The 72,089-nt window shown below is 37.9% G+C and overlaps 1 protein-coding gene across 8 annotated transcripts; it reads left to right on the plus strand.

Moving 5' to 3' along the window:
- Positions 1-1,194: 1,194 nt before the first annotated feature.
- Positions 1,195-57,366, plus strand: NSUN3 (NOP2/Sun RNA methyltransferase 3). Of its 8 annotated transcripts, none has more exons than XR_009691508.1 (8): positions 1,196-1,349; positions 2,151-2,260; positions 10,197-10,540; positions 19,669-19,823; positions 20,598-20,719; positions 22,575-22,634; positions 23,266-23,340; positions 56,835-56,965. XR_009691508.1 is itself a non-coding variant. In XM_061134082.1 (8 exons), the coding sequence occupies exons 4-8, from the start codon at positions 10,339-10,341 to the stop codon at positions 57,103-57,105; spliced, it is 987 nt and encodes a 328-aa protein (XP_060990065.1). In that variant the 5' UTR covers positions 1,373-1,551; positions 2,151-2,260; positions 6,299-6,428; positions 10,197-10,338; the 3' UTR covers positions 57,106-57,366. The 8 variants fall into 8 exon arrangements, 7 of the variants coding, with proteins under 7 accessions (XP_060990062.1, XP_060990061.1, XP_060990063.1 ...); XM_061134082.1 differs by lacking the exons at positions 1,196-1,349; positions 22,575-22,634; positions 23,266-23,340 and adding exons at positions 1,373-1,551; positions 6,299-6,428; positions 52,268-52,504 and having other exon boundaries at positions 56,835-57,366; XM_061134081.1 differs by lacking the exons at positions 1,196-1,349; positions 22,575-22,634; positions 23,266-23,340 and adding exons at positions 1,373-1,551; positions 6,315-6,428; positions 52,268-52,504 and having other exon boundaries at positions 56,835-57,366.
- Positions 57,367-72,089: the final 14,723 nt, after the last annotated feature.

Raw genomic sequence — 72,089 nt, forward strand, 5'->3', positions numbered from 1 at the left:
AATGATGATGCTCATTAAATATTAGGCACTACCTTAGCATTTTCTCTGATAAATTGCCAATTGAAATTACAAGGGAACAACTAAAGAGTAACACTAAAAGAGCAAATAAATTGCTATTCCTATCAGAATGGGTGTGATCCTTTCCAGAGAACCAGTAACACTTCCCCTAGTAAAAGTGGGTGAGGAGGCTTATTTTTTAGGGTGTTAGAATGTAAGGTCATTTTGTTAGTCAGCATTTGGTATCAGACCTTGGTTATAATCACTAAGATCAAGATAGTGAATAAAATACACAGTAGCTGCTAACATTTGGGTGTTAACTGTTTCTTAATCGCTATGCTAAACGTTTTGCCTGTGTATTTAAATCAACTTAATCCTTTATCTCTCCCCGAGACATTATTCCACTGAGCCATCTCTAGGAAACGCGTGACAAATTTTTTTCATCATATCCGTCCTTTTATCTTGAGTCCTGAATATCTGGGCTAATGGGAATCTTCAGATTTGGTATATTAGCAGTAACTATCTTCGCCTCTGAGAACATCTTAAAGCAACGATCATACAACAAGCTGACTTATTAGAAAAGACACCCGATTCTGGAAAAGATTAAAAGTAGCAGGAGAAGGGGACAGCAGAGGGAGAGATGGTTGGGTGGCATCACAGACTCAATGGACATGAGTTTGAGTAAACTGGAGTTGTGATGGACAGGGAATCCTGGAGAGCTGCAGTCCATGGGGTCGCAGAGTCAGACACGACTGAGCGATTGCACAACAGTGACAAACACTTCCATTCCTTTTCTGAACTTCAAATACAGGGCAGAAAGAAATTTTTCAGAGTGAGGCGTGGTTTCTGAAGATCCTCCGCCCAGGGCCCCGGCCACGCCCCCGGAGCAGGTAGGCACCGCCTCCTCCACCCACCTATTGAAGCAACTTTGCCCTGGCCCCTCGCGGGACACGTCGTGTCCGACTCTTTGTGACCCCATGGACTATAGCCTGCCAGGCTTCTCTGTCCACGGAATTCACCAGGCAAGGTTACTGGAGTGGGTTGCCATCCCCTTTTCCAGGGGAGCCTCCCGACCCAGGGATTGAACCCAGGCATTCCGCACCGCAGGCGGGGTCTTTACCTTCTGAGCCACCAGGGAAAGCCTCGCGGGACCTGGATCTTTTAATAGGCGAGATTTCATAACTCGGGTAAAGCAGAATCTCGCGAGAAGTTGAACCGGAAACGTGAGGGATGGGAGAGAACTCCGGCGAAAATCGGAAGACGGGTTGTTCATTTGGTTCCCTGCAAGCTTTAGATACCCGGTGGAATTGATTTCTTGTTTGATCTCTCCTGACGGGATGGTGTTGACCTTGGTGAGGGCTGGGACCCAGCCGCGTGCCTGAGCCAGAAGCATTACCGACCGATGACGTTGCGAGGGAGGTGGCTGGGATGAGGGCAACTTGGTGATCTCCGGCTTTCTTTAGCTTCAGCCCAAAGCCCTCGAATAATGCTCAGTGTTTTGACGCTTGCTCTTGAGCGTTCTCTGTTTTCTCCCAAGACTCACCTCCGCCGCAAGTAAGCGGTCTGCACTGTAGCCTGCAGGCTTTAATATCCTTTCAACTTTGAGCGGAATGCAGGATCTTGGAAGGCTGAAACTGCCTTTGTCCCCGTGTTATGCTGGGAGATTAGAAGAATGTCTGTTAGATAATTGGCCTTCGATAAACTCTTTGGATGAGTAAATGAGATAAAGCTGCAGCGAAGTTTCCATAGGAAACTAACTTTTCTTCTGAATGCACTTTATTTTGGAATAATTTTACAAAATATTGCTAATACAGACTCCCCACGTGCTTTTTCCTGAGTTCCCCTGATGTTAACATCTAGAGTGGCTTATTTAGATTAATTTTGTTCTTTTGACACACATTGATATGTTAGCACCACAATTCCACTTCACCTTTTGCCTTACATTTGAGCAATCATTTGGAGAAACGTTTTTTATAAGTAGATAGAGTATGATAATATAGTTTTATTACGTGTGAGGTATAGCTCCTATCTTAACTGGTAATTATGAGGGCGGAGAAAAAGGTGTTATCTTAAGAAAAAAGACTGTGCTAGTAATGTTGAAATTCAATACATTTGTAATAGAGTGTGTCAGCAAACTTTTCTTATCATCATAGCTGAAAGCAAAACCAGAGAGGAAGCTTGCGAAACAGATTTGCAAAGTTGTATTGGATCATTTTGAAAAGCAGTATTCCAAAGAACTTGGAGATGCATGGAATACAGTAAGGTTAGTATAATTCATCTTTTGATGCTTTATGAAAGAACAAGAAATAAACCCTTCTGGGATAGGGGTACTGTGAAGATAAAAGAGTTTAAACCTGGCTACCATTTCTTGCTGTAGCTTCAGAAGAGAAGAAAGAGGAGGAAATAGCTTGAATCATAGGAAGATGGAAAAGGGAGAAAGAAAAGTTTGTAGTCATAATTTTGTTATAAGCAAACATTGTTATACCTTGCCCTGATTAACTGCTTTAATCTTTGAAACAGGACTGCCCACCAGTCTGACAAAATTAATTACACTGTAATGGAGAAGTTTTTGAACTTCTGAGGATATTTGACTAGTTTCTGAAAATTCAGGAGATAACGCAACAAATCTTTAAAGCCATCACTGCTTTATCTTGGCTAAAGTCACTTTGTTTGCTAATCATGTTTCTTCTGTATGTCTTTAGCTTTATGGTTTGAACAACATGCCTATGCACGCACATACACACACAAATTATTTAAACGTTTTATAGAAAACAGAAATGAGAAATCAGTGCATAGACACGAGAGAAGTTTGATTTGTATGTTCAGTGAGCTTTGCATTTGGTCAGTATGTTACTCTATGGGTTCTTTACATTGAGTGTCTGATGCACTATACCATACCCTGTGAAACAGTAAGACAATCCCCATGTCCAGTTTTCTGACGGTCTGGTATTCATAGGAGAGGAGGAGCATGATTAAAACTATATAAACTGCTAATTCTATAAGTATCCCAATAGAAGTAGGCAGGAGTACCTAGTCCCACGTAACAGGGCCTGATGGTGACAGCAAAGACCTGAGGAGAAGCCAGGTCTTGGTAATTTGACAAAGTCTTAGATGGTTCTGAAGTGATTTTAGACAAACTGTTTTAGAAACTTGTAAATACTGTAGCTTGAAAATGTAGTTTATAGTTGGAGATTTTTTTCAAAACTAGAGTTTTTAAATGAGCATCTTCTGTCACAGAGAAGAAAAGAGGGATGAATAGTGAAGTGTGTAATTAGTTCATGAGGTTTTCAGTATGCAGAGTTAACTCAGATAGAATAGCCCCATGACCAGACATCTACAGCATGCTTATTATGTGCCAGGCAATACTGCCTTTATTTGATGCTTGGAAGAAACCTCCCAGGTTTCCTACTTTTTACATGAGGGAACTGCACATAGTTTAAGTATTAAAATTTGCCCAAGTTCACTCAGCTACTAAGTGTCAGAACTAGGGTTTGTTCTAGAAACTAGGGTTTCAGTTTGCCTCTCTGGTTCACAAACTCCTACTGGTCACCCCTATTCTATATGCCTCTCATACCTTGGATGTAATTAGGCATAAATGGATGATTAAAAAAAAATTTCAAGAGGTGTATTGTCTTCAGACAACAGTAATCTGGCTACTCAGACCCTGTAATGAGTTATTTTTATGTTTAATGTGCTCAGACAGATTTATAAATTATTTGACCCTAACCAAAATGAGCAGTGAACCTCAAATCCATTTGATTAGCCATGCCTTCTGCTTCATCTACCTTTTTGTTGAGTTTTCATGGTAATTTACGTTTTGCATAAACATGTGCTAAATTTGCCATAAGCAAAATAAAGGCTTTCTCTGCTTAGAAAGTAGCCTGAGCATGGAGCATGGCATGGGGAAAGAAGAACAGAAGGGTTTTTGTTTTTTAACTATTTATTTCCAAGACATAATATTGTGCTTGCAGAGTCTGTGTACTTTCAGGGAAAGGAGAGTGGGTTCTTGTGCTATCTAGAAAGCTAATAATTTGCTTAGTATTTTTAGTTATAGTAGTGGGGAAGGTTTAGTGTTTAATTTTATTGCTCTGCAAAAATCTTTCTTGCTGTCATCCTCTGAGCAGCCCTTTGAAGTTGAATTTACCCTGATTCAGTTTTTGCCTTGTTACCTACACGCTCTTCAGGTGAGCACATTCGTGTCGTGTCTTTAAAGGGCCCTCAGTATGCTGTCATCTCCTGTGGTGCAGCCCTTCCATGGAAGGGAAGCAGGAAACAATGTCAAAAAAGAGTAGGAGACAGTCAGCTCATTATTAAAATCTCTGCAGACTAAAAATAAAATGGCTCAAGAACATATCTTGATGCACATCTGTGAATTGATTATTTCTGGATTTCTAAACCAGACTTTTTAAATGATTGTATGAGCGCTCTCTAGTGGGCAATAATAGCAATAAAACAGAAGAGATTTCTTTATTTTAACCATGAACTCTGTTTGTGGGTTCTATAATCTGTGCAGTTACACAGAACTAAGCAATGGTACTTAGCAATGTGTAGATAAGATAATTTTTTATCCTCATCATTAGATAGATGGAGAATAGAATAGTAAAGAAAGGAAAATCACAGAAAGGTTGAAAATTATGTAACAGGCATTGTCCAAATAATACGCAATCTTCAAGGGATATGTGAGCACAGGCAAGTTATTGTAATCGACTTCCAGATGCTCAGCTTTCATATATGCTCTTTCAGAAGATTACTCTGCTTCCCTTGATTAAGGGGGTGCTTATTCCTCTTTCCCAACTCATCCTTCTACAATTGTCTTTGTCCCACTTTACAAAAAAGGTCTCACTTTCACTATCCTGACTCTTCCACAATGCATTCTCTCCAGGGTGTCAAAAATCCCTCTGTAAGAAACTATGGGACTACTAGTGTAAATGACTACTACCAGATTCTTTGACAGGTCAGATGGTCTTCCAAGTTTTGCTTTTAGCAAAACTAAAGGACTTGCAATTGAGCTGTTAGCTAACAAATCATTTAAAATCTTTCTGAAGATATTTAATTTAGTGAGTGGAGATCATAACAGAAAATATTTTAACAAGAGGGAGACATTGCTTTAGCAAAATGTATTTAGTTCTCATCTACTTATTTAAGTGAAGGTTTTTCTTACCCCTTCTAAAAACATAAAATAGGAATTGATGTTGAACCCTGGTCATTATTTGTTGTTATTTAGTCGCTCAGTTGTGTCCCGACTTGAGACCCCTGAACTGCATCCCACCAGGCTTCTCTGTCTGTGGGATTTTCCAGTCCAGAATACTGGAGTGGATTGCCATTTCCTTCTCCAGGGGATCTTCCTGACCCAGGGATTGAACCCACATCTCCTATATTGCAGGCAGATTCTTTACCACTGAGCCACCGCAGAAATTGGTGTTGAACCCTGATGATTATGGCACTAGGTAATATTCATTCCTGGGTGCATCTAGTTTCATTAAGGGAGCCATTTCCTATGAATTTTTTCTTTTTATGTTTCTTTTTTCTTTTTTTTTCTTTTTATGTTTAGAAGGAAAGTGAAAGTTGCTCAGTTGTGGCCGACTCTTTGCGACGCCATGGGCTATATAGTCTTATTCTCCAGGCCAGAATACTGGAGTGGGTAGCCTTTCTCTTCTCCAGGGAATCTTCCCAACCCAGGGACTGAATTCAGGTTTCCTTCATTGCAGGCAGATTCTTTACCAGTTGAGCCACAGGGAAGCCCCTTTTTATGTACAGATAATTATCAAATGTATAAGTTATTTTGGTCAATTTGTACTAATAATTTTATTGATAACTACTCTGAAGCTACTATTTTAACACTTAAAACTTTAAGGCTACAATGAAAACAAATTTAGTATATACACATGTGTCTGTGAGTGTGTGTGTGTGTGAGAGAGAGAGAAATACAATAGGGTAATAAAGATTAAAAGCACAAAATTATATCAGGACTTAAAGTTATAAAAGCTATATGGGGAAATAGAATATGAAGAAAAGGGAAAGGAAGAGTGTAAAATTTCCACCTGTTCGGGAAGAGTCAGTCCATGAATTTTTAAATGGACAATGATGGGTTTTAAAATCACTCGGGTATTTAGGTTCTGCAGGATAGATTTTAAAAAGTAGTGTAATTTATATTTTAAAATGTCAATTTTTACAGTGTGCTGGAAGCTACATCCTTAAACATAACGGTGAAGATTTTGATATCAATTTGAAATGTTGCGGAGGGTACAGATTTTTTTTTACCAAAATGACACCAGTGGATATAATAGCAAAGCATTTGCAGGTCACTAATCTTCTAGGTCCCAGTTCTGCTGATTGTTGATGTAGTTGAACTCCTGGTTGGAGAGCAGTAAGTGAAGCAGCTTCAGAATCTTGAGAGGAGGACTGAAATGCGGCATCTGGCCAGTGTCTTCGTAAGTCTTCTAGCATATGCTCCCTCCACTGTCTGCTGGGCTGCTTGCCCATCCATCAGAGCTTTCAAAATGAGTAGGCTCCGGGGCATCACCCCACCAGCGCAGGCCCTGGCGGGTGTGTGGGGGGCGGGGGCGGGGGAAGTTACCTCCGGTGGTGCAGGGAGGGCTGAGGGTCACATTGATAGAAGGCTTTGCTCCCTCAGGGCTGGCCAGGTGCCACCCTGAGCAACCCTAGCGGTCCCATCCTTGGACTGATGCTGTAGCCGCTCCTCAAGGGCCCCTCAAGTCAAGCTGTTCCCACTGTTAAGAGACAATAGGCTCTTCCGAGAGGTGGGGCCTCTGGCAAGTAGGTGAGGTTTGGAGAAGAGCTGCTCTTCCTCTTCCTGCCTGTACTGCGCTGCAGGACTGTGGCCTCACACTCCTATTAGGCTTTAAAGCCTGGGGATTTGAGTCAGAGACTTCTGCTTCAGTAGTGATGTGCCCTTGGAAGTTGCCAAATCTCTGAAAACCTCTGTTAGCCTGCCCTCTAAAATAAGCGTAATAGCTGCCCCTCACAAAAGGCACATAGTAAGCATCTAGTCAGTAATCTTTGTTATTAATAGTGTCAGGGTGAGGTGGAGCCAGTGGACTGGATGGTAGGTAGAAAGGCTTCTCTGGAGAGAGAAGGCCTAATAGCAAGCAGGAGAGTTAGCCAGGCTGCAGGTTGGTGAGAGAGGAAAGGTCATTTTAGTGCAGAGGGGCCAGTTTAATGCTAAGATTGTTAAAGACTATAAAGAAAACTTGCTCCAGGAAATTCAGGTAGTTCAGTTGGCTGGGTATAGATTAGGAGGGATCAGAAAATTGGTTTGTTCTGAAGAAGGGATTATTTTATTTAGTTGTTAGAGAATAAGATTGGATTAATTTCTAAAGATTCCTGCCACATCCTGCTGTCAGTACATGTTTTTAGATCTAATGAGGCTGTCCCCTCTTAAAAGTCTTTCAATGGCTTCTCATCTATAGGAATTTAAAATTTATAAGATAAAATTTTCAAACTTGATAATCTTAGACTTGTCCCGTGTAAATCTTCTGCCACACTGGACTACTTTTAATTCCCCAAATGCACTGTTCTCCATCATACCTTGGTGCCTGTACGCATGCGATGGCGTTTGCCTTGGAACTTGTATTCTCTTTTCATCCTGTGGCTAACTCCTCATCCTTTTAAGATTTAGCATATTGGATAGTGTACAAGAATCTACAGTGTTCCTGAACTAACAGTCCTTGCATACAATATGGTTAAATAAAACATGCAAGATTAATAACCTTTGCTAAGGGATCTGAAAGAAAATGTGAATAAATGGAGAAACATACTGTGATGAAAGTTAGAAAGAGTGAATACAAAAAAGATGTTAATTCTCCCCAAATTTAGTACATTTGATATAATCCTAGTCAAAGTTTTTGTCTGTCTAAATCAGTTCAGTTCAGTTCAGTAGCTCAGTTGTGTCCAACTCTTTGCGACCCCATGGACTGCAGCATGCCAGGCCTCCCAGTCCATCACCACGTCCCGGAGTTTACCCAAACTCATGTCCATCGAGTCGGTGATGCCATCCAACAATCTCATCCTCTGTCTTCCCCTTCTCCTCCTGCCTTGAATCTTTCCCAGCATCAGGGTCTTTTCCAATGAGTCAGTTCTTTGCATCAGGTGGCCAAAGTATTAGAATTTCAGCTTCAGCATCAGTCCTTCCAATGAATATTCAAGACTGATTTCCTTTAGGATGGACTAGTTTGATCTCCTTGCTGCCGGAGATCTAACCAGTCCACCCTAAAAGAAATCTGTCTAAATATATCTATACAAATATTTTATAAAATATTTTTAACTGACCAACTGGTTTTCATGTTCATGTGAGATAATAAACATTCTAAAGAGCTTTGGAAATTATGAAGAAAAAAATTAGATTTTTCTGCCAGATGTTAAACAATTGGAAGTGTTTAAAGCCAGATGAAAGTGTATAAAGCCAATTAAAAGTGCCCTGCCAGATGTTAACCAATTGGAAGTGTGTAAAGCCAATTGTTAACTAAGGGATGGACCCATGATGTAAACCAAGCCTCTCCAGTCTATTAATAAAATTGTACTTCTGAGCATTATTTCCCTGTTACTTTGTCAACAAAGGTCTGTCTAGTCAAGGCTGTGGTTTTTCCAGTGGTCATGTATGGATGTGAGAGTTGGACTATAAAAGCTGAGCACCGAAGAATTGATGACTCATTTGAAAAGACCCTGATGCTGGGAAAGATTGAGGGCAGGAGGAGAAGGGGCCGACAGAGGATGAGATGGTTGGATGCATCACCGACTTGATGGACATGGGTTTGGGTGGGCTCCGGGAGTTGGTGATGGACAGGGAGGCCTGACATGCTGCGTGCGGTCCATGGGGTTGCAAAGAGTTGGACACGACTGAGCGACTGAACTGATTTGAACTGAACATAACTCAAAACTCTGGATTGATATTCAGCCAGTTTGGAGGGTATAATTAGGATGGACTGACATAAGGTTACAACAATAAATTTCCTTTTAGGGTCCATTTTAATTCAGTGGTTCCCAAAGTATGGTCTGTGGATCAGCAGCATTAATGTCACCTGAGGACTTACTAGAACGACAACAGGAAACCCCAGGTGGGGCCCAGCAGTCTCTTACAGTCACTAGATGCACGTTAAAGTTCATGAAGCATGCTATTAAAGAAAGAGGTTGTCATCCCCCGGTATAGCTGAAATGCTGGGCTTCTGTGATGCACTATCATAGTAAGAGGTAGTGATAAGAGAAAGCAATTTCACATATTAGCCTCAATTGAAATTCACATGGCACTCTTCCAGTCGCAGGTGTTACATTTCAATCCAGCCATTCCTCACATAGGCAACACCAGGGTGAGTAGCAGCTGGAATTTATTTAATTGACCATGGTTAATGAGGCTCCCAAATAACTCAGCTAGAAAGGTCAGCTCGTAAATAAATTAAATATTTCCTGCTGTATCATTTGTCAGTTGATGTGAGCTTGTGATTGTCAAGAGATCTAACTGTTGGACCGAATGAAAAATTAGGAAGGTACATCTGCTGGGGAGGTGGGGGCAGGGAAAACCTGCACCATCAGTCCATAAGTGATTTTTAAATCATGCCTGGTTTTGTATCCTCTGAGCCACTGATCGCCTCATTAACTCCTTTACTGTATCGTTCACTGTAGTTAGTTTTCCATACTTTTATCTTCACGAGAGGTAAACTTGAATACTCACTCTTTTAAACAGCCTTTAATGATAGTACTTTTCCCTTCAAAATTAAGACTCAGGTTTTAAATTTTTTCTTAAGAAAAACATTTCCTTGTGCAAAGAGTGATAGACTAAAGTCTTATTTTGATGGATTTTGCTAGACAGGTCATGTGTTTTTTCCGCAAGATAATGCGCAGGGAAGGTCAAGACTGAGAAGCAAATGAGGCATTCCTCTTCAGTGCAGATTTTAAGGGGCCCCTAAAACTCAGGAACCAAGATAAATACTGTTTCAGTGACCAAAACTGATACCAGAGAAAAAGCCCACGATGAACAAAATATCAGAGTTTTAAAAACAGGATCATAACAGTGCTGTGTTGAGCCATATGGGAGCCTGAGGCAAAAGAAAAAGTCATTCTGGCTCCTGGTTCTGAAAATCATAGGTAAATAAAGCGTAAGACTAGGACCTCGTTCCCTGACTTCGTATCAAATTGTATTACCGTGTATAATGTTAATACCCCTTTGTTTATCTTTTTCTCCCTAGGGACATACTAACATCTCCATCTTGTTGGCAATATGCTGTTCTTCTTAACAGATTCAATTACCCTTTTGAACTGGAAAAGGATTTACATCTGAAGGGCTATCACTCACTCTTTCAAGGATCTTTACCCTACTATCCTAAATCAATGAAATGTTACCTTAGCAGAACTCCTCACAGAATGCCTTCAGAAAGACACCAAATTGGAAACCTAAAAAAATACTATCTCCTGAATGCCGCCTCCCTTCTCCCAGTACTGGCTCTGGAATTGAGGGATGGGGAGAAGGTTCTGGATCTGTGTGCCGCCCCTGGAGGCAAATCTCTAGCTCTGCTGCAGTGTGCTTATCCAGGTAATGTACTTTTCTCTCCATAATTGACAACTTTTAAATGTTCACATGTTACAGAATACTTTTAGACTATGCAGGGAGAAATGTAAGATTGAATTTTCAGACTTTGAAAGCCTAAAAATCAAGACAGTGTGGAGAAGAGTAGAAGTTTTACTGAGGAGATAGTGTAAATAACCTTTTTTTTTCCCCAGCTACTTAATCCTTACAGGTAATTGGGAAACTACAACAAAACTACAACATTTTTGTGAACACAAATCTTTCAGATAATATGAAACCTGATGAGCTAATGACAAAGGTTTCTAAAGTTTTATTGTTGCTTTTACACTTCAGAGTCTTGTATTGTTGTCCTGGTTATACTTTTATGCAACAAAAACATACACATTTAAACTCATTTTTTGTATTATTGGACCATAAGGTTCTAAGAGAGTTCTATCCAATAGGAATATAACATGAAGTATATATATAATTTAATATTTTTGAGCATTCTCATTAATATAAGAAACAAGTGAAGTTAATTTTAATAATACATTGTAACCTAATACATTCAAAATATTATTTGAACATGTAATCAAAATAGAAATTATCAATGAGATATTTGCATTCTCTTTCTTACAGTCTTTGAAATTGGTGTGCATTTTACACATAGGGTACATTTTAATTTGGATTAGTCACATTTCAAGTGCTCACAGCCTCATATAGCAACTGGGTATAGTATTAGATGGTGAAATTCTAAAGATTTTAAAAGTTCTTTTGAAAGGACTTATTGCTATTATTAGTACTACAAAAAGGATGAAATACATGTAAAATACATTTTTATATATATTTGTTAAAAGTAATGCATTCATTGCAAATTCTTTTCTTAATGAGACAATGGGACTTTTAAACTATTACTTCAGGTTTCCCTGGATGAAAATTACTTATGGCTAGATGAGACAAGGTTCAGCCTCAATTCTGTCTGGTTTTTGTTTGATAGTTTTGTTTTTATAAGTGCAAATGCTATTCACAGAGATGAAAAGATGAAATGGTGAGAGTTGTGTTATAGTAATCTCACTAGTTCTTTAAACTCCTGAATTATAACCCTAATCACATAGCTCTGGTTCACTAAGCATTATTTTATTCATCTACTATATAAACACTCTGTAAACCAATGTAAGAACTATGTAAACCTATGTAAACACTGGGTCTGTTTTTTGATTTTGAAGAAGACAAAGAATTGGAAACCAATTTTAAAAGACTGTTGCATAATCAGGAGACTCATTCACTTTCTCAGCCAAGGCACTAGTGTGCTGAACCGCCTTTGTTTGGAATGCTCCGGGGGCTTCTGTGCTCTGGGGGCTTCTGTGCTCCGGCACAGCTTGCTGTAATAAGACTCTGGATGGGTGGGAAGTGTGCTCCTCATTTATAAAATTGGTGAAGAGCTAGGAGAAGCCTTGACCAGAGATGTTCTCCTGTTTTAAGAAGCCGATGATCTGAAAATTGATGCCTTTGAAACTATCTAAGCCTGCTTATCCCTTAAAAGTTGTTGTGTATCCCCAGGGCATGCATATCCTAGTTTGAGAACTGCTAATATATATCTTCCTTTGAGAGCATTCCTGTTGAAATAATTTATAAACATTTTTATGAGAACTCTGAATCCAGTTGTACTGGGCATTGATACAAGTATACCAGTTAACTGTATATTTTAGGTGAAAACATACTGTGTGTTTTCAAATTGTGGTTAAAACTGTTATTGAAGCTTGCTGTATTTTTTTTGTTGTTGTTAAGAAGTCACAACAAAAGAGATTATTTTGTAAGTTTATTTTATTATTTTTATAATTCGAGCTGAAAATGAAATTTTATGGAATCATGTGTTATAAGGAGTATTTGGTATCGCCTTTACCCTCTATTCTTTGATTGCATGCTTATTTTGTTTGTTACGTCAGTCTTGAATATAGAATTTTTAGAATTGTGAAAAATGGAAGAGAAATGCCAAATTTGGGTACCATTTTGAAAAGAGGGCATTTTAATCCTAGATTATCCTCATTAGTAGGCTATAAATATTTAACATGTTTATGGTAAAGAAATTCAGATTAGGAATCCAGAGGCAAATGGATATATTCTATGACTTTGAAGTATAGAAGAATCTTCCTGTTCTTACATCAAGGGCAATGAGTTACAGGCAGTAGTCCAAGTAAAGTAGCTTTTCATCTAAGAAGGGCTAATGATAATGGTTTACTAAGAAGTACAGATGTCTTCATGCTGATGCTCAAATCCCAAATTAGGTTAGCTACAGTGCTTGAATCTGGAATGCAGATGCCATGCTAAAAAAAACTTTTATAAGCAAAACTTAAAATGATGGCTGCACTAAATGTGCATTTATCCTCTGAACTTCTTCAAATCAGTACTGGCCTTTATTCTGGGTCAGGAGGTTCACAGCTTTGAATAATTAAAAAGCTCATATTTTAGGATAATTAAAAAAAATTAGCCTACTTCTCTTCTGGTCTAGCTGCTCCTACCTGTTAGCACGATGAGGGAGTGTCCATTGTTTTTTATTGCTCTGTTTTTGTCAGTGGAGCCTCTGTAATGTCCTGGTGTTGATAGAAAAAGGAAAAAAAAACCCACTTTTGATTCTAAATAGGAAAACATTAACAAGTTAAGAATGGCCCAGCTTGATAGAGTGGCTTGATCAACTTTCTTGCTGAGGGTTGACATGAAATTCACTTTGCTGTCAATAATGCCCTTTTTACATCTAGTTAGCTTTTGATGGTAGAGAACATTAGAAAGACTCTTCACTGAATTGCTTTTTCCTTTCTCCCTCTGAGCCTTTTGCACACCCTGCAGGTACCATTTTCCCCTTCTTCCCCTTTGCTAATTCTTTTCCATTCTTCAGGTTTTCACTCAGAAATCAACTTTCCTAGAAAGCCTTCCAAGAGCTCCCTGCATTAGATGCATCTTATTTTTGGAAATAATAACAACAGTGATAATTTTGAACATGTAGTAGAAAAAAGAAAAAGTAAAGCCGAGACTCCAAATGCTATTCCTGAAAAAGCTCAATGACTTTTTCAAGAATTTGTTAAATTTATCCCCTTTTCTACTTAGATGAGGGAAAAAAAAAAAAAGATTTGGTTTATTTTTGGCAATTTAAGCTTGAAAATTAATTCTGTCTCAATGTAGTGAGTCTGAGACTGTGTGTGTGTGTATATATACACACACATATATATATATGTATATATATATGAAACTTGGATTGTAATGCCTTATATTATATATTTTTTAAAGTTTAACCAATTTAATCCTATTTCAAATAAAACCTGTCTAGACCAAACTGTAATATAGTATAAAGCTGTATTTCAACTGAGAGTTACTTTAAAATGCTGAATTGAGGATCTTGACTAAAGCTGCAATTTAATGAAAAGCTGCCCTGATTTTCAGTTTTAGCAATTTAAATATCTTTATTGTAATGCCATATTTTATATCAAGTAAGCCACATTTGGTGAGCATATACTATCTGTGAGGCATTACATGGTAGGTGTAGAGCTCTGAAGGATATAGAGGTAACTAAGACTTCTGTTTCCTGTGATATGACAAGCTATTTGTTTTAGCTAACTCTCCTGTTGAAAATAACTTAAAAGTGTGGGATATAATATTAAAGAAAAGCAAAATCTTTTAAAGTGTGTTAATGTTCTCCAAATACTCAGTGGCCAAAAGTTAACAGTTTGAGAACCTGGGAGGTAAATTGAGCATCGAAGCTGGGTTTTCACTTGAGAGCATTTTTTTTTTTTTTTTTGCTTCACCTGGAAAACTTATTGCTTCATGAACATGTGTGGATACAAGAAGCCAGAACCTGCTCAGTTAAAGCATCCATCAGAAGATTAATTTGTATAAACCTTAGACTCCAAAATACTTTTCCCTCCAATAAGGTAAACTAGGAAGAAATTGTCTTCTCCAAAGAACTGAAAGGAAGATTGTTTTCAGTTTTAGTGGTAGGGGAGAAGTGGACATACCCTCTGAAACTTTGTAACCAGAGCTAAGCCAGTATAGACCATTATGGTGAAGTTGCAGAATTATGGAGATAAAAAACCATCTTAATAGCAGCCAGAGAAGACAGTCTACCTTCAAAGGACAACAGTTGGACTGAGGAATGACCTCTGAGTGTAATAATGGAAGCTGGCATTCAGAGGAATGATGTTTTCAATGTGCTAAGAAAAGATGACTGTCAATCCAGAAATACATTCATCAAAATATCTTTGAAGAGAAAAAGTGAATTAGACTTTTCTTTTAGACAGAGAGCAAGAGTGTAGTTTGTCACCAGCAATTCTGAAGGAAAAGGGAAAGCCATCTTAGGTGGAAAATGGAAGATACAAAAAGAATTGAAGAAAGAAGAAAGTGAGAAATAAATGGGAAAAATCTAACAGTCATTGGATATAGAAGACAATGATAATAACATTTTATACAGTTAAAAAATATAAGTGCAAATAAATCCCAATACATAATGCAATAGCATCTTATTTAGGAGGAAATGTTATGAGATTCTTGTATCTTTTAGGAAAAATGGTGGAGATTGACTTATTTTAAGTTTTTCTTTTACATATGCATGTTAAATGCTTTAGGGTTACCTCTAAAAGAACAGAATATAAGATATTTAAACCAGAAAAAAGAAAAATGGAATGAAATTTAACTGAACAATAGCCAGCTTGATTACAAACCCTCGTACATTTGTGTTCCCTCCTTGCATGATTTACTTCCTTTTATTTCCCACTCTTGCTTCCCTGGGATCATACCCTTCTGTGATGTAAACTTTTGTCTTCGGCTGTTTTCTAGTGATTTCAGGCTAAGACAAAAGCTTTCAGACACCTATACATAATCTGCATTAGTGAATCCTCTAAAAAACCACCCAAAATTAACAATGTAACTAAATAAAAAAGAATGTTCTACCTGTACAAATGAAGCTTTAAGGTGATTTTTCTAGTCCTTTCTGAAACCCCTCCCTAAATTGATGCCATCCTCTGAGTTCAAAATCCTTCAAGCTAGGCTTCAGCACTATGGGAACAGAGAACGAAAGATGAACAAGATGGGTTTTGAAGAGGCAGAGAGATCAGAGGTCAAATTGCCAACATTTGTTGGGTCATGGAGAAAGCAAAGTAGTTCCAGAAATAAATCTATTTCTGCTTCGTTGACTATGCCAAAGCCTTTGTGTGGATCACAACAAACTGTAGAAAATTCTTGAAGAGATGGGAGTATCAGACCATATTACCTGTCTTCTGAGAAACCTGTATGCAAGTCAAGAAACAATAGTTAGAGCTGGACATGGAACAGTGTACTGGTTCAAAATTGGGAAAGGAGTATGTCAGCACTTTATAGCGTCACCCTTCTTATTTAACTTATATGCAGAATACATGATACAAAGTGCCAGACTGGAGGAATCGCAAGCTGGAATCAAGATTGCTGGGAGAAATAACCACCTCACATATACAGATGATACCACTCTAATTGCAGAAAGTGAAAAGGAGCTAAAGAGCCTTTTGATGGAGGTGAAAGAGGAGACTGAAAAAGCTGGCTTGAAACTCAACATTCAAAAAACTGAGATCATGGCCTCTAATCCCATCACTTCATGGCAAATAGAAGGGGGAGGAAATGGGAGCAGCGACAGATTTTGTTTTCTTGGGCCCCAAAATCATTGTGAGCAATGACTGCAGCCATGAAATGAAAAGACTCTTGCTCTTTGGAAAGAAAGCTTTAACAAACCTAAAGCGTATTAAAAAGTGAAAACATCACTTTGCCGAAATAATTGGTGTGGTGGTTAAAATTGAAAGATGATCTTGAGGTCTCACAATTATAGACCTTGCTTTAAAACTAGGTGTTTATTTAGTGGAGGTTGGGATGTTATTACAGAGTTTTTTACAGTGGAATGACAATCAGAAAAATAACAACATATGTATATATGTGTGTGCGTGTACATATGTATACATATGAATATATGTATATACAGATATTTTTGAGCAAAGACTTTACAAAAATTTTTCCCACTTTACATTAGAATTTCACCTTCAGTTCTCTGGCTGGGTTCACCTGGTAACCTGAGAGAAATTGTTACTTTGTTTCTAGACTTGTGATAAAAATGACCTTGATTAGTTAAAATGCATGTGCACTGGGACAAGGAATAAATAAACCCTAGAGACCTGATGGGGATGCCATGCTTTGGGCTTGGCTGGGTGTAGTGACTCTTGTAATTGGTGTAACTGGGCATGTCCCAGTTGACTGGAAGCAATGACTGTGGAGTTGTTAGTCTTTCCCAGCATCAGGGTCTTTTCCAGTGAGTCAGTTCTTTGCATCAGGTTTCCGAAGTATTGGAGTTTCAGCTTCAGCATCAGTCCTTCTAATGAATAGTCAGGGCTGATTTCCTTTAGGATGGACTGGTTGGATCTCCTTGAAGTCCAAAGGGATTCTCAAGAGTCTTCTCCAACACCACAGTTCAAAAACATATGATTATTAATGACAGTTGTGTGAATGCCCAGAAATTGGCAATGGTTGAATAAAAGAGGACACATTTTTTTTCTGTGTACTATTCATCAGCTTTTAAAAATGATTCGCATCTCTGCCGGTTGACTTGGTGGTATTGCCTTTGAACTATTAACATGTGGAGAGTCAGGAGACAGAAAAGTGTGTAAATAGAATACTGTATATGCAGGTAATTATATAAGCACATGTATATCAGGTTAATAATATAGGTTCCTTTTGATGGGTGGTTGGGCAGTTGACAGTGGGGAGATAAAGAGTAAGATGGAAAAAAGACACTGCAAAAATATTATATAATTCCATTTATATATATCCATTTATATATTCCATTTATATCCATTTATATCCATATATCCATGTATGTGTAGGTGTAGACATAAAGAGATGTGGTAGGATTATTTAATGAAAATGTTAAATGATGCTTATCTGAAGACTGAGTTTTAGGTAATTTTTGGTGTTCTTTATACTTTTGTACATTTGAAAATATACTTGTCTTTAATATTATAAGCAATTTATGTTACTATAATAAATATATATAAATATTTATAAATATATTTAACTACAGGAAAAACAAAATAACTTTTCTATCAGGGAGAGAAGAGTTTGCTAACTGCCTTCTGTTTCTGAGAAGCAGCATAGCATGGTGCTGAAAAGCAGGCGGGCTCCGGAACCAAGGTGTCTTGGTTTCCTGTTGTGTAAACCTGAGCAATTACTTCACCTCTCTTTGCCTCCAGTTCCTTATCAGTAAAATGGAAATGATAATAAAATTACCCACCTGAGGTGTGTGAGGATCAAATATGTTACTACATGTAAAGTCTTAGAACAGTGCCTAGCCCTGAATAGGGACTCAAGATAATAATTACTACTATGAGAAAGTGAAGATTAGTCACTCAGTCATGTCCAACTCTTTGTGACTCCATGGACTATAGCCCACTAGGCTCCTCTGTCCACGGAATTCTCCAGACAAGAATACTGGAGTGGGTTGCCACTTCTTTCTCCAGGGGATCTTCCTGACCCAGGGATTGAACCCAGGTCTCCCACACTGCAGGCAGACTCTTAACCAACTGAGACACCAGGGAAGCCACTACTACTACATGAATTGTTAGTAATCATTACGAGCATTTCTTGTTACTCCTTTTGCAGTTCAGTGCTAAAAGAACTGGTGCTAAAAGAACTGGGCTTCCCTGATGGCTCAGATGGTAAAGAATCTGCCTGCAATGCGGGATACCTGGGTTCAATCCCTGAGTCGGGAAGATCCCCTGGAAAAGGGAATGGCAACCCCACTCCAGCATTCTTGCCTACAGAATCCCACGGACAGAGGAGCCTGGCGGCCTACAGTCTGTGGATTCGCAAAGAGTCGGACACGAATGAGCGACTAACACTAACATTATGAATATTTCTTGTTATTCCTTTTGCAGTTCTTTGCTAGATATGGGCTTCCTAGTGGCTCAGATGGGAAAGAATCTGCCTGCAATGCGGGAAATCTGGGTTTGATCCCTGGGTTGGGAAGATCCCCCGGAGGAGGGAACAACTACCTACTCCATTATTCTTGCCTGGAGAATTCCATGGACAGAGGAGGCTGGCAGGCCACAGCCCATGGGGTCACAGCGTCGGACACGACTGAGCGACTAAGCACATCACACATGCTAGATGTGTTAATTATCACAGTTGATCTTTTTTTTTCCTTCTAGTTTCATTGAGATACAATCAACATACAGTACTGTATAAGTTTAAGGTGTAGCATTTCATCTTAACAACCACTTTGTAAGGTAGGGGTAGTAAACTTTCTCCTGTATTCTGTTAGGGCTTCTGACAGTGACTGACATAAGACAGAGCTACAGGAATAAAGCATACACGTGTTTTTTCTCTTGGCCTTGACTCCCTGTCACTGGTGATAAGAATATTCTTTCCTCTTATAGGGAGGGTATCTTTCACATGGGAGTTCATCTCCTGCTTTCAGGAAGAAAAAGATAGGTCAAATGCCCTTCCCACATCTGCTGTTATTCAAGTGCTTTTAACTCAATCAGTATGCCAAAACAGCATATTTTGCAGTGGAGTGTTCTAAACTCCTTCACTATTATAGTTCCCATTTTACAGATAAGGAAAGTGAGACTGTGTAGGAGAGCTGAGTCAGTTTTCTGGAGTCTCACAATTCTTAATTTGAGCCTATGCCTTTCTTATCATAAAGCCAGTTACACTTTACATGCTTTTTTCCACATGCCACATACCTTCCTTTATTTAAAATCAAGGTGTTCTGACCTGGAAGGAACTTTATACATCATCTACTCTTAAGAGCTTTAGGAGAGAACTATGTCTACGGTTTTGGTTGTATAGTATATCTTTAGGAATCTCTAATTCTCTAAAGGTTTTTACCTTCAGAATTAAATTTGAATGAGTAAATGGTGAGAGCTTCTGAGAGGCTCTGTAGGCATGACTATGGTAAATGTTTTATGAAGTGTTTGTGAGTGTACTCAAGTCTTTAAACATAGACAATCATAATGTTTACCTCTTAGCCCTGTTCCTGTGTAATTGTAATGAACCAGTGTATTTCTGAAATTTATTTGATCAAAAGTGGAAATTTAACAATTCTATTGTGTTCATTTAAAAAAAATTTTTTTTTAATCCTTTATATTTAGGTTATCTTCATTGTAATGAATACGATAGTCTGAGATTGAGGTGGCTGAGGCAGACGTTAGAATCTTTCATCCCACAGCCTTTGGTAAATGTAATTAAAGTGTCTGAATTGGATGGCAGAGAAATGGGAGATGCCCAGCCTGAAACCTTTGACAAGGTACTTTTATTACATTGTGACAGATTGATAGACTCCCAGTGATCCTACTGTTATGTTGCTTTGTTGTGGTTATTTTCCATCTGCTTCGAGACATAGCTGGATACAATTTCTCAGTACCCTGGGAAATTCTGATAAAGTGAACATGGGAGCAGTTTTTATTTGATGGTCAGCATGTTCAAAGGAAGCAGTAACATTGGGATTGGGGATTATAGAATGCTTTTTATTTCCAGGTACCTCAAAGATACTCAGGAAGAGATCAGATATTATCTGAGTCGGTACACAAACATGTGCACTGTATTGCTTTAATTCGGTAACATTTCGTATCAGAGTATGACAGTTGAAGAAAAAGACAGCCTTTCAGTAAACTGAAATTGAATTATTAGTTCTTAAATATAAATGCTGAGAATTCAGGAATATAGTAACATCTGTTTAAAATGAGTAACTTTAAAAAAATAAAATGAGCAACTTTTGTAAAAGTTTTTGCTGTAGTCAACAAGAATATGAAATATTAGTAGACATTAGTAGACTTTTAGTCCTCTTATTCCCCTTCTCCACTGAAAAAGACCTAAATGCTGAAGGTCACAGGAAATTCTTTTGTAAGATAGTAGTGAAGAAGTGTTGTAAACAACTTAGCATGGTGTATTTTCAGTTATTAAAATAAATTTACTTATTCATTTGCTAATTTTTGCCACAATTTCTGTAGCTTCCCTGTATCCTTTGTGTCTGAGGAGGTTTTCAGTGCATACTTGCCTTCCCTGTCATTTTTTCCTATAGGTATTAGTTGATGCTCCATGTTCAAATGATCGAAGTTGGTTGTTCTCTTCTGATTCTCAGAAGGCTGCCTGTAGGATAAGCCAAAGGAGAAATTTGCCTCTTCTACAGATAGAACTCTTGAGGTGAGAGCTATTAATACAAAAGTTTATTTTGGTTTCTAATATAATTTCAGTAGGCATGACAACACGTGACCCAGGGCAGCGTTGAAATGGAGAGTTTCCCGTGTAGGTGTCAGTAATTAATTCTCTGACGTCTGCACCCAGAAAATTCTCAGTCTCTTCCTTTTGAGGCTCATGTTGTAAGTCACCTCTGCCCTCGCACTCACCACCCCCTCGATGAAATCCAGTGTTGCTAAAGGACACAAATGATTTTATTGTGATTTGAAGTTGTTTGCTTATCAGGACCATCCAAAGCATGGGGTTCATCACTGTATTCTCTCACCAGGATGTGAACAGCCCCTCTGTAAGAGTAGCTTTGGACCAGGATTTTTTTTTTTTTTTTTCAGTAAGGACACATTGTTCTGGGTGAGTAAGAAGTTTTAGTTTGTTGTTAGCATTTATCTCCCCTCTGAGACTTTTCCAGAAAGGCATGACCACGGAGAGAGACTTGGTTTCTTCAGAACAGAGCCATCTGGGGACATCCTGCTTTGGTTTCAGAAGAGATTTATATTTATACCCTAATCCTAAGCAATTCCTACTGTTTAATGCTGAACCAAAATTCTTGGACCATGTTAAATATGCTTAAATGATGCTTTATCACTCATCACTTCTTACATGTTGAAGGAGAATGAGTGGCAGTTAATATGCCCTGCTGACAACATGCTTTACTTCCAGCTTCTGATTGAGTCACAGCAATGAGCATACACCATTTCCTAAGTGTCACAACCAACACTAATACATAGTCGTGTTCTTGTACCAGATTATGTCTCAGCTCATTCTGGTCATTCCGGGTAACACCAACCAGCCGGTCCTTAAAGCATTTCTCATCTTGCAATTAGACTATTTATTTGTATTCTTCCAATGTCAGCCCTTCATTTGCTATAACCCTAAGATATTTTGAGAATTGTTTTCCACCTTTCTCTTCTCTTTGGTTATTAGTTTGGGGATGTTGCATAGATCCAACCATAATAAATCTTTTTTTCTCACCTAAACTTCCTTGATCTGGCTCTTTAGCAAGTCACTCCTGTTATTCCAGACTTTGCCATCGTCATGCCTGGCACTGTAACAGGCCCCAGGTCTTTTGGTGCCTTATTAGCTTCATTATCTCTAATGTTTTTTAAACCTGTCAGCAGCGAGGCTTCCTGAGAATATCATTTTTCTTCCTTCTCATAAAAAATCCTTCTTGCACTCCTTTTTCTTTCTGTACCATACCACACTGTCTGTTTTATATTCTGTTTACTGGTTTTCTTCTGTTTTTATCTCAATTCATTATAATCTAACCTCTATTCCCTTTATTCTTCCAGATCTATGCTTACTAAAGTTACTAAACAATCATTAAATTAATTGTTATTTCTCAATTTTAATTTTGTTTGATCTCTTGATAGCATTTTTAAAGTGTATTTTATTATGCAACTGTTACATGGAAACACTTTCACTGTAAAAATTAAGAAAAAATACAAATGAAGCAAAAGGTCTCCTTGACCAGAGACCCAACTAAATACTAGCTTTCTTCACAAAGTTGACTATTGGACTTTGGTGTATACTCTTCCAACTCTTTCTGTAGCTTTTCTTATATATGCATAGAGAAATATGTTAAAAAATAACTGCTGTTATTATGTATGCATTGTTCTGAAACTGGCTTCTTCTTGTATTTAACATTCATTAAGTCTTTTTCTCATAAATCTATTTAGTTCTTGTCAAGTTCTGTGACATTCAACAAGGTTAGTCTATAATATTCGAGTTAATTCTCTGTTTTTGGATATTTACGTTCTTTCTTTTTTACTTTTATAAACTATTCTTTGTCTCATTGGACACACAGGATAACATTTTTATTGATTAAGTATCAAGAAATGGAATTAAGAATCAGACGTTTTAATAGGTACAGATTATTGAATTTTAATTGGCTATACCAGTCTACATTTTCTTTTGTACTTGACTTTGTTGACTACTTGTTCCTTCTTAAAATATTCCTTTCCCTGATTTTTGTGATCATGTGCTTTACTGGCTTTCTATTTTCCTTATTGGCTCTTACTCAGGTCGTCCCATAAATTTTGGGTTTCCTTCAGCTACTGATGTTGGCCCCCTTCTCTGTTTATCTGATGGCTTCAGCTGATATAAGATGCAGTCTGCCAAATATGTGTCTAAGCTTAGATCTTTCTTCTTAGCCTCACACCTATATATCCAATCATCTATCAGAGATCTCCAAGCTCCTCAGACACAGAGAACTGAATTTGTCTAGAGGAACGCATAATTTCAAATGCTTTCCTGTGCCCCTCCTCTGTCAAAATCAACAAAAATCAAATAGAAATCCCATCAACCTGCCTCTTTTCCTCTCCTCTCTATCTCAGTAGTAGATCGCTTTGCTGAGATACCATAGCATCGTGCGTTTGCCTAAGTCAGAAATCCATCCCCAAATCCTCTTTCTCTCATACCTAATCAATCACTAAGACGTTTCAGTTGTACCTGTTACATATTTCTCAAGCCCATTCACTTCTTTCTGTTGTTAATAGCCTAACCTGAACCCCTGGCAACTGTCACCTAAATCACTGCAACTGGCTTCTTCTGACTGCCCTGCTCACCTCCAGGTATGAGCTCTATTACTTCACTCCCTACAGTAAAGCCACATCTGGTGTGAAATGTAAATCTGATCATGTCATTCTCCTTTTTGAAGTCTGCAGTGGTTCCTCATTACTGTTAAGATTTCGGATTCCTTAGTATGATATTGAAGTCCTCTTCTTATTTCACTAACCTTACTATCTCAGGACTCTTCTTGCACTGGGTTCCAGCTGAGCAGTTTCTCAAACTCACCTTGCAGGGTCTCATTTCTGAGGCCTGTGAGTTTCCTGTTTCTTTCATTGGATTACTAACTCACTCTCCCCTCTCTTTTGGCTAACTCTACTGGGTCTTCAGGGATCAGCTCTGACGGACTGAAGCCTTACCTGATACCCTCGGACTGGGGTTGATATTCCCTTCATGTCCTTACCTTTATTTAAAAATACATTGATTGTCAGTTCTTTTGTTTGACATTTGCCTTGTGCTTGTTTTTTCTTCAACAAGACTGTACGCGCCATAAGAGGAAGGATTGTCTTATTGTTTTTATTCCCAGGTATGCAGTTTGGTATCTGGCATGTAGAAGAGGGAGTGGAGTCAGTAAATAATTGTTTAAAAACACTAAATTATGAGGGCTGAATATTTAGAATTTACACATGTAATTAAATTTATAGCAAAATTAATCTGACAAAAATAATCACATACTCATTATTGTACTACATGGTAATTAGGCATAAATGTAAAGCAGTTCACACGATTTATTTTGATTAGCAGTAGTTTAAAATATGTTAAATATTTTAAAAACCAAAGCGTGGTTTTAGTTTGTTTAGAAATGTTTAATACATTTCCCTTGACATCATGAAACGTTTTGATCATCATCACAAAGATCATGCATCTGTGTAAACCTTACATCCACACAGCCTTGTTCCCCAACAGCTGAGGCCTTTCTTTATTGTCTGCCCCTCTCTCCCATCATCTTCCTCCCTAAAATAAATGGCTTCAAAAAAAAAATAAATAAGTAAATGGCTTCAGTAACACATCACTTTAGTAGCATATTAATAGGCTGCAGAACTGACATAGCAGTCGCAGTGAATGTTGGTTTTCATGTAATTATACGTGATTGGGAAAGGCCATCACACCAGCCCCCTCCCATTCTTTTCCTTGATCTGCTAGCCTGCATTCAATGCCTCTGATGCTGGTCTGCCTGAGAGGTATCGGAGCCACTTGGCTTCGTGATTATGATGATAAATGGGAAAGAGCATGATACCAATGCTATAGTCACAGATAATGGTTCTTGTTCCCTGACATCTACAAATTTGCAGGTTAAAAAGATAAAGGAAAAAAAGTGATAATGCCAGCCACAATCTCTCTTTTATTTCCTGCCCTTGCCTCCAAAAAATGAAAAAAAAAAAAACTCTAGTAATTTTCTCATCAAAGATAGTCTTTTACTACTATGTCACATACAAAGAAATTTCTTTTCTCTCAAGTCTTCCTCATCTAGTTATTGCTTTACCATCTTTTAATAAAAGGCAATCCTTTTATTCCAGTAAGGAATAGAAGGTTTAAATGCAAGCACATGCAAGAGAGTGAATACATTGATGTGTATGAGTTTTAGTTAGAGGTATGAAGGATTGATACAGATCCTTATTTGCATTTGCAAAGAACAATTAGAAAGCAAGCAAGCAAACACTGCCTAGCCTGATACTGGAGATGGAAGATGGCACTCAAGAGAGAAAAGAAGTGAGAACGACAGTTAAGCGGCAAATAAGGAAAGCTTTTTGTTTGTACTATTTTGTTTGTACAGATTGGGTTTGTACGTTTCTGCATTTGTCTGCTGACAGATACGGTGCTCAAAGATATTTTATGCCTTCCATGGTTATTAGTCACATATCAGAAATCATTCATATTTACATTAAATAGGCAACATGTATAATATTCAGAATTTTAGCTTTTGAAAACCCAGTACTCTATTACTGATTATTCTACAGCCAAACATTAATCTTGCACCTATTGTTTATGAATGTGATACTTCGGTGAAAATCAATACCTTAGTTAAAAGAAGTTTCTTGATGTTAAAATTTTTAAAAGGAGTTAATATTAGTAGATATGTAATATTAACAGTTTTTTAGAAATTCTTTTAAAAAATTAATGCATGTATATAATTATACATAATCAAGAAAATAGTAATCTGATTTTTTTTGGCATGAAAAGCTTATTGGAAGGCATAGTGATGACAGGAAATCCCAAACCATATGAAATCATTGTACACTTATTGAGCACTCTTCAGTTTATCCATACAGAGGTAGAAAATTTAGAATCTTCTATTAAATTTATACAACATGAATATATAAGATATATACAACTCTCGTACATGTTTCAGATCATGAGAATGTGGGATGAAGATATAAGGAATAATTAATTGAGTCTAAGCCAGTTCTAGTCGTGAAGTGCCATTTGAAAGTATACCTTTATTATCATTTCTCAAAATAATTTCTGAGACTAGTCATTTCAGTAACGTACTATGTATGTGCACACTACATAAGATTCTCTTACCTCATTTTTATTTAACTACGTTAAGAAAACAAAATATGCTGAAAGTGATATAGACATAGTCTTTTTAGAAAGTGCCACATTTGTGCAAGAGAAGTTTACATAATTTTTAGTTGCAAAAGCGTGAACTGAAGAGTTTGATTTATAACAAAAATACAAGTGTCTTATTGCAGTAATGTATCATGTCACCCATTTCCTCAGAGGAAATCAATCATGCTTGAAATAGTGACCCCTTCTGGTTTTCTTTCTCACTATTTGACAAGTAAAATCAGATTTGTGAAGTCATTGAAAAAGGAAGCTTAAATTATTTGATAATGTTTTGCAAATTTGTATAAATCATTCAGATAATAGCCCTTAAAAAGTATTACTCTTACAGTAAGAGATATGTTTTAAAAGAAACATTAAAAAATCAATAACATCTCTTCTGTCATGCTCTTGAGCTGAGATGAGGGATACCTTGGACTGTGGAGCATGGTCTTCATCATTTATCAACACAGTGACCAAAAATTGATATGTATATATTAGAAGCATAATCTTTGGGCATATTGTTCTAACAGAATGGAAGATTTCCAATGCTGCTTCAGCAGTATGTATATTTTCTCTTTAAAGTTTAACTTAGTTAACTTTGCATACTATCCCTTATATGCTTGGTCATATGTTTGGAATCCAGAAAACAAAAGCTATTTTTAATATTATTGCTACTATCGCTACTACTGCTAATTCTCCTTTTCCTTTCCTCTCTTCCTCTTTGTTTTCGCCCTCTTTCTTTTTTTTCTTTAAGTGAGGTGGCAGGAGTCAGAAATTCTGAGATTAAAAATCTGTAACTTGGGCAAAGTATGTGTTTCTTTTTAATAAGAGTTTATAAATCAAAATATTCAGCATTGACTGAAATTGTAAAGGGTTGAGGAAATATCCATAGCTATACTTTCTAGCCATTGTACTTTCAATCATAAAAATATGTTTCCAGGGCAGATTGACAGTGTAAAAGACAATCTTGAAAATAAGATTTTTGTCAGCGTTTATTAAATACCTACTTTGTGTCAGGAACTTTGCTAGACATGAAGATACTGAAATACATGTGAAATGATTCTTGTCTTAAAGATCCTCGGAAGTTATCATCAAATACGGTATAAATTTAGTGATAGAGGGACTAGCTAGGGTGCAGAGGGTACAAAAGGAGGGACACCTAACTTTGCTCAGGTTAAAGATGGGGTGTGGGCATAAGAAGATACATTTTACAAAATAATCAACAGATAAATATCAATATTTAAACTGAAGATATTTTTCTAATAATTTTTCCTAATAATGAAAGTAATCAAGCCACATAAAGCATTTAGAATGTACAAAGAAATACAAAGAAGAAAATAAGCCATCCATTGAAAGAAGCTATTATTATTTGGATTTACTTCCTTTGAATACATACATACAATACTTACAATAATGGAAATCATAGTGATATATAACATGATATCTTTTTCACTTATTTCGTTAGGAGTATTTTATTTATTTATTTTTAGTAACATTTTATTATTAGGTAGTCTTTGAAAACATACTCTTCAAATGACTACATCATATAAAATCTCTTCATTCATTTATTCATTCAGGTCGTTAAGAGTATCAAAGACAGCTCTTTCTAATGATAGAATCTCATTAATGCAAGAAATAGTTACAAAAACATATCCCAGTGGAGATGAAAACTTCAGTTTTTTTTAAAAAATGATCCAGGCAAGAGTTTGATAATTCTTTGAGGAAGGAGTTAGCAGCTGGCCTGTGATCCATTTCTCTTTTGATCCAGGGAGATACTTCCACAGAAAGAAGAAGGGAGGTGACCCAGTTAAACATGTTGGTAACTGACCTTGGTAAATAGACTAATGAATTTTGCTAAGAGGAGAACTCTTACTTATGGCATACTTTGAACAAAATGTCCCTAGTTAGGATTGCCTGTGGTAAACACAACCTGGAGTCTATAGATTTGCGAGGCATGTTTTCCTGGAGAATGTTGTGTAAGCTATTCAGCTCCCTAAGGTATACTGGAGACGTGTGATGTAACCTAAATGCTCCCCATGTGTGAAGTGGCCCATCAATTTTGCTTCTAGAAATCATCTGTTATTCTCAGCTAGAAAACGTTCTGAGGCAGAAGCATGACTTAAGCCACACTGGATGTCTCTGCTGCTTTTGTGCCGCTTGATTGCTTATATACTTGAAATTATTTTAGTAAAGCTTGAAGGTAAGCTCTCTGGTTAATGAGAATCTGATTAGACAAGAAAGTCCTTTGTGTAGGCTCACCCTCAAACCCCAGCCAGTCATCTCTGATGAAACTAAATTGAGGAACATGATTTAGACCTGAGTCCCAAGTGCAAGGCTCTTATTCCAGTCCCACCTCTAAGTCTTAGAACTCAGTCAAATCACCCAGCCAACTGTTAGAAAGTAGTAGCCCTTCTGCTTATGTCCTCTGCAGGGAAATATGATTAAGAGGATGAAGGGAATTAATTAAGAGATTTCTTAATGTGGAAAAATCCTTTATAAGTAGAATAAAAGTTCTTGGCTATAATCTTAAAAAGAGGATGAAGGGATAGGATCCAATGTGCCAGAGCTCAACTAGGTTCAAAAGAACAAGAGAGGTTGTGATGTTCAGGAATTGTGACTTTTTTCCATTTTGCCTTTATCCACTAGTAAAAATAATAAGTAGAAAAATGTCTACTTCTGCTTTATTGACTACACCAAAGCCTTTGACTATGTGGATCACAACAAACTGGAAAATTAAAATTCTTTAAGAGATGGGAATACCAGACCACCTTACCTGCCTCCTGAGAAATTTGTATGCAGGTCACGAAGCAACAGTTAGAACTGGACATAGAACAACAGACTGGTTCCAAATTGGGAAAGGAGTACATCAAGGCTGTATATTGTCACCCTGCTTATTTAACTTATATGCAGAGTACATCATGCAAAATGCTGGGCTGGATGAAGCACAAGCTGGAATCAAGATTGCTGGGAGAAATATCAATAACCTCAGATATGCAAATGACACCACCCTTATGGCAGAAAGTGAAGAAGAACTAAAGAGCCTCTTGATGAAAGTGAAAGAGGAAAGTGAAAAAATTGGCTTAAAACTCAGAAAACTTTCAGAAAACTAAGATCATGGCATCTGGTCCCATCACTTCATGGCAAATAGATGTGGAAACAATGGAAACAGTGACAGACTTTATTTTCTTGGGCTCCAAGAGTCACTGCAGATGGTGACTGCAGCCATAAAATCAAAAGACCCTTGCTCCTTGGAAGAGAAGCTATGACCAACCTAGACAGCATATTAAAAAGGAGAGACGTTACTTTTCCATCAAAGGTCCGTCTAGTCAAAGCTATGGTTTTTCCAGTAGTCATGTATGAACGTGAGAGTTGGACTATAAAGAAAGCTGAGTGCCGAAGAATTGATGCTTTGGAACTGTGGTGTTGGAGAAGACTCTTCAGAGTCCCTTGGACTGCAAGCAGATCCAACCTGCCCATCCAAAAGGAAATCAGTCCTGAATATTCATTGGAAGGATTAATGCTGAAACTGAAACTCCAGTACTTTGACCACCTGATGTGAAGAACTGACTCATTGGAAAACACCCTGATGCTGGAAAAGATTGAAGGCAGGAGGAGAAGGGGATGACAGAGGATGAGATGGTTGGATGGAATCACCGACTCGATGGACATGAGTTTCAGCAAGCTCTGGGAGTTGATGATGGACAGGAAAACCTGGTGTGCTGTAGTCCGTGGGATTGCAAAGAGTCGGACACGACTGAGTGACTGAACTGAAATGAAAAATAATAATAATAGATATCATTCATTGACTGTATTAGCTATTTTTCCTCTCCTTGTTTGAAGAGGCACGTAGATGAAGAGAGTCTTGAATTGTTCGCTTCAGCAAACTTGGGGTTAGGTTGGGGGGGCATCTCCTCCTTTATATAAACTTGAGGCGAGGATGGTGATAATTCTTCCCTAACCATTTATTCTTTCTTTAACTATTCATTGAGTACCACGAGGTACCAGTGGTAAACAGGGAAAATTCAAACCTTGTTTGACTTGGCTACAGTTATTGTTGTGAGTAATTAACTGTCCATCATTTTTAATTCAGGAGTCTCATGTCTTCTGCCAACAGCCATGAAACTTGCTGGGCTTACTTTTTAGCTTGCACGCAGGGTGAGATATCAGCCCCTTCATAGTTTTTGACGTTGCAGTACAAATGTCTTCTCCCATGTTGTGGCTTGCCCTTTTACTCTTTTGGAGTTTTATGTTTTTGTCTTTTACAGAAAGATGTTAGTACTTTTTATGTAATTTATTATATCTATGTCTCAAGTTTCTATAAGAGGAGATTCCCCCCCAACCTACCCACAAGGTAGCAGGTAGGCCGTTTTCTGGGTGAACAATTCAAGACTGTCTCCATCTATGTACTTGAGCCTCTTCAAACAAGGAGAGAAGCAGCTAATGCAGTCAATGAATGGTATCTATTTTCTTTATGGTGGGATATGATTTGTACCTACATATTATGATACTATGGTAATTAAGTTAATGTGGCACTAGCTTGAGGATCAGTAAAACAATTAAGTAGAATAAAGTCAGATCCATGTTAATGTGGACATTTGATTTATGACAGAGGTCAAAGTCAGAGTGCTAGAAAAAGGACAGACTTACTAACCAGGACACAAAGACAGCATTAATCATAGGGAAGAACTGGCACCATCCTTGCCTCAAGTTTCTATAAAGACTGCGTTGGCTATTCGGGGTCTTTTGTGTTCCCATACACCTTTCATATATATATTAGAACCAGCTTGTCAAGTTTCCTGAAAAACTTGTTGAGATTTTGATTGGGATTACATTGTGTTGTGTGTTGGTTGCTCAGTCATGTCCAACTCTTTGCGACTCCCGAGGAGCCTGCTAGACTCTGTAGCCTGCCAGGCTTCTCTGTTCATGGAATTCTCCGGTTGAGAACACTGGAATGGGTGGCCATCTCCTTCTCCCCGGGGTCTTCCTGGCGCAGGGATAGAGCCTGGGTCTCCTGCCTCACAGGCACGTTCTTCTCTGTCCGAGCTACCATCTGTGAGATTCCACAGTGCCTTGTTTTCATATTTTCATGGTCTGTTGTTTCATTTCTCTGGAATTTCATACTCTGTATGTTCCTTAGAAACATACATATTTTTTATATTTGTAGGCCTTATTTTACCATCATTGGCTTTAATTTGGGGATTACATTAAGTCTATCAATTTGTAGAGTTTAGACATTTTCTATTATTTCACGATATTGGTAAATTTTTTAAGTCTAAAAATTTGTCCTTAGATCCTTTAGGATTTTCAACAAAACTTTCACCATTATGTATTATGTAGAAATACATACATGTAATTTTTCTAGACTCTATATGATAATATTTTGCTTAGGATTTTTCTATTTATTTCATAAGTGAGACTACCTATAATTTTTTATTCTTAAAATACTATTAGAGTTTGGAATCAAGGGTTAACTAGCCTCATAAAATGAACTGAATAGTGGGCTCATTTATATAAACTGGAATAGTTTATGTAACATTACAGTTATTATTTTTTTTCCATGTATGTTTGGAAGAATCTCCAGTTGAAGCCATATGAGCCTGGAGTTTCTTTTGTGGGGTGAATTTTGAATGTTGATAGTTTCTTTAATGGTTATAAGACTCTTAAGTTTTTTCTTTCTTCCTGAATCAGTTCCGTGAGTTTGGGGGTTTTGTTTTTATTTGTGCTTTCAGTAATTTTCCCATTTCATCCAAGTTTACAAAGTTACTGACATAGAACTGTGCACAATATCTCCTTGTTATCTTTTTAGTATTTGTAGGATTTATAATAATGTCTTCTTTTTATTTTGGTTAACCAGTCTTTCCTGAGGTTTGTCAAATTTTTATCAGGGTCCAGTACTCAAAACAGTGTTCATCTTTTTTATTATAAGTCTGTATTCTATTTCCAAACATGTGGAGATTTTCTGGCTGCCTTTCTTATTATTTTCTTATTTTTATTATGATAAGGAAGCATATGTTATATCAGCTCTCTGAAATTTATTTTGACTTGCTTTGGGTCAATTTTTGTGAATATTTTATGTTGCTTTGAGAAGAATGTGAATTTTATATTTCTTTATAGGTACACTGTTGTATACTATTCATTCAGTGACATGTTCATTTCAATAAAATGAATGTTCATTCAGTGACATTTGTTAATTTTCTTATTCAAATCTTTTATGGTGTTACTTAAAAAAAAAAACAAAAAACACCCTGATTCTTCAGTCAGTTATTGAATGAGATATGTATAATTTGAATTGGTACATTTTTCCTTATAGCTCAGTCAAATTGCACTTTATATATTTGAAGGCCATGTTATTGTAGCATAGAAGTTTTGTTTTGCTAGTGGTTTTCCTACTAACTTTAGAACCCTTGGGGGTCACTCTATTTTGGCTATTCAAAAGTGGGTTCTATTCTCCCTCCTTGGTCTTTAGTTAGTGCCTCCTCGGTTGTGTCCAGCTCTTTGTGACCCCGTGGGCTGTAGCCCGCCAGGCTCCTCTGTCCGTGGGGTTTTCCAGTCAGAAGTAGGGAGTGGGTTGCCATGCCCTCCTCCAAGTGAGTTAGACAGTACTGCTTCGTTTGTTTTAGTGGTTTGTGCTTCTGAATAATATTTAATTTGAATAGCTTATTCTATGACTTAACTGTTAAGTGTATAGTGGGGAGCTCCTGAAGTATTTTTAATAATGGAGTGACATGATTACATTTATATTAGAATTATTAATTCCATATAGTAGATGGATACAAGGGTGCAAACACAAAGGAAAGCTGATTAGGAAGTTGTTGAAATTTTTAAGGTGGCTAATGATTATCAGTGGGTTAATGTTAGGACACAGAGGTATTCAAAATAAAGTGATATTTAAGCATTTCATTAACTCATCATAGTTGATTCAGTTTGTAAAATATCACGGTTAACAAGAATTTATTTTGTATTGATAACTTGAAAAGCCTCTAACGGATATCAAACAAAATGAAGCAGGCTGATTCATGTCAATGTATGACAAAACCCACTGAAATGTTGTGAAGTAATTAGCCTCCAACTAAAAAAAAAATAAAATGAAGCTGAACAAATAAGTTTAGTATAAGTATATAACAAGTTTGACAATGGGAGCACATAAATTTTTCTATTTAAAAAATGCAAGCTTTTTTTTCAAGATTTCTAAATAGTGATTGAAAAGTGTGGCTGAGGATGACCTGGCTATTTTTGACTTGGGAGGAAGCGCTTCTTTGTCATTTGAGTATTCCTGTCATTTGGTGGTCTGTGTTATTTTCGCTTCTGCTGAATCCTTTGCATCTTCTTTCTGCTGGGAACAATGATTTTTATAATCCAGAGGATTTGACCTGAGGGTGAAGAAGGAAGATTAGACCAGCGTATCCATCAAGAGTCCCTGTGACTCTTTTTCCTCCCATCAGAATGGTCTCAATTCTGACGGTTCCTTACAGGTATCTGAACTTGCCATGCCTTTGACCTAAATAGAGTCACTAAAATGCCTTTGGTAAACTTTATGGGCTTTTAATTCTTTTATAACTTGACCACTGCAGGAGTTAAATGATTTCATTCTTTAGTAGGAGATAGCTGTTGTTTTCCTCCAGAGAATTGTTTAGAGAACAGTGGTTTTCAGACTTTATTCTGTAACTATATAGGGGTTCTGTAGCATTGTTTTTGGAGCATCTTGAGGGAAGAAGGGGGAATGACCAGGATAGTCTCTTAGTTCACCACAGCAAATCCAAGTAGAACCATAGTATTTCCATCTGATTAAACTGGTGGGATTTTATTTGAAGAAGTTTCTTGTTACTAAAAAAAAAAAATTTAAAAAAAAGTCTGAAAAACTCTTTTTTAGTGATAAGCAATCTATTTATTCATGGACCAAAGTCAAGTCAATTGTGGTGGTTTTCTTGAAAGCTTTTTAGTTCTTTTTCTTTGTATGAGTAAACAGGCTATATCTGGTATTAGATCCAAGACCCTATCCTAAAAGTTTGGCAGGCCTAATATCTTCTGTTGTCACTCTTCTCTAATTTAAGCAACACAAAACTAAATTCCTCATGTTCAGTCTCAGCAGGTGGTGGTGGTGGTTTAGTCACTAAGTCGTGTCCGACTCTTGTGACCCCATGGTCTGTAGCCCGCCAGGCTCCTGTGTCCATGGGATTCTCCAGGCAAGAATACTGGAGTGGGTTGCCATTTCCTTCTCCAGGGGATCTTCCCGACCCAGGGATTGAACCCGGGTCTCGTGCACTGCCAGCAGATTCTTTACCAACTGAGCTCAGTCTTAGCAGAGAGCTTTTAATACCTAACCCACCCTCCCATACCCATAATGAGGTAATTAACTGTTGGGAAGATATGCTAAACTTGTACATCTTGTACAAGTAGAAATTGATAATAAATATGTTAGAACTTGTCATTTATAATCTATTTCAGGAGTGTCTAGTGTCATTACTCTGCTCTACCAGTATTATATTAAAAATAACTCTTCTTTAAGGTAAAAACTTACTGTGAGTAGAGAGAAGATAATTATCAGCATTATCAGTTTTGTTTCTTAAGCTGACAAAGGAATAGCTTCTGGGTATGGTGTCTCTGAAAATAGCAAGCTCCATCACATTTCTTTATCTTGAATTTACAGAACTTCTTTGATAATAAACAGTTTGATATCTAGATATTTGATTATTTACTCTGAGCACAGTGAAGATTACCCTGAAGGCTTGTAAAATAATACTTTTGAAACTGATGATAGCACTGGGTAACTACCAACCTAGAAATATCTTTGTTTTAGGTAGTTACAGTACCTGAAACTTAATTTTGCATCTACATTTATATGATAGATTGTACATGAGCTTCAACTTTTCACCTTAATGCTTTCTTTCGCTGTAGAACATAATAATGGTAGGGATTTTTATATTTACTTTCTTGCTGGGGCTGCTGTTTGCCGGCAAAAGTAGTAAACTGATACAGAGTGATATGATAAGAAATAGGCAGTGGGAGAATGAAAGAAATGGGAATTGCTGAAAAGGAACAAAAATAGAAAAATTGGAAAGGAATACGAGGAGCCAGCAATGTGATATAGGAAAAAATATATGAAATGATAAGGAAAAGTAAATGAAATGGAACTCCCCAGAAGAAGAGATATGAAATGTAGTGGAATTAAACATTATGGTAGAGGGCAGACAAAGGGAACAACCTAGAGGTACAGGCTTTATGGAGTTCGTAACAGTTGGTTAAAAGTGTGATTTTATCATTTTGTTGAGCGTGTCAGTCACTCAGTCGTGTCCGACTCTTTGCGACCTTGTGGACTGTAGCCTGCCAGGCTCCTCTGTCCTTGGGATTCTTTAGGCAAGAATACTGGAGTGGGTTGCCATTCCCTTCTCCAGGACCATTTGTTAAATTTTGTAGTAATTAAAGTTTTTCTATTAGTATATCAAATAAGGTTAATATATTTTTTAAAGAGTAGATTTGTTTTCTTCTTTTTAAATCAGACTGCCTTTCCTCTCCCCCTGCCCCTACATCCTTTGTTAATTTCCCTTACGATACTAGAAGGGGAGTGTCAGGGTCAACATTTGTTTTTAAGTAGATCTTAACTGCACTTTTGGTACCACATATCTCAGTTTTAAAATAATGACCATGGTTTTCTATCAAGACAAGTTCACGTACTCAACATTACCTAACTGTTCCACTCAATGAGAATTGAGAGCCCAACTACGAAGCAGTAACCTTCCTTAAGAGGCTGTTTTCCTCTCTGTAGGAATTTATTGTTGGCAAGAGGAACAATCTTTTTTTACTAATTATAAAAAATGATGTAAACTTATAAATCACTTGTTAGCAAAGGTTTTATTATTATTATTTTTCCTAAATAAACCCTCTGGCCCCTGTTGTTTCCATCTGTTCTGTTCTATCAGAGTCGTAGATTGCTGAACTCTTCCCTACTCAGAATTTTTTAGTTAGATGTGTAGTTCAGTATATTCCTTTGTTTTGCACTGAAACGTTCTCTTGTTGACCCACCTCTTAATTAAGGTAACCTTCATTCTTTCACTTATTTCAAAAAATATGTTTTGAGAATATACTTTCTAGTTGTGCTATCAATAAAAACATACAAAATGAATATAGCATAAATCCTGTTTTCAAGGAGCTGAAAATTTATTGCTTAGGAAAAACATAAGAGGGAGGAATTACTTGGTTTCAGAGATTAAGTGAGCTTTGAAGTAGGTCTGGAAATACGAATCAGTGAAGGTTTCAGAGACTAAGCGAGCTTTGAAGTAGATCTGGAAATTTGAATTAAAGTTCACCTGCTCAAAAGCAAACTGAAAAATAATGTATCTAAGCATTAGGACTCACTAAGCATCTAGAGAGATGAGGCAGAGAATCATCAGGGATCTTCGCAGTCATCAGGGATCCCGGCCCTATCTATCTTCTATCTCGTGATCCAGAGGGACATTTCCAACTCTTAGTGTTTATCTGCACTGCAGCTAGTAGGAAGGAGAAAAAGAGCACATCTCACCTTACTTCCTTCCATTCACATCTTATGGGTCAGAGTTAGACATATGACCACCTTTAGTGAAAGACAGTCTAGGAAATTAGCCTTCGCTGTGCCTAGTTCAAAATTTCATTAGTACAGAAGGAAGTGAGAACAAATGTTGAAGAACAATTAGAAGTGTCTGTTGCAGGCTGGAAATTCCTTGATCAGATAACATTGCCGTATGCAAAAAAAATTAACAAGGAAAATCCTTCAGCAAGAAAGCCAGTTTGAAGATTTTACAATAAGAAGTAGATGACAAGGCCTTAACTAAGTGAATGGGAAGGAAATATAGATATGTGGTCAGATTTGCAAGATATTTTCAACGGAGAATTAATGGGAGTTGGTGATTGATTGGCTCTGGAGTGGGAAGAAAAGGAAGGTATTGAGGGTAACTGTTTAAGAGCGTGAGCTGTACACCACTATTACATAGATTTGAATCCTGGTTTGGATACTTAGACTGGTTTCATACAAGTTGCTTAACTAACCCTCTTGCCTTAGTTACCTCATCTGCAAAGTGAGAATAGTAACTTAATTGAGAGATTGAATGAGATGATAACATGTAAAACATCTAACTCTAGGGGAAGATAAACCAAAGATAAAGTTATAGGGAAGACTGATATTTAAGGCATAGGAAGAAGGGGAAAGGTAGATAAGAAAGCTAAAAGGGAACCTCAGAGAAGTAGGAGATGAACAAAAAAAGAACAGTATCCAGGAAGACAAAATGAGAGGAAATTTCTCGAAACTGAGGATGAGTGACAGAATTAAGTACTATGGTGAGGTTTTTGTGAAAATAAACTTCTTAACTTCAGTTCAGTTGCTCAGTTGTGTCCGACTCTGTGACGCCATGGACTATAGCATACCAGGCCTCCCTGTCCATCACCAACTCCTGGGGTTTACCCAAACTCATGCCCATTGAGTTGGTGATGCCATCCAAGCATCTCATCCTCTGTCATCCCCTTCTCCTCTTGCCCTCAATCTTTCCCAGCATCAGGGCCTTTTCAAATGAGTCAGCTCTTCACATCAGGTGGACAAAGTATTAAGAGTTTCAGCTTCAACATCAGTCCTTCCAATGAACACCCAGGACTGATCTTTTTTAGTATTGACTGGTTGGATCTCCTTGCAGTCCAAGGGACTCTCAAGAATCTTCTCCAACACCACAGTTCAAAAGCATCAATTCTTCGGTGCTCAGCTTTCTTTATAGTCCAACTCTGACATCCATACATGACCACTGGAAAAACCATAGCTTTGACTAGATGGACCTTTGTTGGAAAGGTAATGTCTGCTTTTTAATATGCTGTATAGGTTGGTCATAACTTTCCTTCCAGGGAGTAAGCATCTTTTAATTTTATGGCTGCATTCACCATCTGCAGTGGTTTTGGAGTCCAGAAAGATAGTCTGCCACTGTTTCCACTGTTTCCCAATAATTTGCCATGAATTGATGGGACCAGATGCCATGATCTTAGTTTTCTGAATGTTGAGCGTTAAGCCAACTTTTTCACTCTCCTCTTTCACTTTCATCAAGAGGCTCTTTAGTTCTTCTTTGCTTTCTGCCATAAGGGTGGTGTCATCTGCATATCTGAGGTTATTGATATGTCTTCTGGCAATCTTGATTCCAGCTTGGGCTTCATCCAGCCCAGTATGTCTCATATAACTCTGCATATAAGTTAAATAAACAGGGTGACAATATACAGACTTGATGTACTGCTTTTCCTATTTGGAACCAGTCTGTTCCATGTCCAGTTCTAACTGGTGCTTCCTGACCTGCATACAGAGTTCTCAAGAGGCAGGTCAGGTGGTCTGGTATTCCCATCTCTTTAAGAATTTTCCACAATTTGTGGTGATTCACATAGTCCAAGGCTTTGGCATAGTCAATAAAGCAGAAATAGATGTTTTTCTGGAACTCTCTTACTTTTTCAGTGGTGCCTTTTTACTCATTTTATCAGTAAACTTCTGAGGAAAACATATTTTAATCTACCATTTAGAGTTATGGAAACAAAATTTGGTTAAAGGAATTACCAGATTCTTTGGAACTTGGAACAATTACCAAATTATTCTTGGACTGCAAGAAGATCCAGTCAGTCAATCCTAAAGGAAATCAGTCCTGAATATTCATTGGAATGACTGATGCTGAAGCTGAAACTCAAAACTTTGGCCACCTGATGCAAAGAACTGACTCATTGGAAAAGACCCTGATGCTGGGAAAGACTGAAGGCGGAAGGAGAGGGGGTAACAGAGGATGAGATGGTTGGATGGCATCACCAACTCAATGGACATAAGTTTGAGTAAGCTCCAGGAGTTGGTGATGGACAGGGAAGCCTGGCATGCTGCAGTCCATGGGGTCGCAAAGAGTTGGACAGGACTGAGCGACTGAACTGAGCTGAACTGATTGGGAGTTTTAATGAAGGAGTAACTGCCTTTGAGTTTCTAACAATTAAATCTAATTTGTTAAAATTCTTCAGGATGAGGATTTTGATGTAAATCTGAGATGAAGAGGTTCAAATTATGTCCCAGAGGGAGGTATTTGCTTTCATTGATCTCATCATAAATTTAGTTCAATAACACTTTAATAGGTAAAGGTTGTATACTTTATAAAAGAAACAGGTAGCCAGGATTCTCAGGTTATCACTTCAGACCTACTAATTCATATTTCCTTTTTATTAAAAGTGTCTAAAAGTCCATATTTATTCTTTACCTTCAATGAGTATTTGGGACATTGGGATGATAAAATGTATGCATGTGGCATCCTCTTTCTTACTGCTCCAGATTCCATATTTATTTTAGCAATCATTGTTTGCTAAATCATTTGTTTCAAGGTATATCGCAGTAGTAAAGCCTGCAGTCCTTCTCCTGGTATTAGATTAGGGTGGCACTTTGTGCTATGTTAATTAGCTGTGTAACTTCAGGCAAGTCCCTGAGTCTTCATGACCCTCCACTTGATAAACTGGGTCAGACAGTTTACCCTGTACACTTCGTAAGGTTTTATTAAGACACCATGTGTGAAGTGCTCTTTAAAGTTAAGCATCCAGTAAACATAAGGTAGCATTATTAATTGGGCTTGTCACTTGTCCTTCATTTGGTTAACATGGGAATCAGCATCTCATTTGATTTTTGGACCAAATCCATGTTCCCATTAATGAAGGAATATTCTATCCTGAAGAAAGGGTAAGAATTTCCTCATGGAGGAATACATGTACTCTGGAAGCATTTCACCTTTTTAAGTTTTGGATTTAGTTTTTGTCATTTGGGCAGTAAGACACTAATACAATGACTGCCAGTAGTTTTTACATATTTTTCACATTACTATTTAGATAACTGCTTTTCTTTTTCACATAGGTTGCAAGTAGGCTCATAAAGTAGACTTTTATAGGACTTCTGAAACATTACTTGAATATTAAATGCTTACAAGGGACCAGTTGCAAGATTGATGTTTTTTTTTTAAGTTTTTGAAATTACTGTATTCTAACTTGGTTAAAAAAAATGTTTAATGTTGAAGTTTCTAAGATAAAGGGAACAGTTTCTAAGATAAATATTGTATCAGGTTAGGGATTATTTAGGTCTATTTCACTTGATTGCTTCTCCATTGCCTGATTCTTTAATGGTGATAGAAAGGACAGGAAGAAAGATGAGTAAATATGGGGCTGCCCAGGTGGCGATAGTGGTAAAGAATCTGCCCGCCAGTGCAGGAGACATAAGAGACCAGGTTGAATCCCAGAAAATCCCATGGACAGAGGAGCGTGCCGGGCTATAGTCCATAGGGTCTTAAAGAGTCAGACACGACTGAGCACATGTACATGTGAGGACTAAATATATTAATCACAGTAGTGTTCAGCCGTAATCTGAATTTTAAAGAATGTAGAATCTATTATTGTTTTACTTCTGTACCGGCAGTTGTGGTAGGAGACGCTGTGCCTGTAACTTCAAACCCATTACAGGAAGATATAAAAATATGTTTATCCCTTGATGGTAAATCATAAGGAATTAGTATAAGGGGAGAAAAATCACTTTTCTGCTCTGGTCAAAAGATGGCAGTATTGCTGTGCTCATAGTTTTCTTCTGCAGTTTGGGCTTAGTTGTTTTTATTTTTTATTTTTTTATTTTTTTAATGATCAAAATATTTTTTATTAAAAAATGGAAATTCAGACTGTCTTGACTAAATCAAGGGTGTGTAAATTTTTAAATTTTCCCTTTCTTTTACATTTCTCTTTCTTTTTATTTATTTTTTTTTTTTGATAAGCAGTATTTATTTATTTATTTTTTTCTTAGTTGTTTTTAATGCAAAAAACAGATTTAGTGATCTAATTAACAGTGACCCTTCCAGCGGAATGCCACATTTCTAATCAAGGCCCAGAAGAATAGATCAGAAAAGTGGAATTTATATTTTTAAAATGTTTTAGATTGTTTTAATAGCTCTTTGTTAAAATAACATTCTCTAATACTCAGATTCGCCAGAGGAAAAATAGAACACTCCGTGTCATGCTTTCAAGTTTGGGAGGCTTGAAATACCCGCCCTTTGAAACTTGGATGGCTGTCAGGGTTCCAACATGTCTTAACAGGGTTTTTTTGTTTGTTTTTAGTTTTTAAAGGTCATTGAACTTATTTTTTCATTAAGGCGATACTTTTTTCCTTCAAGATGTTAAAACCAGGTAATCATTTTTCTTTGTATTTCTTAGGTCATTATACTTAACTTGTTGGTAGTCTGGAAATATAAAGGTGGTCTCTCTCTTTTTTTTTTTTTTGCTGGGAAAGCGACATGTTTCGCCTTGTTTCTAAGCCGGTATTATAAATGGCTCTCTGGGCTTGATGCTCTGTTTTTCTCTAAGCAGATCTTTCAAGGACAGAGAAATTCAGTGAAAATCATTGGAAAAAAAATTACAAAATGAACTCCTAAAAAAAGTGGCTTTATCATTGATTGTGTAAAGTGTTCTTTCAAAAATACAAACATGTAAATCACAACACATTTGGGAGGGGGTGATGGGGAAGAACCGTTGGTGTATTGAGAGAACATAAAAATAATCCAGCTTTTTTCTTAATTTCTATTAGAATAAGAAAATGCTGTTGGATTCTGCATATAGATTGCAGATTTGCCTATTTGATGCCTTTTAAAGTTAGCATTTAAATGATTTACTTTAAAAAATAATTAAGCTTTCAACGAATAACTATGTGTCTAGTTTATCATATAGCTACAGTATAGAAAATATTCTCATTAGCTTTGCATTGTGACTCACTTCAATCTAAACTAAAAGCCCAAAAATCTTATTAAAAATCTTCGAGGCCAGATGTATTTCAGAATTCTGATTTTTTCAAAAAAAGTGATATAGTACGTATTTGTTGCATCGCATCACCCACCTTCCTCGATAGGGTCTGGGGCAGCACCCTGTAATCAAACTTTGTATGTTTTCAGCAAAACGTTTGAATTGTTATTCCACATGGGCTCAGTCTTGACCATAAATAGCCTTACTTCAATTTAGGTCAAATTTTGAGGCCAAATGAATCTGCCACCAACTTAAGAAAAAAGCTGTCATTTACAGAACTTTTTGGATTTCACCATGGAGTGTAAGAGATAGTGCATCTGAAGTGCCATTTCAGTCTACTCTCTGAACTGCCAAAAATCCATTAAGTTTTCTGTTTGTAAATGGGAAAATTTTAATTTAATGTTATGTTCTATTTAATGGTTTCTTTTTTTAAGAATATATTTTACTTTGACTAGGTGGTTTAACTATAAAATGCATTTCAGCAAATACCATAAGACACTGAAAGAAAACCAAAGATGTGGAAAAATTTGTGCAGCCATTATCTGCCATGGAGCAACAGGGTATCTGATGTACATTCTGTGGCAAGAAAGCCATCATTCTTTTTCTCTTAGGGGTACTGTGGTAAAAGCATTTCCCACTATTTTATTCTATACTGTTAATCAAGATCAGCTTTATTTCCTGCAGTACAGTTGTGGGGTAGAATCTTATTTCATATTTCAAGTAGGATTAAGCCTGATCAGCACTTAGGTGGGAGACTTCTGAGGGGAGTATATGTGTTCCGGGGAAGCGATAGAGGGATTGTATTATGTGGCCATCCTGCTTCCTTTAGAAGTACTTCCTCCAGCTCTGCATTAGAGCTGGACATTGTGTACTGAATAATATATAAAACCCAGCATAATGTCTACTAGTTCCCACTTCAGTTTGAACTATTAGGTTAGCCTTTAACCTCCTCTGATTAAAATAATACTTGGCTTAATCTTCTGTAATTACTTATGACTTTTTTTTCTGCCTTCCACTGATAAGTATGAGTTGAAAGCACTGTTGACGGTTTCTCCACCATCAGTTATAAGTCAATAGTTAAGAAAGCCCGTGTTAATTTAACCTGTTATTTCATGTAATATAGTTAGTGTTATAGCACAAGTGAAAAATATCCCATTATTCAGGATCTTGTTAAGCCATGAAACATGAGTCTTTGAGAGGTCAAGGTACACAGCTCATTCAGAAAAGGTTAGCAGAGGATACCATTATGCCACAATGGATGTTGCTTCATTGTTTAGTTTTAATTCCTCTTATTAAAAAAAAAAAAAACTACATGGCACAGAAATTTACACAAGCATAGAGCAACCTTTTGCCTTCTACCAGATCCCAGGTCCAACACTGCTTATTTTTCTTCTCTAGTCCTGACTTACGTTGTTATATGGTCATTACCATGACTTTGCCAGTTTAATTTTAGTATTATTCAAGTCTAACTTCTAAATGATTTTTCCCTTTTAGAATTTAAAATTTCTTACTGGGCTTGTTAAGACCTACTAAGCCATATCTTCTGTTCTGATTGTCACATTTTCTCTCCTAAAGTAACACCTCTTTCACACCTGCTAACCAGATTTAAAAAAGGACAGTCTTTTTTTTTTTTTAGGACAGTCTTTAAAAAGCCTTTTAAAAAGGTTTCTCTTTTTGATTTGGATGAAACCTATCCAAATTAATTAAATAATATTATTACTTGGTTCTTATAGGCTATTTCAAAATACATGTGACTGATTATGGAAGTAAATGATTTATCCTAGACACTATGAAAGAAAATAATTCTCAGTATAGAAAAGTCTTGGCTATATGAATGCTATATGAACTTTTTTCATATTACCTGTTTTCCTTAATCTTTGAATACAGAATTATGGTATTTTTGAGGTCTGTAACTACTGTAAGCAAAAGGACAAAAATTGTATTTAAACAGCAGTTAGCAGCGGCAAAACAGCAACAGCCATTTGAAAGGAATTCCTAACATTTTGCCCTGAGACATTGAGATTAGCCCAATTCATAAAAAAACCTTTGTGCTACCACACACAGTTTCCTTGTTAAGAAATTAATGTGGCCAGTTAAGTTATACCAACCTAATTTTAGAAAGATAAATTATGAAAACTGGAACAAAAACAAAGCAGAAGAATCGGCCAGCGTTGGCAACATTCTCGAAATTAATTTAAATTTGTATCAAGCCAGGAACATATTGTTTGTAAGTGATCAGGCTTCTGCATGCTTTTGTACAACTGTAGTGAGAAAGAATCATGCTTACTTGATTAGACATTGGCTTTGCTAACTGTGGAGCTAGGATCAAAATAAATCCTTGTAATGGGATTTTAAAGATACCTTCATTCAAATTGTATATATCCGTTGTATAGTAATCTAGTCTTTTTAAAAAAACAATCTTACACCTAATGCTATGGAAATGAGTGTAGTCGTTGCCCAATTGTAGCAAAATCTACTGATGCCAGGGGACTTCTCTGGTGGCTCAGACGGTAAAGAATCCACCTGGAATGTGGGAGACCCAGGTTCCATCCCTGGGTCAGGAAGAGGAGGAGGGCCTGGCAGCCCATTCCAGTATTCTTGCCTAGAGAATTCCATGGACAGAGGAGGCTGTCAAGCTACAGTCCACAGGATTACAGAGTCAACGTAACTGAGCGACTATACACTTTTTTCTTCCTATCACTGATGCCTTAGTATGTGACTATAAAAAAAAAAAATTAAGAAGTCATCACCAGGTGTGTTAGTTTGCTATTGCTACTGTTAACAAATTACCACAAATTTAGTGGCTTAAAATAGCACAAATTTTTTATCTTATACTTCTCAAGGTCATAGGTTCAAAATCATGGTGTTAGCAGAGCTGCAGTTTCTTTTTGAGGTTCTAGGGGAGAGCTATAATGTTTGTGTCCCTCAGAATTCATATGTTGGAATCTTAATTCCGTGTATGATTGCATCAGGCCTTTAGGGGGTGATCAGGTTATGAAGGAGCACTCAAAAAATAGGGATCAGTGCCCTTGTAATAGGAAACCCAGAGTGCTCCCTGCCCGCTTCCACCAACTGTGGACACAGAGCCCATCTATGAACCAGGAGGCAGGTCTCCTCACTAGATGCTAAACCCCTTAACCTTGGACTTCCCAGCTTCCAGAGCTATGAGAAACAGCTGTTTATTGTTTAAACCACCTCATCTCTGGTGGTGTGTTACAGCAACCCACACAGACTGAGACAGGGAGAATGATTTCCTCACCTTTTCAGTGTCTAGATTCAGCCCACATCCTTGGTCTCTGGCTAGCATTCCTGTCACTCCAAACTTAGCTTCAGTTATCACCTCTCTTACTCTGACTCACCTACTCCCCTTTTCTAAGGATCTTCATAATTATATTGGGTTCACTCAGATAATCCAGTGTAATCTTCCCATTTTGAATCCTTAATTCCATCACATCTGCTTGTATCTGTCTGCCATGTGATATGATATGTTTAAAGGTTCTGGGGATTGGGATATGGACATCCTGGGGGTCCGTTATTCTTCCTCCCAGAGGCTGTTACCCCTTTAACAGTTCACATCTCTGATGTCTAGATCTGAGCCTTTTAAAAACATTTCTCTGGAGAATATTTAGGGGGCAATGACAAGAAGACAGATTAAAAAAAAAAAAAAACTTCTTTTTGGAAACTCACAACAAACAGTGAAGATTAAGTAGTAAGCCTCTAGTGGTAGTCACCTCCCAAACATTTTTTTTTAATCAATAAATGGGTCCATGAAAAGACTAGAAATACTAGATACCATACAATTTTAGTTATCTGTTCCTGAGAGAATGAGTTTTCCAGAGAGTTAATCCCTTAACAGTCAAAATTAAAAAAAACAAAAAGATAAGTGATCTCTATGGGAAAATCTCATATTTATCCTACTGTCATAGTTTCCCTTTAATTTGTATTGTTGTAGAAATACATGGCATGGGTAAAAATTAAAAATATAAATGAGCTTTTTACTTAAAAGTAACTTACCCCTAACACTCCCCTCCCTTCTAGCCTTATTCCTCAGAGGTGACTACTTCTAATTATTTGTTCTTTATTTATTTTTCAAGTCACTACAAAACCCCTAAATAATGTTTATCCTTTATTATTTCACCTATCAGCTTTAGAGACCCACAGTATTTTATTTTATTGCTTCTCAGATACTCTGTTTTTACAAATTGGAAGTTTGTGGCACCATTTTTCCAACAGCCTTTGTTCACTTTATGTGTCTCTGTCACTTTTTGGAAATTCTCACAATATTTCAAACTTTTCATCATTATTATATTTGTTACTGTGATCTGTGATCAGTAATCTTTGATGTTATTATTACAAAAATATTATGACTTGCTGAAGGCTCAGATGATGGTTAGCATTTCTTAGCAGTATTTTTTAACTAAGGTATATACATTGTTTTTTAGACATAATGTTATTGCAGACTTAATAGACTATGTATGTGCATTCTCACTCAGTCATGTCCAACTCTTTGCGACCCCATGGACTGTAGCCTGCCAGGCTCCTTTGTCCGTAGGGATTCTCCAGGCAAGAATACTGGAATGGGTTGCCATGCCCTCCTCTAGGGCATCTCCCTGACCCAGGGATCAGCCCAAATCTCCTGCATCTCCTGCACTGGCAGACAGATTCTTGAGCCATCTGCCAGGCCAGATTAATTGACTACAGTCTAGCTTTCGTAGCTTTCATGTGTACCGGGAAACCAAAAAACTTGTGACTTGCTTTGTTGCGACATTTGCCTTCTTGTGGTCTGGAACCAAACCTGCAGTGTCTCCAGGGTGTACCTGCAGTGACTTCTTGCTGGGGCTTTTCTCACTTACACCTCCCTCCCCTCTTCACAGCACTCCGCAACCTGTATTCTCACCCTAGCACACTTTCTCCCTTGGTGAGCTCAGAAACCTGGTACTGCACACTTGGATCTGCATTTCTTGTTCTGCTGGTGGTGGAAAGTATCTTTAAACACACTCTGAGCTTTAATTCCTTTCTGAAATAATCAGGGCATTATCTCCTGGTTTCTCTTTGTAATATAGGAACATGTACACCCCCACCGTGTCTTTCATTTCTCCCTTCTACTTCCCAGTGTCTTACACGTACACCTTTATGTTTAAGTTGTCAAGGTTGACAGTAGTCTTTCTGAGATTCTATAATCTATTTTGAAACGTTACCAGGATCAGTCTGTGGAGTGATTCTGAACATCGAGGGCCGGTGATATAAATTGCTTAATATTGTAAATATTGTTCACCACAGAATGGACTAATATGTTAGACTTAAATTTCCTTCTCTGTTGGTTTAATGTCATCAGAGTGACACTGAGAGGAAAATTTTCTTACAGTCGGGTTAGGCAAATAGACTCCCTCTCTTTCCCTTCATCTCCTTCTCCCCCACTTCCCTCTTTCTCTTCTTCCCCCTCCCTCTCTCTCTCCCTACCCCATCCCCACCACCCCAGGTACATGTACCAGATCTTCAGTGTTTTCCCAGTTATTTCATTTCCTCTCTCCCTTCTCCCTTCTCCCTGGAGCCTCCCTCTCCTTTAATCTGGAACAGTTACTCTCTGAGGGCTCCCATGCAGTTACCGTTCTGGGACTTCACTCCATTCACTGTTCTCTTCCGCGGTGTTCACTGATTTCTGTGTCACCTTCCTCCTCTTTCTTGATTTACCTCCTCATTTTGCTAGAGGTAAAATTTCTGAGTCATCAGATAGCTGAAAGCTTCTTTCTCCCTCGTGTGTATTTATTTGACAGTATGGCAAAAAATAGCACCCACTTTAAACTGCTTTTTCCTCAGGATTTGGAGTGTGCTATTCCACAGATGCCAGCATGATTCCTGGACCACTAGAGGTAACCAGTTTTTCTCTCTGTAGGTAGTTAGCATTTTTCCTTTGTTCTCAAAGTTCTAAAATTTAACAGTAATGCATCTGAGTGTGTATGTTTTTCATTCATAAGTTTGGCGTTTTGACTGTGTTATGTAAAACCCTCCGCACCCTCTCCTCTTAGCTCTTTCTGATCTCATCTTTCCTCCTCTTTCCTCCCTGTGTTACAGCCACTCTGGCCTTCTCCTTCCCCACACATGTCTAAGGGTCTCTGCACTGGATATTCCAATTGTGCAGAATGCTCTTCCTTCAAATATCTACATGGCCCACTTCCTTATCGCCTCAGGTCTTTGTTCAGATGTTGCTTCCTGAAGTATCACCCTTTTCTAATTATCCTACTTAAAATTGCAATCTCTGATGCCATCTAAGTACTCCTAATCCTCTTGAAAAAAGAAAGTGAAGTCTCTCATTCAGACTCTTTGCGACCCCATGGGCTATATAGCCTACCAGATTCCTCCATCCATGGGCTTTTCCAGGCAGGATTACTGAAGTGGGTTGCCATTTCCTTCTCCAGGAGATCTTCCCAATCCAGGGATTGAACCCGGGTCTCCCACAATGTAGGCAGACGCTTTACCATCTGAGCCACCAGGGAAGTCAATCCTCTTACCTTTAAAATTAAATCTTATCTTGATTTAATTTTCATCATAGAACCTATCACTAAGTTAAAAATATATGCAAACTGTGATATTGTGAATATATATTTCATCTTTGTTCCTGGTTTCAAACCAGCGCTCCTAAAACCCTTGTAATTTTCTAAGTGATGAGAGTGATAGAACATCTTGTTATAATACCTGGCTTTGGTAAGGGTGAAAGGAGCAATGTTTGTTATCCATAACAAGCCCATTTCAACCATACCTTAGTTTACATTAATGAGGTGGCTTTTGTGCAGCCCCTAAGGATAGGGGACCGGTTGCCAGGGAAACTGACTATGTGATTAGAGGTTGGAACTTTCAGTGCCACCCCTCACCCCTTTTAAAGAGGGGAGAGGGGGCTGGAGATAGAGTTCAATCAAAGTGGCCAATGATTTAATCAACTGTGCATGTTTAATGAAGCCTCTATAAAAGCCCATCACTGGAGAGATTTGGAGGGCTTTCAGGATGGAGAGGAGGTGCTGGGAGGGTAGTGTGCCTGGAGAGGGCATGGAGGCCTCTCCCAGACTTTGCCCTGTGCATCTCTTCCATCTGGCTGTTCCTAAATTGGATCTTAATAATAAATCAGTAACATAGTGAGAACCATTCTAGGAAATTATTTAAGGTAAGGAGGGCATTGTGGGATCCCCCATTTTATAGCCAGTGGGTCAGAAGTGCCAGAGACTTGAACTTACAGTTGGCATTCGAAGGAGTTTTATGGGACCAGGTGTATAGTGTTAGAATTGAATTAAATTGCAGGACATGAAGTCAGTGTTTGCCGAGAACTGGAGGATTGCTTGGCAAGGGAAAAACACACATGCAAACAAACACACACACATACATACATATGTATGTGAGTATGTGTATATATAATTATGTTTGTATATGTTGATACATATGTGCATATATGTGTAAATCCTTTGTATTAGTTTGCTAGGACTACCAAAACACAGTACCGCAGACTGCGTGGCTTTAAACAACAGAGATTTCTCACAGTTCTGAGGCTAGAAGTCTGAGTTCAGAGTCCTTAGGGCTGGTTTCTTCTGAGGTCTCTCTGCTTGGATAACAGTCTTCTCCCTGGGTCTTCACTTGGTCTTCCTTCTGTAATTTTGTGTCCAAATTTCCTCTTATAAGGACACTGGGCACGTTGGGTTAGAGCCTGCCCTAATGACCTTATTTTAACTCAGTTACATCTTTAAAGATATTATCTCCAAATACAGTCACATTGTAAGATACTGGGGGCTAGGGTTTCAACACTGAATTTTAATTTCAACAATGAATTTTAATGGGAAACAGTTCAGTCCATGAGAGACTTATTTTTTTATAGTCTGTCTCCTCCAGTTGGAATGTAAGCTTCATGAAAGTTAGGGTTTTTGTTGTTGTTGTTGTGTTTTAATGTATATCCAACATCTAGAACAATGCCCGGCACCATAATAGGTGCTGAATAAATAATAATGAATATTCTAGCCTTTTGATGGGTTAGTTGAATCTGACCACTTATTTTCATCTCTAGAGACTGCACTAATTCAAGTCCCCCTCCCCCAGTTCTATGCTGTCTTTCCAGTACTCCTGTTAATTGAAATTCGGACCTACTTGATTTGTCTTTCCTGTCTCATTTGCAGTCAATCCATTGTTACACTTTTTTGGAGGATTTTTCAACCATAACTTCCAAATAACTCCTGCAGAACATCCTTTACTTTGATAATGTGTATTTCATTCCTAAGAGCTCTCTTCTTCATCAGTTTCATGACATTCTCTTATTGTTTTTGTGGGTGCTGTATTTTTGCTGACCTTTCTGCATTTACTAGGTCTTATTATTAATATGTCTCTTTTGTTCCCTCAATCTTCTCTTTCTTTATAGGCCATTTTTTGTTTGTTTCTCTTATTCTTTTTTTATTAATTCATTTTTTTTTAGTTGAAGGGTAATTACAATATTGTGTTGATTTCTGCCGTGCATCAACCTGGATCAGCCAGAGGTATACATATGTCCCCTCCTCCTCCCTCCCACATCCCACCCCACCCCACTATTTGTTTTATTCTTTATCTTACATATTGCATAAGCATTTCTCTTAATTATCCATCATTGTACATTTTTATTTAATAATGGGACAATAAAGTATGTGGAGGTTTTTAAGGGGTGATATTTTGGCCTGGTGATGTGACTTTATGATTTGCTGATGCAGAGGTCTTTGGTTTATGGGGTGCCTTCAGTTCAGTTCGGTCGCTCAGTCCTGTTTGACTCTTTGCGACCCTGTGGACTGCAGCATGCCAGGCTTCCCTGTCCATCATCAACTCCCAGAGCTTGCTGAAACTCATGTCCATCATTTGGTGATGCCATCCAGCCATCTCATCCTCTGTCGTCCCCTTCTCTTCCTGCCTCAATCTTTCCCAGCATCAAGGTCTTTTCTAGTGTGTCAGTTCTTCACATCAGGTGGCCAAAGTGTTGGAGTTTGAGCTTCAGCATCAGTCCTTCTATTGAATATTCAAGACTGATTTCCTTTAGGATGGACTGGTTTGATCTCCTTGCTATTGAAGGGACTCTCAGGAGTCTTCTCCAACATCACAGTTCAAAAATATCTTTGGTGCTCAGCTTTCTTTATGGTCCAATTCTCACATCTATACATGACTACTGGAAAAACCATAGCTTTGACTAGAGGGACCTTTTTGGCAAAGTAATGTCTCTGCTTTTTAATATGCTATCTAGGTTGGTCATAGCTTTTCTTCCAAGGAGCAAGCATCTTTTAATTTCATGGCTGCAGTCACCATCTGCAGTGATTTTGGAGCCCAAGAAAATAAAGTATGTCACTGTGTCCATTGTTTTCCCATCTATTTGCCGTGAAGTGATGGGACCAGATGCCATGATCTTAGTTTTTTGAATGTTGAATTTCAAGCCAACTTTTTCACTCTCCTCTTTTACTTTCATCAAAAGGCTCTTTAGTTCCTCTTCACTTTCTTCCATAAGGGTGATGTCATCTGCATATCTGAACTTATTGATATTTCTTGCAGCAATCTTGATTCCAGCTTGTGCTTCATCCAGTCTGGCATTTCTCATGATGTACTCTGCATATAAGTTAAATAAGCAGGGTGACAATACACAGCCTTGATGTACTTCTTTCCCAGTTTGGAACCAGTCCATTTGTCCATGTCTGGTTAACTGTTGCTTCTTGACCTGCATGCACGTTTTTCAGGAGGCACATAAGGTGGGCTGGTATTCCCATCTCTTTCAGAATTTTCCACAGTTTGTTTTGATCCACACAGTCAAAGGCTTTGGCAGAGTTAATAAAGCAGAAGTAGATGTTTTCCTGGAACTCTTGCTTTTTTGATGATCCAGCAGAATTTGGCAATTCGATCTCTGGTTCCTCTGCCTTTTCTAAATCCAGCTTGAACATCTGGAAGTTCTTAGTTCACATATTCTTGAAACCTAGCTTGGAGAATTTTGAGCATGTTTTTCCTAGCATGTGAGATGAGTGCAATTGTGTGGTAGTTTGAACGTTCTTTGGCATTGCCTTTCTTTGGGATTGGAATGAAAACTGACCTTTTCCAGTCCTGTGGCTGCTGCTGAGGGAGTGCCTTAGGTCTTCCTATATAATTATTCAACTTTCTTAGATTAAACGTCTTCCAGCTTTTAGGGAAGAAGTAAAATTGTCATCATATACAGATAGCATGATACTATATGTAGAATCCCTAAAGATTCCACACAAAAATTACTAGTACTGATAAATGACTTCAGCAGTGTAGCAGGAGACAAGATCAACATACATAATTTAGTTGCATTTATTTATAGTAACAATGAAATGTCAGAAAGGAAAGGTAAAAAAAAAAAAAAAAACCTTGTAAAATCATACCGCTCGCAAAATACTTAGGAATAAACCTAAAGAAATGAAACACTTATATGCTAAGAACTATATAAAACATTACATAAGGAAATGGGAGATGATTCAAAGAAATGGAAAGATATCCCATGCTCTTGGATTGGAAGAATTAATATTGTTAAATTGGCCATACCACCCAAAGCCATGTATAGTTTTAATACAATCCCTGTCAAATTATCTGTGACATTTTTCACAGAAATAGAAAAAATGATCCAAAAATTTATATGGAACCACAGAAGACCCAGAATTACGAAAGGAATCCGGAGGAACAAAAACAAAGCAAGCATAGCCCTCCAAGACCTCAGACAACACTGTGGAGCTTCAGTAATCAAAATGGTGTGGTGGCACAGAAACAGACATGGGTCAAGGGAAGAGAACTGAGAGCCAGAAATAAACCCACACACCAATGGACAATTAGTCTTCAACAAAGAAGGTGAGAATATATAATGGAAAAAATACAGTCTCTTCAGCAGGTGGTGTAGGGAAAGTTGGACAGTTGCATGTAAATCAATGAAGTTAGAACACTCCCTCACACCATACACAAAAATAAATTTAAAATTCTTAAAGACTGAAATGTGAGATATGACACCATTCAGTTCAGTTCAGTTCAGTCGCTCAGTCGTGTCCGACTCTTTGCGATCCCATAGACCACAGCACACCAGGCCTCTCTGTCCATCACCAACTCCCGGAGTTTACCCAAACTCATGTCCAAAGAATGTAATCAACCTGATTTCGGTATTGACCATCTGGTGATGTCCATGTGTAGAGTCTTCTCTTGTGTTGTTGGAAGAGGGTGTTTGCTATGACCAGTGCGTTCTCTTGGCAAAATTCTGTTAGCCTTTGCCCTGCTTCATTCTGCATTCTTTTGGCAAAACATTATTAGCCTTAAGACACCATAAAACTCCTAGAAGAAAACATAGGCAAAACATTCTCTGACATAAATTGAACCAATATTTTCTTAGGCCAGTCTCCCAAGGCAATAGAAATAAAAGCAGAAATAAACAAATGGGACCTAATCAACTTAAAAGTTTTTGCACAGCAAAGGAAACCATAAACAAAACAAAAGACAACCTATGGAATGGGAGAAAATGTTTGCAAACAATGCAAGTGGCAGGGGTTTAATATCCAAAATAAACAAATATACAACTGCTCATGCAGTTCAACAACAACAACAGAAAAATGGACAGCTCAGTCAGAAAATGGGCAGAAGACCTAAATAGACATTTCTCCAAAGAAGGCTTACAAATGGCCAATAGGCACATGAAAAGATGCTCAACATCACTCATTATTAGAGAAATGCAAGTCAAAAATACAGTGAGGTGGCACCTCAATAAGAAGTCTACAAATACCAAATGTTGGCGAGGATGTGGAAAAAAGGAAACTGTGCCACAGTGTTGGTGGGAATGAAAGTTGGTGTAGTCACTATGGAAAACAGTATGGAGGTTCCTCAAAAAACTAAAAATAGAGTTGCCATATGATTCAGCAGTCCCACTCCTGGGCATATATCCTGAGAAAACTGTAATTGTAAGCGATACATGCACTCCCATGTTCATAGCAGTGCTATTCACAATAGCCAAGACATGGAAACAACATAAATGTCCATTGACAATTGAATGGATAAAGAAGATGTGGTATATATATATATAATAGAATGCTACTCAGCCATGAAAAGGAATGGAATGATGCCTTTTGTGGCAACATGGATGAAGCTAGCGATTATCATACTAAGTGAAGTAAGTCAGAAAGAGAAAGACAAATACCATGATATCACATATATGGAATCTAAAATATGACACAAATCAAATTATCTGTAAAACAGAAACAGACTCACAGACATAGAGAAAAAATTTGTGATTGCCAAGGGGGTGGGAAGGTGGGGGAGGGGTAGATTGGGAGTTTGGGGTTAGTGGGTGCAACCTATTATACATAGAATGGATAAACAACAAGGTCTTACTGTATAGCACAGGGAACTATATTCAATATCCTATGATAAACCATAATGGAAAGGAATGTGTAACTGAATCACTTTGCTATACAGCAGAAATGAACACACCCGTTGTAAATCAACTATACTTCAATTAAAAAAAAACCTTCCAACTTTTTACCTGGCTGTCCAACTTGCCATAAATAGGAGTCTGGAATCTGTAGTTCATTATATATGCTTTGAATTAATGTCTTTGTTTTCACTTCTTACTCCCGTAACATTTTGTGTGCTTTTTCTTTGTAGTTCGACAGGTCACGTTATGCCCTCTGTGGCTGTGGTTCTCTTTCTACTCTCTTCATTCACTACTGCTCCTCTATCTACATATCCTATTTCAGAAAAGTGTTGAAATTCACTGTTAGTTAATGAGTTTATCAGTCTTTTTTACTTTATTGTTTTGAGTTAGTACATTTTTCAACACATTATATTTAAGGATGCCTAAAGGAGAGAAAGGGGAAAAAATCTTGTCATCAGTTTGCTTGTCTTGAGTTAGAATTTTTCAACCCTTTAATAATTAAATATAGAAAACAGAATTTGAACTTACTTTCATAATGTGGATCTTCATTAGAAACCCCAATTATTGGGATGTGCTCTGTGAGAATGAGGGCTTCCCTGGTGGCTCAGATGGTAAAGAATTCACCTGCAGGGCGGGAGACCTAGGTTCGATCCCTGGATTGGGAAGATCCCCTGGAGGAGGACCTGGCAATCCACTCCAGCACCCTTGCCTGGAGAATCCCCATGGACAGAGGAACCTGGAGGGCTGCAGTCCAGGGGTTGCAAAGTGTCAGACACGACTGAGCGACAAAGCACTGTGAAAGTGAAAGTTGCTCAGTTGTGTCAGACTCTTTGCGACCCCATGACTATACAGTCCATGGAATTCTCCAGGCCAGAATACCAGACTGGGTAGCCATTCCCTTCTCCAGGGTGTCTTCCCAGCCCAGGGATTGAACCCAGGTCTCCTGCATTGCAAGCATAATGTGGGTCATCATTAGAAGCCTCAATTATTGGGATGTGCTCTAGTTGTTTAAATATAGGTATGAGATGGGTCTGTCTGTGCTCTTGAATCCAGTAGACAGAAGTTCTTGATTAGTAACTTCTCTGGGGTTATAACCACAGCAGCAGGGCTATAACTTTTCTAGTTTTCTCTCTCAGTAGGTGACCTTGCTTCCTACTCCACTCTTATCAAAATGGTCTATCATGAACTTCCATTTATCTTAGGACGTCCCAGTTCCCAGTTCATTCTGCCTTGTTGTTTCAGATGAAGAGCTGGAATCCATCTTTTCTGAAGCTATCTCCTCCATTTGCAGCCTGAAGTCCTGGGACTATTCTCCTGGATATGCATCTGTAGATATGTTCAAATCTTCCCCTTGGTGTGGGGAAAAAACCTTCCTTCCCATCTTTTCCCTGAAGCTACATGTTCAGTTGGAGAAGCCTTCTAAATTTTTTTCTAAGCTCTGATTTCTTTGCATATAGGTATTCTCTTGATGTCTGTCTTTAGTCCACTTTTTTCTCTTGTCCTTTTTCTGGGAAATCCTGTTTGTTCCCATAACTTCATCTATTACTGAGCCCTAACCACTTTCCTGACATTCAGGTGCTCCATTCCACCTACGCATTAGTTCAGTTCAGTTCAGCTCAGTTCAGTCACTCAGTTGTGTCCAACTCTTTGCGACCCCATGGACCGCAGCACACCAGGCCTCCCTGTCCATCACCAACTCCTGGAACCTCCTCAAACTGATGTCCATTGAGTCGGTGATGCCATCCAACCATCTCATCCTCTGTCATCCCCTTCTCTTCCTGCCTCATTCTTTCCCAGCATCAGGGTCTTTTCTGGTGTGTCACTTCTTTACATCAGGTGGCCAAAGTATTGGAGCTTCAGCTTCAACATCAGTCCTTCCATTGAATATTCAGGACTGATCTCCTTTAGGATGGACTGGTTGGATCTCCTTGCAATCCAAGGGACTCTCAAGAGTCTTCTCCAACACCACAGTTCAAAAGCATCAATTCTTCTGCACTCAGCTTTCTTTATAGTCCAGCTCTCACATCCATACATGACTACTGGAAAAGCCATAGCTTTGACTAGATGGACCTTTGTTGGCAAATTAATATCTCTGCTTTTTAATATGCTGTCTAGGTTGGTCATAACTTTCCTTCCAAGGAGTAAGCGTCTTTTAATGTCATGGCTGCAGTCACCAATCTGCAGTGATTTTGGAGCCCCCAAAAATAAAGTCATACACTGTTTTCACTGTTTCCCCATCTATTTCCCATGAAGTGATGGGACCAGATGCCATGGTCTTAGTTTTCTGAATGTTGAGCTTTATTTTATTTATTTATTTTTTTGAATGTTGAGCTTTAAACCAACTTTTTCAGTCTCCTCTTTCACTTTCATCAAGAGGCTCTTTAGTTCTTCTTCACTTTCTGCCATAAGGGTGGTGTCAGCTGCATATTTGAAGTTATTGATAATTCTCCATTAGTACCAGTCAGTGTATTCCAAGAAAACTAGTTACTCCATACTCCACCTCCATCCTCCTGTCCTTAGAAGTACAAAACAAGAAAGTACTCTAAACACTCTCTCTGTCTTCCCCATGTGGATTGGTCTGATTATCATTTTTCTAGTCACTCAGGGATATGTTAGAAAAGAATAGTTGTAAGGCTATACACTCAAAGTTATTACAGTCAGAGTCAGAGTGCGATTAATTTCAAGTACGTAAGCTTTCTTGCCCTCAGCCTCTGTGGTTCTATGTTAATATACCTAATCAGTCTGCATTTTCCTGATTACACACAGGTCTGCAATTAAGGCCCTACGTCCTGGGGGGCTGCTTGTATACTCTACGTGCACACTTTCCAAGGCAGAAAATCAAGATGTGATCAGTGAAGTTTTAAACTCCTACAGTGACATCATGCCTGTGGACATTAAGGAAATGGCAAGGACTTGCTCCCAAGACTTCACATTTGCTCCCACTGGCCAGGAATGTGGGCTCTTGGTGATTCCAGATAAGGGTAAAGCCTGGGGCCCAATGTATGTTGCGAAACTGAAAAAATCATGGACGACTTGAAATTGGAGATATGCCTTTTGGGAACCGTTATATTGATAACACATGCATGTATTATTATATTTCTTTTTCTAGTCTCTCTGCATGTTAATATTTAAATAATAATGAATTCGCTGGATCTGATTGGAATCCTATTTAGTTAATGTGGCATTTCAGAACTTTTCAGGTGTATTTTTTTCCTAGAAGTGTTTCTATAGTAATGATTTAAGATGCTGCAGATGGTGTTTGTGCTATATAATAAATCTCTACTGTCTTTTACTTGGCCTTTTGTAGTTAAATTAATAGTAATATATGGTTTAGGCATAAAATGTTTAGAGATACATTCTATCCATAATGTTGGCGCTTTGAACCTTTAAAAATGCACATTTCCTGGCCCTCTTATCATTTTTCTCCTTATCAAATATACAGATTCTCTGAGGTTTTTTTCCCCTTTTCTGTAAGAACTGATTGGTATTCTGAGACTAACTTCTTAGGCAGCAGTATTTCTAGTTCTAGCAAAATAAGTTTCTTATTTGCCAAGTTGTTTTTTGTTAAGAACTATCTTCTGTTTACTGCAAAGGTCAGTGACTCTATTGACACCAGCTTTATTCCTCCCCTGTTTTTTTTTTTTTTTTTGTATTCACAAATACAAATTGAAAGGGTAAATTATGTTGAAAGGCCGTTAGAACAGCAGATTCACATGCACATGTTTGACTTTCGACATTCAGCTTGTAGAATAATGGAGTCTATCCAGCAGGCTATAAAGCAAGTACTTGAAACAAAACCAGAATGATTAATAACCGCAATAACTGAACTATATTTGGAGAGTTTTGCTACATAATTGCAGTCATAATGAGCACTACAGAATCTGATTATCTTACAGTTGCAATCTGGAGGGGCTTTTTATTTCGCTCCGTTATGAAATGTTATCTGAGAGTACTATGTCACATATTAATGCACAAGAGGGAAATGCCTACTGAAAGTGGGTTATACTGTTACCAAAACCCAGTACCGTTTACGAAGTGGTTCTCCTTGTTTACACATATCCTGGGAATATTGTGCACTTTTCTGTATATGTACTTAGAGTTTAACCTCAGGTTTGGATCATCTGTTTTCTGTAGAAATTGCTTCACTCAGAGTCCAAACATATTTTTCCCACTATTAACAAAAATTAGGGAGCGTATTTTGAAAGAGTCCATCTATTTAAAAACAGCTTAAAAAAAAACTGTAGAAATACAAAATTCTGTTAAATCTGAAGCTTTTTGAATTATTACAGTCTGTGCATTTACACTGGAGACTGTTTACTCATTTACTGTTTTGTTGTTGTTTGATTTGCAAACCTATGTAACTGGGTTGCTATAACTGGGGTGTCCTAGAAAGAATTATTTTTGTACCTTCATTGCATTAAACATTTTGTTTCCTCTTTATCTAACCAATATATTTGAAGAAAAGCTGGATCTTTTGGACTCAATCAGATATACCAGGTAAATACAGAAGAGTAGTAATAATGGAAAAGATTTTTTTGCGTGTGTGTGTGTGTGTGTGTATGTGTGTTTAGTTTGTCCTTATTGTCCTTATTGGTTTGTTTTTTCAATTTGGAATCCTGTCTTCACTTCCTGTGATGTTTAAGAAGTCCATTTTGTGTAGATTAATCGCAAAGTAAATTGTCACAGTGCACTTTGTTGAATGTCATTGTTTTCCCAACACAATGCCTAATCTGAATACTTGGTATGCCATTGGATTAGGCCTTTCTGTGATTCCTGAAAAATGCAAATTTAGATATACCTATAGCTCACTATTGTTAGCAATAATTATAGTGAAACATCTGACAATTCATTGAGCATTAAATATTTTTCTTTATATGTTACTTTTTTGAACTTTAAGATAACTCCAAGAGTGAGTATCGTGACTACCTTTTCTGAACGAGAAAACCCAAGTTTAGTGCTGTTCCTAGCTGGCCAAGTCTAGGCTGGTAAATAAAGAATGGAACCAAGATTAAAATTAGCTTCAAAGTCCAGCTTCTTCTCACTATTCTGCTCTGTTTCATGGGATATAGTTTATAGGAACCCTAAAGATTATCAGCTGGCTTTATCCTTATTCTTAATTGCTCAGCTTCCCCCTTACATGCAATTCCCTATTTTCAGGGCATGAAAGGGTTGAGTAATACTTGGGGGAAGAACCCCAACTTTGGTTTTTTTTTTTTTTTCTCCCATTTATTTTTATTAGTTGGAGGCTAATTACTTTACATTATTGTAGTGGTTTTTGCCATACATTGACATGAATCAGCCATGGATTTACATGTGTTCCCCATCCCGATCCCCGCTCCCACCTCCCTCCCCATCCCGTCCCTCTGGGTCATCATCCCAGTGCACCAGCCCTGAGCACTTGTCTCATGCATCTAACCTGGACTGGTGATCTCTTTCACACTTGATAATCTGCATGTTTCAATGCTATTCTCTCAGATCATCCCACCCTCGCCTTCTCCCATAGAGTCCAAAAGTCTGTTCTACACATCTGTGTCTCTTTTTCTGTCTTGCATATAGGAGAACCCCAACTTTGAAGTGTTTCAGGCCATGTTTGAAATTTCAGAAGTACCTCTTGTGATTGCAATACCCAGAAATCTCCCATAGAAGTATTCTGTGCCTTCCTTTTCTTTGCAGGTGCTGGAATTGAAGAGTAGGAATTTGGAGCAGCCTTGCAGTGTCAATTGAAAAGCAAGGAGTAATTGATATTACTTTCTGTGGCATTGAGTTACTTTCAGAATAGCTTTATAAAAATTTAGGTTGCTTACCAACACATTAACTTCTCTGCCATCAGCACGCTGAACAGCCCATAGTTTCAGAAATAGACTATGAATAAGTGTAATGCATTTAAATGGTTTGTACTGAATTTTTAAAGCATCAGATATTATCTGTGGCTTGGAATCAAGGCAGCCTACGGTTCTTTATACTATTACATATCCATATAGCCTTATACTGAAGATTGCATGTTACTCCCTTAACAGTATTATGAAAAAATATCCTTTTATACAATGTCAGTAGGCATATAAAATAATAGATACCACAACACTTGCTACATGAAGTAATCACAAATCTAATAAGCTCTTATCCAAGAAAGACTTTATGTCTGGAGATAAGCATCAGATAATCTGCATAGGCTAATGCAACTCATCTGAAATACAAAGAGAAAATTGGAACCAGTAGCAACAATTTTATTAGATGCCAAGAAGTCCTTTGATGCAGTTGAATGGGAGTACTTGTGTTATATGTTAGGTAAATTTTGCATCGGGGACGAATATAACAGATAGCACAATTTATGTTCATCTCATTTATATGGTTCAAATCAATGGTTTACTGTCTTCTTTTCCGTGCCTTATTGCTGCACTGGGGAGGGAAGTAAGGACGATGCCCATTACTGATGTTACTTTTCAGGCTGACATTGAAGCTCTAATATCACCCAGATCCCCTGAGGATCTGAGGGATATTCAGATGAAGGTTCACAAGTTAACTAATGTCTGCTGATTATCTACTACTTGTGCTGAAAGCCCTAACAGCATCTGTCCTGAAAACATTAAAAGTGATATCAGAATTTGGAATGCCTTCAGGCTGCAAAGTCAGTGGGAAAGAATCATAGATGCTATATTGACAAGAGTTATTTCTATTAATATTACTTATGTGACATTTAAAATAGAATGGAAATTTTAAAAGAATTGATTTGGGATTCTCACTAGGGAATGATTAAACTATAGAGTGGAAAAACAAACTTAAAAAATTGACCTGTTAATTCAGTGGTAAGATTTTGTTAAAAGAGTTTTTTACTAAATCTAAGGGGGAAAAAAGCCTCGTGGAGTATATTCTTCTTTAAAATTTAATTAGCTCAATCAAATATTAACTCCATACCTTTCTGTAACGTTTCACAAATGAAGAAAGTAATTTCCTTGGTCGTGTGAGATCATATAGCCATGTTGAAACTGGGTGAAAGTGTATGCTACCTTAGGAAAAAGACCATTTGCCTCACTGGAAGCTGTTTGATGGCATACGTCATGACTCAATTAAGCTTGCTATGGCTTGTCAAAAGGAATTTTCTGCTGCATATTGCTGTGTAAGAGCCCACTGCACACGAATAACTATATAACCTAGCAGAATCAACAGACTAAAACTGTATAGCCTATTGAAAAATAAGAAACATCCAGCTTCTTAAAAACATCCTAGTTCTTAAAAACAAGTGAAAGTAAACTTGCAGGTATTAACAAGAATGGGCAAATTAAGAGGGATTAGCAATAGTGATAGGAGAAAAGAGGGATTGGGCTTATTTTAGTTTATAGTTGCTAAGTGATGTGATTGTTCATTTACTCATTCCGAGTGTTACTAACCTTTGCAAAATGGTAAACTTTACCCTCATTCTGGTACTACAGTAATTTCTGGGGTGAGGGGCTGAGGCATGAGAGGACCGGAGTACTTGTGCTGACTCGTTAGTTGATGTTAGTAGGGCAGGATTGCTGGGCTTGTAGCTCATAGCTGTCAGTGCTTAAGAAAAGGGAAGGCTGGTGGCACCTAGCCCATATGCCGCTGGAAATTGTTTTGTGTGATATTTTTAGCCATGAAGAGCCAGCATAACTAGTTTCATTGATAGCCACCCCTCTTGATCATAAAAAGTCTTAAGTGTAAATCCTAGATTATAACAAATGTGTTTAACAAACACAATGTGTGTGCATGCTAAGTTGCTTCAGTTGTGTCCAACTCTTTGCGACCCTGTGGACTGTAGCCCACCAGGCTCCTCTGTCCCTGGGATTCTTCAGGCAAGAATACTGGAGTGGGTTGCCATGCTCTTCTCCAGAGGATCTTCCCCACCCAGGGATATAACCCGTGTCTCTTGCATCTTCTGCATTGGGAGGCAGATTCTTTACCACTAGTGCCACCTGGGAAGGCCAGTAATCACAACTGACACACCCAAACTACCTATCTTCTTCCAAGTGATGACTTTTTGTCGTATATCCTGGCACAAATAGTTTCTGTTAAATCTTGCATGTGAAGCTATGCCATAGATGCATTATTTTCAGCTGCTTAGTTAACCTGACAACATAGTTAACTCAACAGGTTCTTTTTTCACCCCACAGTATTCGGTTGGCTAAAGCTACTGTTGATGCAGTTTCAACAGAGGTGATTTTTGAACCAGGAGAATGGTTCAGGAGAGGTTTAAGTGGGGTTTGGAACATCACTTGGGTTGGGTCTAGATTCAGTCCATCTAGCATGTTTCAGAAGCAAAGGACACTATTTTAGTCCTGAAGGGTTTCGGATACACTATTAAGAAAAACATTACACCTCTCAGCAAAGTTTACACATTCATCTATCTGGTCACACTCCCAACATTTGATGAGGACTTCAGCATCTGGCTCATATCTTCCTCATTGGAACTCCTACCACAGGCTGAATTAGCATCACTGTGGGAAACCAATCAAATATTCCACCTTCCTGATTCCTTTACTGCCTCTTGCCCAATGGCTATTGTCTCCAATTGTCTTCAACTTTCACTCCTGGAAATTTCCTAGAGTTTGGCATTATCTAGAGCCACAATCTCCAGTGGCCTTTTCTGTATGATGGAGATGTTTTATCCACCCTGGCCAAAACAGACATTATGGTAGCCCTGCATGGTTATTGAACACTTGAAATGTGGCTAGTGTGACTGAGGAACACGATTTTTAATTCTATTGAATTTAAATGTAAATAGCCACATATGGCAAGTGGCTACCATATTGGACAAAACAAATCTAGAATTTTTCCATTTAGGAAAATTTAATCTCATTACCTTCTGTTCTTCCAGCTTTCTTATTCTGTCATTCTCAATAAAACTGCCATCCAATTTTCTTGACACCCCTGTTCTTAAATCCTTACTGTCTTTTCTCTCCTGGTCTCCTTTCCTTACCCATCCTCAACCCTATGGTTGATAACTTAAAATTTTTCTCACAGTGCTTTCACCTCCTTCATGCTTTTGCATTCTGTTATGTCTGGTATTTAAACTTGCAACTCTAGATAAGTCCAGTGGCCCATGCTTATACTGATATATGGGGATGGTTGATCATTATTTGGGAAAAAAAGAAAATCATATAGTAGTGCAGATTGATGTTTTTTGTAACTTCACACACCTGTGCAGATTGATTTCACTACAAATGCATGCTCACTTGCCTCACATGCTCACTTGCCTCACTTGCTTAATAACTTTGACTGTTCTTTGGCCACCTTCCTTTTCCATTCTCATTAATGACTTTCCCCACCTTCCACTGTTCTCCACAACTCATCTGTATAAACACTCTGCTCTTTTCTCTCGGAAGGTGCTCCCACCTCTTAGTTCCCTGAGAAAAATTATGGCCATCAGAGTGAATATCCTGAATCTTTCCTAGTGCATGCTCCTTCTCATTCTGTTTAGAAGCTCCACCATCCTTCTGTCCTCACAAGTTAGAAACCTGGAAGTTAATCTTTTCTCTTTCCTATTCCTCACTCTCTCCTCTGGATAATGACCAAATCTTACCTTTTTTTATTGTTCTCTCTTGGTATCTTTGGCATTGCCTCAGTTAAGGTCACCTGAACTACTGAATTTTCTTCACAGTTCACCTTTCCACCTGCTGCCTCACACCACACCATCCATGCTCTCTATTGCAGCTGGAGCAACAAAAACCCTACAATAAAACCCTTGCTTAAAATTTTCCAGTGACTCCCCATTGCCTTCAGGATGTCCTTGTAGCTTCAGAGTCCTTTTAGCATTTAATACTAGGTTCTCTTGCTTTGAGATCTCTCACACACAGATATACATACACACAATTGTATCCTCTTTAACCTCATAAAAATACGAATAATCCTACTGAGGAAGTCTGTAGGACTTATCACAGTGTATAAAGTGTTCCAGCTTATTGATTGGATACGTAAAGGATACCCTTTAAATAACTTGTATTTCCTACTCTATAATTAGCTAGAGTTCTTCTAGAAGATATGATGTAATTTTTTAAAGTGATCTAGACATTTTAAAATAGTTTTATTTTTTTTCCTTCTGCTCTTATACTCCTATTTGAAAGCTGTATAAATATATTTTGGGCTGCAATACTTAGTTTTTTTTTTTTTAACAGCAAATGGAAAGAATAGTCAAACCATTTTCAAAAGCTTGTGCATTCGACTGAGAGATGTAAATTAAATAGAGAATCCACTATATTATGGGCATGCTTAGGCATGCATACGGTATGGGAAAATCTCAAAATGAAATAGGCTCAGTAATAAGGTTGGAATGCCAATGGATAAATCCATAATTGTCTTCGGGAGGATACTTCAAACCTACAAGGAATATCCAAGGGCAAAACAGTAGATGAGAATGTCTTAAAATAGAAGGAAATTGTACTTCAGCACATCAAGGACGGTAAAAAAAAAAACAGATTATTAAAGTAGCACTTGCAGAATGATAGAAAAATCTTATTCTCTATAAACTTACCAGTTACTCCAGGGTTTTTTTCTTTTTTCTTTTTGAAATGTGAAAATTAATGTTATTTGGAAGTACTTTTGCCTTTAAATTGATCTGTGACAGTAAATAGGTCTTAAACTTTCTAAACCTTGGTTACCTAAGTTTTCAAGTAAAATAGATTATCTCTATGGGAAGTGAAAATGTTTTGAGTTATTACTATATCTCAGACATTGTTCTAAGTATTTATATAAGTATTCTTTTATTTAATCCAATCTCTTCTTTTTCAAAAAATTTCTCTGACCTATAGTTGAGATCGAAGTTTAAGACTTAATATTGGGTACAAAAGTCATGGGCAGAAAGAGACAGCCAGTAGTAGAGAACTAACATAAATCTAAGAGAAGTTGATAAACAGAAGAGGAAGATCTGAGTAGGCAATGGAACCATCCCAGGCAGAAGCAGGCAGGAGAGTCCAGTTGACAAGTATAGCTGCCCATGTCAGCTCACACTCTTTGGAGTTATATTCTGTTTTGCTCACATATCGATGTACCAGAGAGTCTGGTTGTTTCTCTTGCTTTTTTGCAGAAATCCAGTCTATTTCCAAGCATGATATTTTTCACTCTTATTGGTCTCAAACTTTGATAATATAAGTACCCCTTTAAAGAGAAAAAATTCTCTGTGGCCCCAGTGCTTTTATTATTTATTTAGCTACAGACAAACAGACCTGTGTGTGATATTCTGTATACTTACAGTTTTATACAATTTTAAAATCTACAACACCCTATAAAAATTTTAAAAGTTGAAAATAAGTAGCATTCATTTAAAATTTCAGATGATGCTGTTCTGTTGAAAAACTACATTGCCACTTAAAATCTGGGTATGATATCTATTATTAAGGTATAGCGATCTGGAGTTCAGTGTCTTGGCTATCATGCATCCCATCATTTTTCCATTCTTCCACCAGTTTTCTCTATTTGGACTTCAGGAAAATCTTTATTTTTGTGGTGTGTTAGGATGCCATTTTATCTCCAACTGTCCATGAATCCAGATTTGTTTATTAAGAACACTTTGAGGTTTGTTAGGTTATTTTTCCACAAATATTTAAAATATTACTACTTGGTTTTCACTTAATGATAACAGAAACACCATAAGCACCGGAGTGATCAAGAATCTACCTGCCAATGTAGGAAATGCAAGAGATGCAAGATTGATCCCTGGGTCGGGAAGATTCCCCTGGAGAAGGAAATGGCAACCCACTCTGGTATTCATCCCTGGAAAATACCGTGGACAGGGGAGCCTGGTGGGTTGCAGTCCATGGGATCGCAAAGAGTTGGACATGACTGAGCATGCACACACACACACACATGCACCTTATTGTGACTATCAAGATGATGCACGGTATGCCTACGTATGTTTTTTATTGAAGTTTAGAATAGTCTCAAATGAAATATAAAATTAACCAAATTCTCATAGGTGCTCAGTTAACTATGAATCATGAGGTTTGATGTAACACTTCTCTAGTCTTTACTGATATTCTTGAGTAGGAAAATGTGGAGCGTCCTCTGACAAATGTGGCTCAGAGAGTTTGCCAGGAGAGAGAGAAGCATGTGGAAATCATAATTTAAATAAAAGGATAACATGTCTTTGGTCTATAGCCCTTCCCTACAAATATTTCTTTGCAGATCAGGGACTTGCTTGCTGAAAGGATGGTCATGTAATGTATCATCCAACCAGGCCATGGTTGAGAGTGGAAAGGTAAGCTATTAATAATTACACAAGGACAACTGATATAACTAGGACTGTCACAGACACACCAGTCACATGGTCATCCTGTGGATGGGGCAGGGTCAGGGCAGGCACTCAAGTATTTGAATAGAGCAAATAGATCTCCAGCTTCATGTGAAATACTTCTGTCCCTTCACTACCCATTCCTGCAGTCCCCACTGTCTGCAGAAATGAGATTCTCCTCCATCTAAGCGCAAATAAAAACCTCTTTGCTAACAAAATGACTTCACGTCCACTTTTTTGCCTGAAATCTAAAGCTCGAGGATATCCTTTTAATCAACACCTCAAGCTACACTCCAAACACTCTCTAGTGACTCAATATGATACAGTTTTTTATGAAGCTTTGACAAGATCCCAACTGAGATAACTAATAGGATAAAGCTAAGCTAAGGCAGTGACTTTCAAATTTTGTAAAGAAACATGAATCCCATATATAAGATGACACACACATGTAAACCCATAGACACAGAAACTTTGATTACAAAATATTTATCTCTAAACTTGAGATGTGCCCCCTTGACATACACAATTTAAAAAAAAAGAAAGAAAAACAAACTGATTCTGACTTAGTTGCTTTCATTACCCACTAATGGTTTGTGACCTACAGTTTGACAACAACGCTAACCAGCCATTCTCTTCTTCATCAAGTAAAAAGGTACATATCATATTATGTTAATTCATTTTCATATGCTTTCCCAGAACTTACTGTCTTGTTCTTGACTCAAATAACAGTCAGTTTTGGGACATTTAAATAAATCTCATAGAAGACATTGTATACTGTATCATTCAAAGTCATTCCCATGTAAGGCCTTAATTATGAATTTCTCTTAGTTTTTAGTGAATATTTTCAGATTAGGAAGTTATGTAAACCAAGTTATTTCCCATTTTGCCTTGGTATAGAGAAACATATTTAAATTCCATGTTCAACTGCAGCAAATATCTGTTTATCTCCCTTCACATATCCCATTCTCCACATGGCTTTTATTCACTCTTTATCCTGTTTTTTTTGTTTAATAAAATGGTTATATTATAGAAGATGTACTGGTTAAGTGTATATGTATGAGAGTCAAACTGCGGAGTTTGTGATGTTAGGCAAATTATTAACCTCTTTGTATCATAGTTTCCTCATGTTATCAGTAAAATGATAATCATAACCATAATAATATCCACAGTTATAGATTTTTGTGGAAGGTAAATAAAATGATACTTTTAAGTACTTAGAGCAATGCTTAGCCTATATTAAGAGGACAATAAGTAAAATTTTAGGAGCAAATGTAAAATTAGTTAAGGATTCCTTTATTTCTCAATCTCAGGGACCAGAAAACTCCCATAAATTTAATGTCATCCGAAGTGAGTATGTAAATGTGTTTCTGCATCTTATTCCGTAAGATTACTCCTTTGTGATATGTATGAGTTTGTTTTCCCACTAGTGTGCAAGAAACTTGAGGGTCAAGGGCTGTCTTATCAATCTTTGAATTCTCCCATCTCTTCATTCAGTGCCTTCCTAGCATAGGTGTTTCATAAATGTTTAATGAAATGCATTAAACAGGACTTTTCAGTATTAATGAAGTAAGAAAGTTCTCAGTAGAAAGGAGTAAAAATCCACAGAGTTTGATGAAAACACGGAGTTTGATTTTCAGAACATTAGATGAGGCAGTCAGAGGCCAAAGCAGAATGCCCATCTTTCCTGTCAGTGGTGGTTCAGAACATGGGCATTGTTAGTAAATCTGGATGTCAAATCCTGTCTCAGTTACTTCGTACAAAACTTGGGCAAGTTATGTAACCTCTTTGAACTTCAGATCCCTCAGCTCTAGAACAGGATAATTGATAGGTTGTGAATTTAAAGTACTTTGCACAGTGTCTGATATATGGAAAGCAGATATATTAGGTTTTCTTCTGCTGTATCACAATTCACCACAAATTTTTTAAATTAATTTAATTGGAGGCTAGTTGCTTTACAGTATTGTAGTGGTTTTTGCCATGCGCTGACATGAAGCAGCCATGGCTGCACATGAGTCCCCATCCTGAACCCCCCTCCCATCTCCCTCCCCATCCCATCCCTCCAAGCCGGTCCCGGAGCACCGGCTTTGAGTGCCCTGTTTCATGCATCAAACTTGGACGGGTCATCTCTTTCACATATGGTAATATACATGTTTTAATGCTATTCTCGCAAGTCATCCCACCCTCACCTTCTCCCACAGAGGCCAAAAGTCTGTTCTTTATATCTGTGTCTCTTTTGCTGTCTTGCATATAGGGTCATCGTTACCATCTTTCTAAATTCCATATATATGTGTTAATATGTGTTGGTGTTTTTCTTTCTGACTTACTTCACTCTGTATAATAGGCTCCAGTTTCAATCACCTCATTAGAACTGATTCAAATGTGTTGTTTTTAATAGCTGAGTAATATTCCATTGTGTGTATGTACCACAGCTTTCTTATCCAGTCGTCTGCCGATGGGCATCTAGGTTGCTTCCATGTCCTGGCAATTATAAACAGTGCTGCAATGAACATGGGGTACATGTGTCTTTTCCAATTCTGGTTTCTTTGGTATGTATGCCCGGCGGTGGGATTGCTGGATCGTATGGCAGTTCTCTTTCCATGATTCACCACAAATTTAACAGCTTAAAAAGAGTACAAACTTCTCTCACAGCTATCATGAATCATCTTAATGGGGCCCTCTGATTATAGTTGCATCGAGAGGTTAAAAATCAAGATGTAAGCCAGGTGTGCCCTCCTCTAGAGCTCTGACGAGGGGCAGATGTGTTTCCAAGCTTGCTCAGCTCCTTTTCACACTAGCTCTCAACAACTAGAAGGCACTGGCGGGTCCTGCCCCATGGCTCCCTGTATAGGCCCTCTCGCTTTGTGAATCTTTTGATCTCTTCCTTCAGGAAAAGCCCTCCTCCCTTTAACCAGGGGTCCCCCCAAACTGGCCCATGGCCTGTTAGGAACCGGGCCACACAGCAGGAGGTGTGCGATGGGGGAAACCCAAACCATTCCCCCACCCCTCCCCCAGTGGAAAAACTGTCTTCAGTAAACCTGGTCCTTGGTGCCAAAACAGTTGAGCACCACTGTCTTATAACTGTTCACTTTATCAGGTCAGGCCCACCTAGGGTAACCTCCCGTTTGATGAACTCAAAGTTAACTGATAAATAATAATCAATACTAATCCAAACATGGGGGTGATATTCCACTATATTCATAGGCCTGGCTCTATAATTCATAGAGCTAGGGAATTGTACAAGGGTTTGAGTTACAGAGGGTAGGATTCTTAGGGGCCATCTTAGAATTCTGCCTAACAAGAGGTAATTTCAGATCCCCTCTGAACAAGCATTTAAGTTTTGGGAACCTGGTGACTAAAGAAGAGAGTCAATTCATTCCATATTCAGTGAATGTGTGCATGGCAGTGAGTATCAGATGAGAGATTCGTGGCTGACGTACCCTCACTGTGTGCCTCTGTTGCTGTGAGCATCATCCAACTCTGAGCATGATCATACTCAGAGGAATGCTGGACAGAGTAAATATTGAATAAGTATCTGTAAAAAGAATGAATGCATAAAAATATACTAAGGAGAGTAATAGTTGGAGGAAGGTTAAACTGGTGGAAAAATAATATTGGTCTAGTCCATAAAACAGAGAAGGCAGTGGCACCCCACTCCAGTACTCTTGCCTGGAAAATCCCATGGACAGAGGAGCCTGGTGGGCTGCAGTCCATGGGGTCGGTAAGAGTCGGACATGACTGAGCTACTTCACTTTCCCTTTTCACTTTCATGCATTGGAGAAGGCAATGGCAACCCACTCCAGTGTTCTTGCCTGGAGAATCCCAGGGATGGGGGAGCCTGATGAGCTGCCGTCTCTGGGGTCGCACAGAGTCAGACACGACTGACACAACTTAGTAGCAGCAGCAGTTCATAAAATACTGAACAATAAAGATCTGAGACAAGCTTATGTAGTCACAGGATCAGGGTTAGATTATATCATAAAAGTGGGACTTCAAAGGGAGGGATGGATGGGAAGGACGAATTAATAGAATTTCAAGACTAATTAGTTATGGGGGGAAGAAAGATAGGGGAATTAAAAATGATTGGTATTTTTTAAAATGATGATAACATTTTAGTCTTCCGACATATGAAAGTTGCCCAGTCGTGTCCAACTCTTTGTGACTCAGTCACAACTCTTTGTGACACAGTCCATGGAATTCTCCAGGCCAGAATACTGGAGTAGGTAACTGTTCCCTTCTCCAGAGGATCTTTGCAACCCAGGTATTGAACCCAGGTCTCCCGCATTGCAGGCGGATTCTTTACCAGCTGAGCCACAAGAAAAGCCCAAGAATACTGGAGTGGGCTATCCCTTCTCCAGCAGATCTTCCCAACCCAGGAATTGAACCAGGGTCTCCTGCATTAGAGGTGGATTCTTTACCAACTGAGCTATCAGGGAAGCTCCTATATATAAAATGAGGCAAATAAAAATATATACTTCAAATACTCTTATTTCTATTGTTAGTGCCTAACACAATGCTTGAATGATGGTTGATTTTCAATAAATAGTTGGTATTTAAATACTGTTATTTTCATGATTAATAGTCTTTAATTCATGACCCCCCAATTCAAAATGCTCTGAAAAAAATATTTTTTATAATTTGTTCAGTAACCTGGCCTGAAGTCTTTCAGGAGCAAAACTTTACCTGAACTGAGAAGTTATTTGTATCTTTATTTACCATGTAAATAACCATATTTTTGCTCCCTAAATATTCATATATTTATAGTGAGAACAGACACTTGGTTCAACCTTATAACCCAGCTTTTCCTGTTTCCCTGACTCACCTCCTCAGCAGATGTGTAAATATGACAGTAGCCTTCGTATTGTTATCTAGTTCAATCAAAGAGCTACCAACTGAGATACTCCTGGAAGCCTTAAAAAATATATAGCATATATAACACATTACTCTTCTAATAACTGAAAATATCTAATTTCAAATTATATCCAGCTCAAGGATTTTGGGTACAGAAGAGTGAATGTGTACTTTTGTTGATGGAAACAGAAAAATAGAGAAAGCTACTTTGAGGGAGAAAAAGAATTGCTTTAAATATGTTGGGCTTAATTTGTTTTGTTTTGGTTTTTTTTTCCACATCTAAGTGAAACTATTTTCCAGGCAATTGGAGATACCTGATTGGGATTTCAGCCAAACAAGTGGGAGTTATATATATATATATATATATATATATATAAGTGAAATTTTAAGCCATGGGAAGGATGAAATCTCCTAGAAAGGTTTTGGGGAGGATGGGAAAAAGCAGTGGATTATTGATACTTGGGATATGCACACAATACACGTAATGAAAGGCCCTGGTGGAGCAATCACAGTGGAGATGGTCAGTCAGGGCTGAAGTCAGTGGGAATAGTTTGAGATGGACGAGAAGCAGGACAGTTCAAGAGTTGCCAAGGAAAGACTTAATTTTAAGAAGGTGCAATTAATCACCAGAGTCACGGGCTACAAAAAGATCAGAGAAAAGGAGAACAGAACAACAAACATTGGATTTGGTAATTCGGTGAGTTCAAAGATGATGACTGGGTAAACTGAGTTGCCAGCAGGGAGGAAACAGAAACCTTGTGGGAAGGGCAGTGGCCATACCTGGATTTTACTACCTCTTGATTGTGCTCATTCCCAGCTGATCTAGGAACACAAAATTCAAAGAATCAGAGAATGTCGTAGCTAAATCTGAGCATATATTCTATCCCTCTTGCTTTGCAGGTAAGGATGCCGATATTCTTAAAGTGATAATA

This window comes from Dama dama, chromosome 31 (assembly GCF_033118175.1).
Source record: "Dama dama isolate Ldn47 chromosome 31, ASM3311817v1, whole genome shotgun sequence".
NCBI lineage: Eukaryota > Metazoa > Chordata > Mammalia > Artiodactyla > Cervidae > Dama > Dama dama.

Bases quoted from the DNA above. Each gene is read 5' to 3' on its own strand.
- NSUN3 (XM_061134078.1), top strand. The intron at 2,261-10,196 runs GTTAGTATAATT...TTTTCTCCCTAG, and splicing joins GATGCATGGAATACAGTAAG to GGACATACTAACATCTCCAT. The intron at 52,505-56,834 runs GTGAGAATATAT...GATTACACACAG, and splicing joins ATTAGTCTTCAACAAAGAAG to GTCTGCAATTAAGGCCCTAC.